This window comes from Quercus robur, chromosome 11 (genome assembly GCF_932294415.1).
Source record: "Quercus robur chromosome 11, dhQueRobu3.1, whole genome shotgun sequence".
Lineage (NCBI taxonomy): Eukaryota > Viridiplantae > Streptophyta > Magnoliopsida > Fagales > Fagaceae > Quercus > Quercus robur.
This window is the reverse complement of record NC_065544.1, coordinates 14,023,517-14,089,973: the sequence shown is the minus strand read 5'-3', so window position 1 is coordinate 14,089,973 and position 66,457 is coordinate 14,023,517. Positions and strand designations below refer to the sequence as shown.

At 37.9% G+C, this 66,457-nt stretch overlaps 1 protein-coding gene and 1 pseudogene across 1 annotated transcript; both read right to left on the bottom strand.

Annotated features, from left to right (window-relative positions):
- Positions 1 to 9,154: 9,154 nt before the first annotated feature.
- Positions 9,155 to 35,979, bottom strand: LOC126707670 (cysteine-rich repeat secretory protein 38-like; annotated as a pseudogene).
- Positions 35,980 to 54,598: 18,619 nt separating this feature from the next.
- On the bottom strand, positions 54,599 to 55,717 carry LOC126704738 (uncharacterized). Its single transcript, XM_050403754.1, has 2 exons — positions 55,322 to 55,717; positions 54,599 to 55,239 (listed from the first exon to the last, which is right to left on the bottom strand). Exons 1-2 carry the CDS (start codon positions 55,715 to 55,717, stop codon positions 54,703 to 54,705), a joined length of 933 nt encoding a protein of 310 aa, XP_050259711.1. The 3' UTR covers positions 54,599 to 54,702.
- Positions 55,718 to 66,457: the final 10,740 nt, after the last annotated feature.

Below are 66,457 nucleotides of genomic sequence, written 5' to 3'. Positions count from 1 at the left end.
AATTTGATGATTTAATTGGTTTCAAAAATGCTATGGAAGAAGAGAGTCATGATGCTGATGAGGCAAGCTTGCGGTACGTGGAAGGAAGGGTGTCTTGAATTATATTCTTGAAAGTTGAAACTAGTCGCGTTGATGTTAACAAGGCTTGTGGTTTGGATGGACCATGAAACTTCATTGTGTTGCTGCTGGGGGGTTTGCTATTTTAGCTGAGGGTATTAAGCTCTTGTTTGGTGCTTCTACATTTCATTTTGTTTTGTTGCATGTTGATGACTATGTACTCCATGTTCATGTTATTCTTGTTGTTTCTCGCGTTATAGTAATCATATGAAAGGAGAAGAACATGAGCATATCTGGAGTGGATGTTGTTTTCATTAATAATGCATTTTGGGTATGAATAGAAACATGAGTGATAAATGGGAACCTATATTTTATTTCAGTTAATGTTGTGCTGAAAAAAGGGTACTCTTTCAATATTATGCCAAATGCAACTTCAATAAGAGAAAAACTTTTTAGCTTGAAAGATTTTTTCTAAGCATCATACCAAATGTTAAGATTTAAAAAGTAATTTATATAGAAGTTAAAAAAAAAAAAAAAAATAGAGAATCCAAATGAGAACTAAATGGGTTAGAATAGGATATTCTCCCAAATCCATGTTATCTAGTATCTTCCAAAATGTTGTGTATAAAAAATGCTATCTATTCTTTTGTTAATCCAATGGCAGTAATGCTAGCATGTCATTTTCCTTTCTTTTGTTTATTGGATAAATTAATATTTTGGTTCTAATGTTTACACTGTGTCAAATTGGTCTTCAACATTTTAAATGTGTTAGTTTAATTCTTAATCTTTTGGTATCGTGTCAAAATAATCCTTATCGTTAAATAATAGAGGAAAATTGTTAAAATGGCTAATGGCCCAAAAAAAAAAAAAAACTTTATGCCACCTTGGACACTGCGTAGACTGCCGTGTGGCCCAAAAAAAAAAAAAAAAATGGAGGTTCGTGTTTTAGTTTCTTCTCAATCACCATATCTGAGTTTCTCTATTTCACTCTTGTATTTTCTAAATGTATATTGATTCTGTTTAAGTTAGGGTTGTAATGATATATATACTTTTACTTCAACTGGGTTGAACGTTGTTTGATGGGTTTGGTTTATTTTGGGTTGTACTTTCTCTGCAATATGGTAATTGTGTTTTAGTTACTGAACTATGAAACCACAGTTAAGACCGTCCAAATTTTTGTTAATCTTTATTAGAGACAAAAAAAAAAAAAAAAAAAAAAAAAAAGTGACAATGTGGATATCTTTCATTGAGCTGAAATATTGGTTTTTTATGATTCTGTGCTTTTTTTAGCCAAGTGTGTTACTAATCATTAGTCTACTTAACCAAACATGGACACTCCAATTTATTTATTTATTTCACCATGTGGTAGTCTATGCAGTGGCCAAAGTGGCATAATAATAATAATAACTAGTTGCTAACTCGTGCGATGCACGGAAAAACTATTAATAACTCCCTAATATGAAAAAAAAAAAAAAATCAATATCATGGTATAAATTATATACCAAACCAATAAAATTTATCACTTACAAAGTAATAAAATCTATCACATACAATGAGATATCATGATAACCAAGATCTTGAGATCATATTTAGAAAATATATAGCTAATATAAGTACACTCCAATACAATTAATTAGACAAATATAGTTCATTCTCCAAAAAAAAAAAATTACACAAACATAGTTAATTCCATACTCATTCAATCAAATATCTTTCATAAATTACATTAATTGTTCTTGATGTCCAAGATGTATCTAAATTCTAACATTGCCAGTAAACAAAGATGCTAGACCTCAATGGGATTGAAAAGGCAACATAATGCCAATTTACATAATTTCTGAAATCATTATTTCCACTATTGAGAGAGAGAGAGAGAGAGAGAGAGAGAGAGAGAGAGGTGGCTATTGTGTTGCATCTCTTAAAAAGAATCTACCCTGTACATTTTTTTTGATATGTAATCGACAAATAACAAAATAGATGTACCACATCTAGAGTATTCACATTTGGGAGATTAAAAGTAAAGGAAAATGAGAAAATGAACCCACCTAAAGTTTTTGTATTCCCTCTTGATGTTGACTTTTCCAACATCTTCCAAAATCAAATTTATGTACTCCTCAAATCCCAATAAGGCATAAAAATTATCATCTGACCAAATTTACATGTATTCATTTAAAATTATGAAAGATGCTAAAAATTAGGTTGATATCAACCTTTTAACCAAAATTCAACATTTTAATGATTTGCACATCAATCAGCAATTTTGCCATTGTTACTTGCAACATATATCTTTTTATTTGTGACAAATATGGTGCAATTTTGGCCATCAAATTTTACTCAAAAGCCAAGACTAGACAACCTCCATCCTGCATTACTCTAAGAAATCTATAGAATTACCCTAAAATCAAAAAGAACATGCCACAGCCATGGATAGGACGAAATCAATAATTAAAAGTCTCTAAAAAATATTACTACTATCATGCAATATCCAATATAGCTACTTGTAATAAGCACTATGAGAAGCAAATATACAACAAAATACCATTAAATAGAATAACACATCATCAAGAATATACCTTCTTTTCTTTTTAAAACTGCACCATCTGGCATCTGTGTGGACGCAAGAACTTCTTTGTACACAAATGCAAAGGCAAATGCAAGTTATAAGCTGAAGGAGACAAAATGGTCAATAACTATGTAGGTTGTCAAACATGATCACTTGAAAGCATTAGAATATATGTTTTAAGGGTAACAATTCCTCAAATTCAATTTGTTCAAGAAACCTGCAGAATCAAGACCAGTCCTATAGATTATAAAGAAAATTAAAATAAAAGACATTGCGATAGCAAGTTATGTTCGTTTCAAGCAATGTTTTCCAAGTTTGAGTCTTGGAATCAGCCTAACCAACCTCTCTCAAACCTTTTTTTAATTTAAATAGTAAATATCTACCATATCAGTAACATTAATCATATATAAAAATATGGAATGACATTCTTCTCAAATGAGATAATATTTCCATGACGGACTTCGGCTTTAACCCTATTCTTCCTCAACCTCTCCCAATTGAGATATGACATTTTCCCTACAGTAAAAAATATATATTATGTAAACAGAAGTTAAGGAGAGACAAAAGCATTAAGAGAATAGAATATTGTGATTGGAGACAATTTGCCCTAATTCATCTTTTTTCTTCAAGAAGCTGCTGCGTTTGTATGCTGTAAGGTTTTGTAACCAAGGAGTTTCGTGATCTTCATCGTGTTGATGAACTGAAAAACTTTGTAGCCAACATCCTTATCAAGTTGGTGGTTAGTCAAGTACTTAGATCTGTGCATCAATTGGTTAGTCACGTACTGGGAGTTGTGCATTAAAAGGAGAGATTGTCACTACAGAACAAGTCCAATTGGGTATTGAAGTAAGGGTTTAAGGGTCATCAAATAGCCCACGACCCATAACCCGACCCAGAAACCCGAAGGCCCACCGGGCTAATGGGTGGCCCGACCCGTTGTTATTGAGGCCCATGGGTAGCCTACTAGCCCAGTGGATCAAGCCGTGCACTAGTTTTTATGACCATGGGTACTCGGTGGGCTAGCCCAGTAGCCCAGTAGCCCAACCCGTTGTCCAGCCCATTGGCCTAACCCGTTGGCTCAGCCCAATAACTCATAATTCATAACAAAAATATATAGGAAATATATGAAATATTGATCTTGAGATATTATAGAGGAATTTCTTAAGAGAACTCCCTCAACCACTAAGATACTCAAAGTAATTGTGCTAAACTTGGTTTACTAAATATATATTTTTCTAGTAGTCCAGCAAATTTGAATTAACCATTTGATTTGACTGTAAAAAAATTTGTAATTAAGTATTAAATTCTTTAATTTTTTCTTTTAAAAAAATAGATTGATTATTCCCTTATAAAAAATTGATTCTTTCCTTATAAAAATAATAATATGTTAACACAAGCTCATGGGTAGCCTATTAGGCCTAATCCGATAGCCCAACTCGCTAAAGACAAAATGGGCATTGCCCATGGGCAGGGTCATGGGTTAAGGTTTTCTCTTTCGGCCCAGCCCGACTCGGCCCATTAACTAGTTAATAGCCCATTATGCCTAGCCCATTGTACCCATGGGCCAAGTAAAAATGGGCCGAGCCGGCCTGACTCAACCCATTGACGACCCTTACAAGGGTTCAACAATAGGTTGGTATAAGGTGCTGAGATTTCTTTACTTGTAACTGTTTGTTGTGATGATTTTCCCTATTCATAAACAAATCACCGTGTCAACTTTATTTTTCACTACATATTAACTTAGTTGGTGATTTGTTTGTGTTACCACGCGTATTGTATGTTAATTAACTTAATTGATTCAATTGTCTAATTAATTGGTTAATTTATCATAAGGGGTCAATACATTCTTAGCCTATCAATATATAATAATAATAATAATAATAATAATAATATTTTTAATTTTAATTTTGACCAATAGTCATTTTAGTATTTTTTTTTTATCCATCATTTAGCAACAATGACTATTTTGACATAATAATACCAAAAAGTAAGACACTAAATTGATTTACTTGAAATGTATAAGAACCAAATTGACAAATAATGTAAATGTTAAGAAATAAAATCGTAATTCGTTCTTGTTTATAGAATGAAATCCTTTTGTTTTATTAAGTAAGTACTTTTTACATATTCCTCATAAAAACTCAGAATAGGTCACGATGAACAAGTAAAAATTCCAATCTTTCCAATGAGATTTGACGTGAATATAAAGGCAGCATCTTGTCACAAGGATAGGCAGCAGCTGTTATGGGTAGGAAAGGTTGAAAACTCCTTATTTGCCTCAAATATGTCAAGTATGCTCGACTTATTGATTTTTGAAGTTTTGTTTTTGTTTTATTAATTTCCCATATATATATATATATATATATATAGAGAGAGAGAGAGAGAGAGAGGCATCAACACCCTCTTATTTCCATAAAATACAGTTTTAGTCCATTCACATTTCTTCTTTGTCCCAATTTTGTTACTTATTTCCTCCACTGTCTAGACCCAAAAAATGTGTAAGCATATCAAACTATCATTTGGTCCATTTAGTCTACTTCGGTCCATTTGGTCTATTTCTATCGAATTCAGTCTATATCAGTCCACTTTGATCCATTCGGTCCACTTTGGTCAAATTCAATCCATTTGGTCAATTTCGGTCAATTTGGTCCACTTTGATCCATTCGATTTATTTCGATCAGTCCATTTTAGTTTATTTCAGTTCAATAAATTCAGTCCATTCAGTCTATTTTAGTTCACTTTGGTCCATTCAGTTTATTTTGGTCTACTTGGTACACTTAACTGTCCATTTCGGTCCACCGTCATTGGGTAATGCCGAGTTTCAAGTCTTTTAGAGACTAAGTACAGCTGGCATGATCTGATGAGCTAGGACATTACCAACTTGAGAGGGAGTAATCTGAGATCATCTATTTGTAAGATTCCATGGGCCACTGTATTATGTTTGGTCTCATAGATGTACATATATAATGGATCACTAGTTTAATTTGAAGATCAGATTTTGAGAATAATTATGAAGGATGTTAGAGGAAGATTAGAGTCCTAAACCAAATATCTAAACAATGTTTTTTGCTATTATTTGAGGATAAATTCTTCTGCTGTTCCAAATATTTGTTTGTATTCTTGATGTTTAAGAGGTGTTCTATTTTGGTGTAAAATTTTCTATAATATGTTCTAAGTTTTCGGTTGGGTTAATTTTTAAGTACACATTTTTTATGGGATTTAATGGACACATTTGGTATACCATAATAGCTGTTGTAATGAAATGATTAATCATTTGTAATAAATATTCCGATATTTGGTTTCATCTTTATTATAGAGAATAATTATTTGGTAGTAGCTACTAATCCTTAACTTGAGTACTTATTCCTTAAATTGAGGAATAGATATTCTTCTCTAAAATGACTATAAATTATTCCTTAATACATGTAAGAACTCTTAAAATTAATATATTTTAAGAAAAATACAAACTTTTGATATTAATCATATTTTATAAATTTTTCATAGGTAACAGCCAAAGTTATGGATAGGAATATATAGTTATTATATTACAAGTTACAACATCTTTCTTATTTTAAAAAAAAAAAAAAGTTACAACATCTTTTTTTTTTTCTCAAAATTATTATTCCTAATGTAATTTCTATTCAGTGTACTAAACGTTAAGGGTGGCAATTTGTGTTCACGTGTCATGTCAACTTATGATTATTTGACTATATGGGTCAATACTAACCTGACACGTTTATTAAATGGGTCAAGATTACTTATCCTTAGCACAACCTGTTTATTAAACGGGTTGTTAGGCTCTAAGACTTTAGGAACTACATGTATTAGAACTTCAATGTGTAATGTGTTAGCAAACCATGATCAAAACTTAGAGTCTAGATTTAGGCTACTCAAAGTGTATATATTTGTAAAGTTGGAATCGAGTAATTGTAGGATTTATATGTCTAAATCTACAAGGCTCGATCGATCGAATCTCGCAGATAATTTTTTCTGCAGAATTTCAAACTTAGCCTAAGCCCGGTTTGACGTGTAGAGTTTTATATTTTACTCCAAGTATAAAAGGAAAACCCTAGCCATATTTTAGAGGTTGTTGATATATAGTGTGTGTGAATCTACTGTAAGATCTAAAGGTGTTTACCTTCATACACACTTAGAGTTATCAAGATCAAGATTGATGTCAAGAATTTGGTGATCTCTTCAGTTGTTGTTTCAAGAGCTTAAAGAAAACACAAGTAGAAGAGCTTGTGTTCAAGGAAAGAAGTAGTCTGTGGACTCGGAGCTGTCACGTGGTTGTGGTAGTAAGTTTTCTACACGAGATAGTAATAGGATGTTAGTGGTCTAAATCTTATTGTAAAAACTTCAATTCCTTCATAGTGGATTTGTTTTACCTTGAGGATAGCTAGGTTAAATCCTCCCCAAGTTTTTTACTGGTTTGGTTTTCCTGGGTTATCATATCGTTGTGTTATTTACTTTTTTGCATTATTTACATGATATGATTTGATTGTGTTAACTTAGATTTGGATAATTTATCTAAGTAATCACTTGGCTAAATAACAAAGTTAAATAACTTGTGTTTTAAGGGGTCTAAAAATGTACACGGGTCAATCGTGTCGACCCATTTTTCAGATTTTACCAAAATAAAAAAAAATACAAATTTTAGTATTAATCAAATTGATCTAAGCTATGAAAAACCAAGGAGATAAATTTTTTTAAATATAAAATGCAGAACTAACGAGTAACTGCATCACAAATAATCATTCAAAATTAAAGCATATCTTAATATTACAAAGAATCAATCACAATATGTTAAAGAAAATAAACCACAACAAATAATAAGTTTTTATATATAGGGTTTGAAGGGTATATTGGTAAAATTTCATTTAATCAAATAGGTCAGACAGGTCAAATAGGTTCCATAGGTTGGACATGAACCTGACATGTTTATTAAATAGATTAGTCGTGTCAAGTCAAATATGACACGAATCCATTAAATCTCAACCCAAAGCCTACTAATTTTGTGTCATGTCATGTTGAGTTCATAGGTGGTGTTGAATTTTGCCACCCATACTAAACATTTTATAAGAATGTAATCTTTTGAGATGAGTTTTGGACTTAAATGGCTTTTGTGGCAGTCTGTAGGCAAGTGTTCAATGTCCCCCATTTCCGTAGTTGTATAAGACTCAAAGTGGATTGAATTTCAATTTTTTATTCATTAAAAAAATAGAAAGACAAAAAAAAAAAAAAACTCAGATTAATAGACTGCATCTATCATACGAGTGTCAATGTTTAACACGACCCACGAATACAACACGAACATGACACATATTTTTGTAGGTTAAGGTTAGGCCTTAGTGGGGTTGAGCCATAAATGGGTCTACCGAGAGTGACACGATAAAAAATGTGTCATAAGCAAGTCAACTCGTGTGACCCACAATTGACACATTTGATATGCTAATTTATTCGTGTCAACCCGTAATGACCCATTTAACATAACCTATTTAACTCGTATAACAAATAAATATTTAGTTTATTTTAGATTTGTCAATACCTTTTATATCTACTCTATATTTTAAACTAAGTAATATAATTGTAAGTTGAGCAATGCAATATTGATACTTAGCACTTGTCGAGTTTTATTGAAAAATGCAATTTTGAATTTGGATTGAAGTGTATGTACTTCTTTTGGCATGTAAAAAACTTATTTCTAGATGGATGTTATATTTTTGTTGATCTTTGTTATTTTGATTTGGGTTGAAGTGTTTGCACTTCTTTTGGGATGTAAAGAACCTATTTCTAGATAGATGGTATGACATTGTGAAGTTAATATTTATTAAGTAATTTGATATTATTTGAACTTTTGGATGATGTGTTTTAACTATTTGATGTTATTATTAACTTTCAAATTGCATGCTTAAATAGGTATTTTGATGTTATGAGTTTGCATTAAATTTGTTGTTTATTAAATTTACAACAATTATATTAATTAGGGTTTTTTTTTTTAAGCGGGTTAAATGATTTGAATTTGTGTCAACCAAGCCTGTTTGATATTAGGTGGGATGAAGTGGGTCATGTCACATTTGTGTCAACCCAACACAACCCGTTTATTAAGCATGTTAAGTGAGTTGTGTCAACCCACTTTATTAATATGTTGTGTTAGGGTTGAAGGGTCATAAAACGATTATTAAATGGGTTAAGTTCAAGTTGAGCCATTTAACCGAATACCCTTACCTCGACACAACACGCTAACCCGAATTGACACCTCTAATCTATCATGCACAAGTTCTAAAATTTGAATTTGGTGTTTACCTAAGTTTTAATTTGAACTATTAATCCACCCACCTTGTCCAAAAATTGATGAGGAAATTTTCATTTATCCACAACAATCATAGTAAGAAACACAGAAATTTTATTCAATAATAGGTTGAAAAATGCAACAAAAATATATGGCAACTAGTAATACTACATACTTGCAGAAAGGATGTGTTCATACAAACACCCCTTATTATTTTATGCATATATTACCTAAAAAATGAATCAAGGGTACATCTCATATCTTATGTTGCAACTCCCATCGCCAACTCTTCCTCCAACTTTACCATTACAACAAGATGGAAGTTTAGCAATTATGCTATCAAGACACTTAAAGCACAATACAACAAACTTTAGTTATTTCGATCCTCTTTAATCGAGGGTTTACTAAGATTCGTTGATACAATCTATAAATACAAATTCGCATGGTTATATTACTAAATTTTATCTCAAAGGTTATTAAGTCCCTTAGAATAAGTTAAAACACCCTTGAAATAAATGTGAAGAAAAAGAGCGGGGGAGTTTTGTACCTAAACGTTTACATTTTTCAGCCTATAACCCTTGAAAAAATATGACAAAATTTTCAGCCGTTGAAAAAAGCCCACAAAAAAATTTAAGAAGATAGCCACAAAGCAAACAATTCTATTTAGTTCACTCTCTCATATAGATTGAGAAAGTAAAAATCCAAATTCATAGCTTGACTGGACGATCATGGAAATCTCATAGCCTCTAGAGCTTGATGATCATGGAAATCGCACAGCTCCAATGAGGTATGAATTGATCTCGACAATTTGTGACTCTTTGTCTCTCTTAGCGTGGTGTTCTCAGCAACAAAAAAAGCATATAAGTTACTCCGATTAGGTATGAATTGATCATGGAATTCACAAACCTTAATTTTGGATTTTTTTCTTTTGTTTTTTGGTTTACCCACACTTTTTCATCGATTTCCCCATGATTTTCGTTTCACATTTCTCAGAAAACTAAGCTCATCATCAATTTCCCTATTCCAAGTTCTAATTGTTCAACTTTTGTGATTTCATTATTCGAGTTCTAATCATAATCTCTATTTCCTTTACAGTTTTCATACAAATATTGATTGAGTTTTTTTTTTTTTTGGTGAGTATAGGCACAACGAGATTGCAAGGCTCAATCCAAGAGACTGCTAGTATTGGTTGCCTGGGAAATGTGCTTTTAGACACCCTGTAAGATTTTGCTCTTTTTAATATAATTTTCTATGCCTATGGCCTTGATTTATTTCCTAATATAATTTGCACATTCAATAATTATGAATTTAGTTAATATTAGTTATACGTTTTTTCAATCAATGTTTGCTATATTGTATGTGTTTGAACTTGGGTATTAGTTATGGATTCTTTCAATCAATTTTTGCCATATTGTATGTGTGTATTATGTTCAATTGTTTTGGCTTTTTGCTGTAGTGAAACCAATTGCTTTGGCTTTTTGCTTTGAATATAAAAGTTGTCCCAATGATGTATGTTGATCAATTAGAAGTTGGCAAAAGGAGTGGATTATAAAAGTAGGTACATAGGAATCCCTGTAATCAAGAAGTTTTCTAAGAATACTTGATCCATACTTTGTTAACATGGACATTATAAATGAGAGAATATAGAATTCTAACAAAAGAATTGTAGTTTGAGTGATTGATGAAGTTATTAACAAGGGAATTACAATTTTATGACTAGATGTGCAGCATTGTACCATATTTCATCTAAGGTGTAGATGAGGATAAGTTAAATGTTTTTTCTAATTAAGATCCATGCCCATGTTCTAAATCTGGCTTGGAAATTTTTGGAACTCAAACTAGTCCATTTACAACACAAGATAACATGATTATTATAGCCATCATAGCATCAGTAGTTTTTTCTGCAAGTCATGCTCATCACTTGCATATTAAATGCCTCAAAACTTTGGTTAGTTTTACATGTTATCTTATGTGACATACTCATCCTTTTTATTTTGGTTGCAGAATATGCAGAGTCAGTGGCGGAGCCAAAATTTCAATTCAAGGGGGGCAAAATTATAAGGAGCTTTGGAAGCACAATCGTTCATCTATTGATCTCCCATTCAATTTTTTAATTAATTTTTAACACTTCATTGCTAAAAAGCCTCAAATTTTATAACCAAAACATAGAATTTGAAACAATGAAAGAGTCAAAGAGATTGAGGGGAAAAAAAAAGATTAGTGGAACGATGTAAGCATTAGAGATTTAGTGTCATGAAAAAATAAGACATTATTTGAAAGTATGGATCCGCTACTTAGAGTTGGAGCCATGAAATATTTTAAACACAATTTAGTAGACAATTTTTATTTAAACTTAAAAAGTGTGATGAAAATTGAATTTCAATTGGTGTAAAAGATTAAGTGCTATGTATCTTCCAATAAAAAAAAATTAGTAAGTGTCAATGTGTCCAATTTAATATTATCTCTTTGTATCTTTTTTCTCTAGTATGATATTTAGTAAAACTTTGTTGATAAAGGTACAAGTGTGTAGCATATCTCATGACAGCACAGCAAGTTCTTGCATGTGCTACGTACTAAAGAATAACAAGCCACCTCATAAGGCACTAACTCTCACAAACATGCATGATATTAGATCAAGAGAATGTAAAGTCTCAATTACTTGAACTTTAGGTATTTGACAGAAGCATATTAAGTAGCTCTTTGTATCAGAACACTATGGTAGCCAATTCTAATTCTGTAGGTGTCTCGAAAGTTGTTAAGCAGCTCTTTGTTTTCGTTTTAAGATATATAACATATTGTATACTCTTCTCTTTGTTGGGGGGAATTAATTTCGGCATCAAACTATCAAATTTGTATCATTTGCATAGTTAACTGAAATTATGGGTTAGAATTTGATGTGTTAGGTTCTAAGTACTGAGGAACTTATGTATTAGAACTCTAATTTGTATTGTTGGAAAACCATGATCAAAACAGGTTTTTAGTCTTGTTTAGACTTGCTCAAAGTATAGGTCTTTTGTGTAAAGTTGGAATCGAGCTGTTGCAGAATTCATTGTGCAATTCGGTCTGGCTCGATCGATTGAAAATTAGGCTCGATCGATCGAAAGTCAGGCAAAATGTTTTTCTGCAGAATTTTCCAACTCAGCCCTAAGCCCATATGACGTGTAGGGTTTTGTGTTTTACCCTAGGTATAAAAGGGAAATTCTAGCCACGTTTTTTAGGTTGCTCTATTTGTTGTGTGTGTGAATCTCTTATGAGATCTAGGGGTGGTTGCCTTCACACATGCTTAGGATTATCAAGAAGGAGATTTTATTGAGAGCTTGATGATCATTCAGTTGCTGCACTAAAGAGCTTAAAGAAACACAAGCGGGTGTGCTTGTATCTGCTGGAGAATCCAAGAAAGAAGGAGTCTGTGTTCTCGGAGCTTGCACATGGTCGTGTCAGTAAGTTTCTACTGGTGGGTAGCAATAGGATGTTAGTGGTCTAAGTCGCTATTGTAAAACTTCGATTCTTTCATAGTGGATTCAGGTTTACCTTGAGGATAGCTAGGTTAAATCCTCCCCAGGTTTTTACCGGTGTGGTTTCCTAGGTCATCATATCTTTGTATTCTTTATATTCCGCACTTTACATTGATATGATTATATGATTGTGTTAACCTAGATCTGAAATTTGGACTAAGTAATCACTTGGCTAATTTAATAGGTTAATTCAATTATGTTTTAAAGGGTCTAAAAATGTACAAGTGGTATCAGAGCAGGTTGCTCTTTTGTTGAAGATCTTTTGATCTCTGAGCTGATCCTTGATCCCTGTTGTCATGGAACACGGACACTCTCTTGTTATTCCACCTAACTTTAATGGGAATAATTATGCTTATTGGAAAGTAAGGATGAAAGCCTTCTTGAAATCAATTGATGAGAGAGTTTGGAACTCCGTTGAATATGGATGGGAGAAGCCCATTACTCCTGTTAGTGAGTGGCAAACTTCTCAAAAAGAAGCAGCTGCGTTTAATAGCAAAATTATGAATGCTATTTTTAACACTGTTTCTGTGGAGGAATTTAAGAGAATCTCTATTGTTGAGGTTGCTCACATTGCTTGGAATATCCTCAAGACTGTGCACGAAGGCATAAAGGCTGTCAAAATTAATAAGTTGCAGCAATTAACTTCTAAATTTGAAAGCATTAGGATGTCTGATGATGAATCCTTTGATGAATTCTATGCTAAACTTAATGATATTGTTAATTATGCTTACAACTTGGGTGAAATCTATGATCAACCTAAAATTGTTAGGAAGATTCTTAGATCTTTAACTGAAGATTTTAGACCCAAAGTGACTGCCATCAATGAGACTCCATCCCTATTATTGAACTTGTAAGATCTCTTCAATCCTATGAGTTAGACCTACCTAAGACTAGCAAATCAAAATCAATGGCTCTCAAGTCTGTTGATGATGTTGAGGCGAGTGGATTTGATGATGATCTCTCTACTACTGAAATTGCTTACCTTGCCAAGAACTTTAGAAATTTTCATAGGAACAATAACAGAAGAGCAAAAGGTAATAACACTGCTGAACCTAGAAATTTTAGGAGGAATGATCCCACTAAGGTTAATAATACTGAAAAACCTAAAGAAAAAGTAGGTCAACCTTCTAATAATTCTATGGGTCATCAATGTTTTGAATGTCAAGTGTATGGTCATATGAAATCTGAATGTCCTACATACTTGAGGTTTAAGGGTAAGATTATGGCTGTAATCCTTAGTGATGATGAAGTTTCTGATGATGAGTCTGGTTGTGACGAGGATGGAAACTTCATTGCTTTCACTGTTACTGCTATAGTCAATGAAAGCTTGTTTGTTGAAGAGAACCCTTCTAATGGGAAACTTTTTGAGGATGTAGATCTTCAAGAAGCCTATAATAAACTTTGTAAAGTTGCTGTAAAGGATACTATGAATATTGAATTAGACTTAAAGAAAATTGCATCTTTTGAGCTTGAAAAGAAAAATTTGCTTGTTAAACTGTTTGATGCTAATGACCTTTTGAATAATGTGAAGACTAAGAACATGCTTTTGATTGAAAAAGTTAAGAATTTGGAACATGAACTAGCTGTTGCTAGAGAACAAACTGATAGGTTTGCAAGCTCCAAACTTGATCACATGCTAAGTGTTCAAAAGTCTCCCTCTGACAAAACTGGCTTAGGTTTTATAGAAAGTATCTCCGTGTCTACACCCCATTCTACAAACTTTGTACCTTCCTCTTCTTCCGAACCCCTTGTGAGTGAGGTTGTCAAACCCTCTATGAGTGAGGCTAACTCTGTAGAAGTTACACCTCCTGGAAGATTAGGGTTGATCTTCATGAGTCTAAACCTAAGGCTCCCAACCCTCCTAAGGGCAAGACACATGATAAGCCTGCATGGGTTTGTCACTTTTGTGGAAAGTCGGGGCACATTCGTCCAAACTGTTACAAGTTGCAAGTTGCTAAGAGAGCAAACAAACCAAAAGTGCCTGTGCCTCAAGCACAAGATCCTATGGTACTTATTGGTGAATTGGTAAAGGTTCTAAACCTTTATTCCAATCCTAGAGTTGATAATCACTCTCATGAGAATAAGAACTCCAATGCTCGAGGTGCATCTAAAAAGTTTTGGAAACAAAAAGCTCAATCTAAGTGAGTTTTTTTGACATGGTCCTTGTGCTTCAATGCTTTACTCTTTGTGACCATTGTTCTTTGTTTTTTTTTTTTTTTTTTTCTTTGTTTCTAGGATTTGTATTGCATATCATTCATGCATTTCATTCTATTATTTTTGTTTTCTTTTTATTAAAAAAAAAAGGAAAAAAAAAAAGAAAAGGAAAAAGGGTAGCAAATTGTATTTTGCATTATTTTCTTGGCATTAAAAACAAGGTTGTAAGGTTGAATTTATTCAACCATCTAATTGGCTTTATTCCGTGCCAAATTTGCTTGTAATTCAGCATTTAGTAACCCTGTATTTAGGTGGGTTTGTTGTAAGGGTAGTGAGTGAGATAGAGTGAAGATTGCTCAAGAGTGTGCAAGAAAACAGAGACTCGCGGCTGGGACTCGCGGGTGACTCGCGGCTGCAAGCCGCCAGAAGCAGCACACGTGCCAAGCATGCTGGAAGATGAACAGTCATGCTAGCTGGAGCACTACAGGACAAAACAGGACAACTGGCCATACGGTTAACTCGCGACTGGATCTCGCGACTTAGTCAAGCCGCGAGGTCAAGCCGCGAGCCACCCCTGTTTTGTAAAACCTGACGTTTCACATTCCTCTCCCACTCCAGTATAAATACCCCTTTTACCCACGATTGAAAGAGAGCTTCCAGAGAGAATTTTGAGAGAGAAACCCTAAAGAAAAACAAGATTGTTTCACCCACAATCTATACCTTAGAGTCTCTTCAAATTCCCCTACTCTCTTCCTCTCCATTGTCAAATCCTTGAGAGGCATTATACCAAACCTAGTTCTTACCATCACCATCACTGTGAGACAGTTGTTTGGATTTCTGGGAAGCAGTTAGGAAGGAACCAATCTTCATTGGTTGATGCTACGGTCTAGTAGCGGAATCCGGGAAGCTAGAAAAGAAAAAGGTTCGGCGCAACCTCGTTGGAGCAAGAAGCTTGGAGGGCTTAGGTGCACTGGGTAGATTAGGCTTGGAGGGTCTATTGCTGTCCTTGTATCCCAACTGTATTTTCTAGTGGATTGTTTACCGCTTGGAGGGCGGCGGAGAGGTTTTTCGCCGAGGACTTCGGTTTCCTCTTTAATAACACATCGCGTGTTGTCTTTGTGTTTGCATCTTCCTTCCTCTCTATCTTTGCCTTATTATTATCTGCTGTGGTTTTATTTTGTTATGGCTTAGATAGTCTTTAACCAATTTCGTATTATAGCATGTGTTAAGTTTCCGCACACTAGTTGTTTGACATATTGCTTGTATTGGTTAAGTTGTAATTTGGGGGTCTAAACGTTCAAAGGTGTTTTGTACACGTTTTTGAACTTTCAATTGGTATCAGAGCGGGTACACTGCTATTGGTTTCATTACCATTGTGTGATCCTTGACTCCCTTTTGAGATGGATATGTCTCAATCCCTAAATGCACCTCCATATTTTGATGGTAGTAATTATGCTTTTTGGAAGGTTCGCATGAGAGCTTTTCTGTGTTCTATTGATGAATCCGTTTGGGATGCTGTTGAGATTGGTTGGACCAAACCTGAGGCAGCCAAATCCACATGGGATAAGGCAGCACTTGCTGCATCTAATGCTAACAGTAAAGCACTCAATGCTATTTTCTGTGGTGTGTCTCCAGATGAATTTCACAGGATTTCTCACATTACCATTGCCAAAGAAGCATGGGAGATTCTGGAAACCACTTATGAAGGCACGAAGAAAGTGAAAGACATCAAGTTACAAATGCTGACCACTCGGTTTGAGGAGCTCAAAATGAGTGAGGATGAGTCTTTTGACTCTTTCTATGGGAAGCTAAATGAGGTGGTTGTCAGTAAGTTCAACTTGGGGGAGAAAACGGAGGACTCAAAGATTGTAAGGAAGATCCTTCGATCATTGCCGGAAAGTTTTCGTGCTAAAGTGACAGCAATTGAAGAGAGCAAGGATCTTGATGACATCAAAGTACAGGAGCTGGTTGGTTCTCTGCAGACTTATGAGATGTCGCTGCCCAATCAACGGAAGAGTAAATCCCTTGCTCTAAAGACCATTAATGAAAAGGTGGAAGATCAAGACTCATCGGGAGAAGATGTGGTTGACAAAGATGTAGCTTACCTTGTCAAAAATTTCAGAAAGTTCTTGAAATTCAAAAATAATGGCAAATTTGATGATAAAAGAAAATTCCAAAGTTCTGGAAGGGAGAAGAGGGATTTCAAAAAGAAAGATGGAAAAGAATCCCAACCCACACAAGGTGTCACTTGTTTCGAATGTAATGGGCATGGACACTTTAAGAAGGAATGTCCGAATTATTTGAAATCGAAAGGTAAAGTGTATGCCACGACCTTGAGTGACTCGGATTCGTCTGACTCAGAATCTGAAGAGAGCTGTGATGGAGAGGGGAACTATTCAGCTTTTATGACTATTGCTCATGTTGAGTCTTCGGATGAGTTAAATCTGCTTGTACGAGACCTTGGAGAACATAGTGATGATGAATCACTGGGAATTGTTGAAGAATCAGATGCTGAAGAAGATGAAAACACAGCAAATCTTCAAGAGAATTATAACTCACTCTTGGAGAAGTCGGGTGAGTATACAAGGGTGGCCAAGGCTGCTGTGAGAAAAATGAAGAAGGCTGAGGAGGACTACAAAAGTCTCCTAATTCGATATAGGGAGGCCAAATGTGAGATAGAAACACTGAATGGTGAGTTGTCCGAAGCTTACACAAAAGTGAGATTTCTTGAGAATGAGGTTGTGTAAGCGAATGCTAAAATAGAGAGGGTCACCACCAAGAAGCTAGATGATGTTATATCATCTCAAAAGAGCTTTTCAGACAAATCCGGATTGGGATATACCGGAGGAAGTAGTTCATCTGGAAATGTCACTAAAGAAGTGAAGTTTTTAAAGGCCAAAGATCCAGTTGTAGCTGACCTTACTGGTGAGAAGCTCGAGGTGGAGGAGAAGAAGAATGTGGTAAACCAACGGATGCTGAATCCCCGTAATCAGTCTGTGGGCAGGTCTGAATCTCGTGCCAAGTCACGTCCACGACCACAAAGAGGTCCTAGAGGAACTTATGTGTGCCATTATTGCGGATTTCAAGGGCATACTCGACCAAATTGCCAAAAGCTGAGAGCAAAGAACAGTGCAACTCCTTAAAGGTCAGGAGGACCCAGAAATGATAGGAGAATTTGGGCAGGTGATCAATCTAGAGATCAAAATGGAGATCCCGGAATGATGAACGTGATGAAGATGATTGGTGCATTCACCAATTGCTTGGAAAGCTTCTCACGAAGGTTTGAAAGCCCTAACTCCCGTACCCAATCCTATAAGGAAATCACCCCAAACGCAAGTGACGTGTGGGTGAAAAAGGGTACTCATGCATAAGCATTACAACATGTCCATGCATTAATACTTCCTATGCTTTGCGACAATGTTTGTTTGGTTTGCTTGCTGTTTTTGATGTTGGTTGTTTGCTTGTCTACTTGTGAATATTTTTAATTTTGTTTTATCAATCTTTTTGTTTCTTGTGTCAAAAATCCAAAAATCACATAAAAATTAGAAAATCAAAAAGCTTGATTAACTTTGTTGAGTCTTGTCTCAAAACTTGTTTTGCCTTGTACCTTTGTGCTAATGGCTTTGTGCATTTTCGAGCATTGCTTGTTTTCATGCACCTATATCACTGTGGGAAAAATCTTAAAATCTATGTGATTGTTGTAAATAGATCTTCAAACTTGTCATGAATGATTAGTGAATGGTTATGTTGATCTTGAGACATGCATAGACTTGTGTCTATATATCTTCCCACTCTTTATTTTTGTTTTGCTAAAAAGAGCTCACCAAATGTAAATCTCCAAATGAAAAGAGATATTGAGCTGCAAAAGCCTGTCGCACATTCTAGTATTCGACTAGGAAAAAGGGTAAGCAACCTTATATTAAAGTGAATGTTTATTCAAAAAGCCAAAGGCTTGTTCATTAAGGTGAAATGTCAAATATCACTCTCACAATGAGAGGTGATTGCCTCAAAAGATCAAAAAGATCAATTGCTATGATTAAAAGTGGAGTAAAATGTAAAGCTCCAAGTCATGTTATCAAGTTTTGTGGGAGGTCATATATACATATTTCTATAATTGAGATGGGTCACATGATCTAGTGCTAATTGTGTATGCCTTGGTTGAATCGATCATTGAAGCTTCACATTAGACGAAGGACTATCTCATTGTTGATATCCACACACAACACACAAGTTTATGTTCAATAAATGCCATATTCATTTGTGTGATTGTACTTGATGAAATGTGTTTTCACATGCTCAATCTTTGTTAATTCAAGCACAAAAAGATTTTTGAGTGTTTTAGGTGTTTTTGGAAAGTATTTTGTTTGAAAAATCTGAAAATTTCAAAAATCCTGTTTTGCCCTGTTTTGGCGGCTCAGTCGCGGGTATGTCAAGTCGCGAGCCTCAGTCGCATCTTCGCTGGTCATTTTTGGCGACTTGTTCGCGAGTGGAAGGTCCAGTCGCGAGGTTCACTCAGAGATTTTCGCGGCTCAGCTTGCGACTCACTCGCGGGTAGACCTTCCAGTCGCGAAAAACACTTAGAAAATTTTTTTCAAATTTTTGTTCTTGAGTGCTTTGGCGGCTTGAGCTAGCGACTGTGTGGCGACTTAATCAAGTCGCGAAAAACGCGTGTTTTGCAGAAACAGGAGCAGTTTTTAAACCTCTTTTCAGTTTTCCCTCGAACTTTTGTGACTGTTCATCTTCTCTCTAAACTATCTCCCTCCCAAACACTTCGTGCTCCCATTTCCAATCTCCATTGTTGCATTCTTGTAGCTCAAAATCGTCAAGTCACAGGTATGGGTTTTCAGTTTTGCACCCTTTTATACTTGATTTTGTGCTTTTCCCTTTGATTTTTCGCATATGTTTGTGATTTAGAAATGGGTTTGTGTTTCGGATTTTGCTCCTTGTTCATGCTTAGCTTGCGAATGCTGCTGCTAGAATTTGATGTGATCTTAGTTGTTTCCTTATTGCTCTTCATCCTGTGCTTAGCTAAGTGATTATTTTATTTTATCTGAACTTTGAGCTGTTGTGTTGTTTCAAAATGTTCCATTGGATATTGTGTGTTTTTACTGTGCTGAATGTGCTTGTTCTATTGTGTTAATCTGTTGGGAGTTTCTGTTAGTCTCAAAATACTGATTGTGTGTCATATCATTTTTTTTCCATTATATGTCTCAATGACATATATCTGCCTTTAGGATAGTTTCTCCATGTTGTTCATGTGTTTCCTATCTTAGGCTTGGTTTATCCATGTGATTGATCTAAGTAGTTTATTGTTTAAGTGTTCAAAGTTCATTTGTATGGATGATATCTCTTTGTTAATTATATGGTACTGACTGGTTCTGCACATATATTGTTCTATGCTATTGTGGCCTTTTCTGATTGTTCACAGATGGCTCCCTCACCTCAGAAGAAGAAATCTACTGCAAAGAAGGCTGACAAAAGATTAAAAATGGATTCTAAACTGTTTAGGTCAGTTCATCACTTTGAGAGATACAAGGATAACTTCTTGAATGCAGGAATTATTCAAGAAAGATTTGTAGATTTGGAGGACTTAAGACAAACCTTTATCCCCAGCTGTTTTGAAGGAAGAGGATGGGAAAAGCTTCTGAGCGATTTCCCTATTGTGTGTGAACCCCTGATTAGGGAATTTTACTCAAATGCTGTGATAAAGGAGAATGAATTAAGTTGCTGGGTTAGAGGTAAAGAATTCGTTTTGGATGCTCATGTCATAGATGATGTACTAGGGCTTGAAGGATTAGAAGATGAGGAATTTATCAATTACAAGGATAGGAGTGTTTCTATTGAAACTGTTCAACAAAGGATAGGTGGGCAGAGAGAAGGGAAATGTTTGAATACCACTGCCTTTCCAGTGGACATGAGGTGTCTAACAATAATCATGATATTTAACCTCTATCCCATTAAGAAATTAACTACAATCAATTGTGCTAGAGCAGTTTTTCTGATGGATCTCAAAGAAAAGAATTTCATAGACATAAGTTCCCACATATATGACACCATTGTGGATGAGACAAGAACAACCTCTAGGCCTAAATTGATCTTTCCCAGTTTGCTAATGAGGATTTTTAGAAGGAAGGGTGTTCCAATCCCTCAAGACATCAGTCCCATGTCCACACCCTCTGCAATTAACAAGCTTACCTGCAAAAGGATAAGTGTTAGGCTTCCGGGAGAAGAAGATGAAGGTGATGAAGGAGAGGGTGTCCCAATGGAGACTGAAGCAGAGGCAGCAGGGCATGCATCAACCTCAACACCTAGGAGGAGTGGCAAAAGGTCTAGAGCTTCAACTTCTTCAGATACACCTCCAGATGCTTTCCAAATCATTCTGGAAAGACTTGATGGGATCAGGGAAGTCCAGACTGAGCACTCTGAGCGGATGAGAGCCATGCAGGACCAGATTGATGTATTGTCTGCAAAACTTGACAGCTTCACCACTCAGCATAACCAGTGACCCTTTGGCCATTACGGTCAAAAAGGGGGAGATGCCATTGATGATGAAAAGCAGAAAAGCAAATCTTAAGGGGGAGTAATGTGTTGAGGGGGAGTTGTCAAAGTTATCAAAATCAGAAACTTTGTTTATATATGCTTATGTTTTGGGTATTTGGTGTATAGTTGTTTCTAACTCTTTACTTATACTCTTGGTTTAAACTTTAATATATTTTGATGATGTTATTCAGGATGTTTTTGTGGTTTGTACCCATGTGCTTTTGTAAGCTTTTAGGGTTAATGTTTTATGCATAGTTTGTAGGCTTTATGGTATGTACCTTGCTTAATGCAGCCTTTATGCTATGTTGAAATCAGTACTTTAATCTAAATGTTCTGCATTTTGGTTTATGTACTGTCACTCTTGTGCCCTTGTAGGATTGTTCCTAGATGCATATGCCTTGTGTGTTATGCATTGGTTGAGTGTTGAGCATACAAGTGTCTTGCCTTGTGCTTGTTAACTTGTATGTCCTTGTGTTCATTCCAAGTGTGAATGAGCACTGTGATCACTACCTTGTGGTGTTCACTTGGTTGATCAAGCCATGGTTTGTTTATTAACTCCATCTTTGCTTGATCACATATTGCCTGTTTCATATGCATTTATAATTTTCTGCTTACAATGATCATGGTGTATTGTTGTGTTTCAGGAGTATTATGTTCATATGATTCAAGTGCTTCACAGTTTCTAGAGTTAGGTGTGAGTGAGTTTTGTTCAACTGTTCCCAACTCACATGTTAAGTCTAGAGTCTGTTTTAGGGTTTTGTCACGGAATAGCCAAAGGGGGAGATTGTAAGGTTGAATTTATTCAACCATCTAATTGGCTTTATTCCGTGCCAAATTTGCTTGTAATTCAGCATTTAGTAACCCTGTATTTAGGTGGGTTTGTTGTAAGGGTAGTGAGTGAGATAGAGCGAAGATTGCTCAAGAGTGTGCAAGAAAACAGAGACTCGCGGCTGGGACTCGCGGGTGACTCGCGGCTGCAAGCCGCCAGAAGCAGCACACGTGCCAAGCATGCTGGAAGATGAACAGTCATGCTAGCTGGAGCACTACAGGACAAAACAGGATAACTGGCCATACGGTTAACTCGCGACTGGATCTCGCGACTTAGTCAAGCCGCGAGGTCAAGCCGCGAGCCACCCCTGTTTTGTAAAACCTGACGTTTCACATTCCTCTCCCACTCCAGTATAAATACCCCTTTTACCCATGATTGAAAGAGAGCTTCCAGAGAGAATTTTGAGAGAGAAACCCTAAAGAAAAACAAGATTGTTTCACCCACAATCTATATCTTAGAGTCTCTTCAAATTCCCCTACTCTCTTCCTCTCCATTGTCAAATCCTTGAAAGGCATTATACCAAACCTGGTTCTTACCATCATCATCACTGTGAGACAGTTGTTTGGATTTCTGGGAAGCAGTTAGGAAGGAACCAATCTTCATTGGTTGATGCTACGGTCTAGTAGCGGAATCCGGGAAGTTAGAAAAGAAAAAGGTTCGGCGCAACCTCGTTGGAGCAAGAAGCTTGGAGGGCTTAGGTGCACTGGGTAGATTAGGCTTGGAGGGTCTATTGCTGTCCTTGTATCCCAACTGTATTTTCTAGTGGATTGTTTACCGCTTGGAGGGCGACGGAGAGGTTTTTCGCCGAGGACTTCGGTTTCCTCTTCGATAACACATCGCGTGTTGTCTTTGTGTTTGCATCTTCCTTCCTCTCTATCTTTGCCTTATTATTATCTGCTGTGGTTTTATTTTGTTATGGCTTAGATAGTCTTTAACCAATTTCGTATTATAGCATGTGTTAAGTTTCCGCACACTAGTTGTTTGACATATTGCTTGTATTGGTTAAGTTGTAATTTGGGGGTCTAAACGTTCAAAGGTGTTTTGTACACGTTTTTGAACTTTCAAAGGTTGGTCAATTTATTTTCACATAACATGTCTTTGTACCTTGTTTAGCTTGGATGAGCTTATTTATTGCAATTTACTAGTTGAAACTTTGTAGTGCATGTTGTGTAGGAAAGATGTTTATAGTTTTTGATCACTTTGTCTTGATCTTGAAGTCACATGTTTTTTACTGTTAGACTTGAACTTTTGGAAAAAGGCATAAATAACCATCTCACCACTGTTCACTAGCCAATCATGAACACCTTAGTGCATATCGTAAGATTTTGTGCTCGAAAAAGTGTAGCACATGCACAAAAAGTACATAAGGTATAGCCTCAGTTTAAATATTAAAATTAGTGTGTACATTATTGGACTTAATGTTAAATCAAACAAATAAAATTGGTGTGTACATGATCAAATAAAATTGGTGTGTACAATATGAGGCAAATCAAGAAACTTACATGATTGCAAGCTTATGATCTAGGAGATGTGGGAGTTATATGATGTAACTTTTTAGGTGATAGTCTTTTTCAAATTCTATATGATGAATTTTGTAGACTTTGTGTATGATTTCTATTCACATATCACCTCACATGTATCTCAAGTTTTTGCTAGTTGCACACACTACACAAGTTACTCTTTGCTAAACTTTGTACATGTTACTGTGTGTGTCTTTGGTTTGACCAACCAAGTTTGAAAATTCCTTGAGCTTTATGCAAATCATATTTGATGCTTGAGAATTTAAGTGAATGGTTTGAACATCTTAAATTTTGGGAAAACTAGGTTCATCTCATACTCATGCATTTTATTAATAAAACTCAATGCTTTGAGGAGTTTCTGCAATATTTTGCTTTGTTTTTCAAAAATCTTTTTTGCAGGTTTTGGCTTGGATCTGGGCATTTCGATCGATCGAATCTGTTTTTTCGATCAATCGAAATTGCTATTAAAAATTCTTGGCTTGAATCTATGTGTTTCGATCTATCGAACCTAATTTTCGATCAATCGAAAATCGTATAGAGAGTTTTTTAAAACACTTGATTCTCACGTGTTCAAACACTTTTTCAAAAAGTTTTCAAACACTTTCTCTCTCTATTCAATTGGTCAAGGCTCCAATCAAGATTTTTTGTTGTTTTGCTCCGTTCTTTTTGTAAGGTTTTTCTCCTCTAAGGCTGGTAAGACCCTTTTACCCTTCTTTTTGCATTTATTTTCATGTTTCATGCATTAAATCATGCATTTGTGGGGAAATTTCGAACCTATAGGATTTTGGGGTTTTTGATGTTTCAAGCTTATTTTCTTCAAATTGATCATTGGGTTTTTTTTCATATGAGGATGTATAACTGTTCTTGATGGTTTAATTTGATCAATTTGTTGTTTTGTGAGAAATTGAAATTTCTAGGGCTTGAATATACCTGAATTGGGGATTTGTTCAAATTGAGTTAAATTGAGTTAATTGGCTTGTTGGATTGATTAATTTGATCATTATGAACTATTTTCTACCTTGGGTAATGATCAATTGGTCAATTTGGTACAAATTGAACAAGTGTTTTTTCGAAATTTTGGGGGTTTTGTTTTAAACTCTATGCTCAAGCCAATTTTGTGATTCTAAACTTAAATTGAACTTAATCTCACTGCATTAGAGCATGCATCGTGACATTATACTGCTCATGCATCATATAGATTTTTTTTTCTATATTTTTTGCTAACTTGCAGTCTGCCCTTGTTTTTTTTTTTTTTTTTTTTTTTTTTTTTTTTTTTTTTCTTTTTAGTCTTGTCCTTGTGTCTTGTCCTTACCCTAGCACCATGCCTAGGAAGACTAGAGCCTATAGGACAGCCTCCTCTTCATCTGAGCCTCCCTTTCAGAGTGAGTTGTTTTCGAGTGAGAAAAACAAGGAGTTGGATGAGACTTTAAACATTAAGAGAAAGATTTGGGCTGAGCGTAAGGTTTTGCTAGATGAGTTAGATCCTGCCATTAGGGCAAACTTTGAGCATAGGGGCTGGTTGCCACTGTTGGATATTAGTCATCCTCCTCTAGTTGCTCGGATTAGAGAGTTCTACTCGAACCTCTCTATCCGCATCTATGATTCCAACACTTTAGCAAAGAGTTGGATACGAGGTGTAGAGTATACCATTACTCCTAGGGTAGTGGCTGATGTTCTTGGGGTACCGTTGGTCCAACACCCTGTCTATCCTTATGATGAGTCTCCTCACTTGGACGACATCATGTCTTACATCACTGGGACTTCTATCCGGTGGGGTTTTAATTCTCGGATCACTTTTGTTGAGCTCATTGAGACTACCTATCTTTTCTTTCGAATAGCATGTCATTCCTTGTGGCCTATCTCTCATCTGCACACCATTCCTTTGGAGCGATGTGTATTTTTGTACGCCCTTGTTACTGATGCTCCTATCAGTTTTCCTCATTTGTTTCTTCGTTCTGTGAATGAGGTTTATAGGAGTTTTTCTGTTTCTCATGCTCTTTGTCATCCTATTTTCATTCATCGGATTTTGTTGTTTTAGGGTTAGATGACTTCCCCGCTTCTGAGCCCATACACATTGTTGCTCCCATATGTGCCACCTTTCTTAGGCAAAGGGCTGCTCATATGAGAGAGAGCTTTAAACGTCCTAGATTTAAGCCTTCTGGTACTGCACCACCTCCTCCCTCTTCTACAGGTACTACTTCTGGTGAGGCGTCTGCTGATCCTGTTGGTGCTGCTGTTGGTGTTGTTCCTCCACCATCTACTTTGGATGACTTTGACATTTGTCGTACGTTGGAGATTGTCATGACCATTCAGGCGGCTCATGGTTAGCTTTTGGTGGACATGCTTGATGAGCTCCGTGCTTTGCGAGCAGATTTGGCGCATCTTAGACGTTTGCCTTCGCCACCTCCTTTTGATGATGGTTTCTGATTACCCTTTGGCATTCCTTCACAAAAAGGGGGAGTACACTTGTAGAGGATTTTTGTAGTTAGGGGGAGATTTTTGTATGATGGAGCTTGTGGAGCTATTAGATTGTATCTAGGTGCTTCATTGTGTACTTATTTTTTGGCTCTTGATGTATTGTTTTTGGGCTATACATGATTAGGGGAGATACTTTGAGATACTATGTTTCTTGTTTCACTGCTTATTGATTTATATTTATGAGTTATTCGTGATATATGTCTTTATTTTGTGTTTTATGAAATAAAGAATTTATTTTTGTTTTGCTTGTATATTCCACACATGCGTTTATGTGTTTGTTGAGTATTTCAGGAAAAATACAGGTTGATTCAGTCGTGCTACTATCTACACTTGCAACTGATGGATAGTAGTTAAGTTGAATTTTTTTAATGGGCTTTATTGTTTGTAAAGGGTTGTTTTCCTTGTAACTTTGAGCATTGTGTTTGTGTTTTGTCACAGATTGCCAAAGGGGGGGTTTGTTAGGTTCTAAGTACTTAAGAACTTATGTATTAAAACTCTAATTTGTATTGTTGGAAAACCATGATCAAAACAGGTTTTTAGTCTTGTTTAGACTTGCTCAAAGTATAGGTCTTTTGTATAAAGTTGGAATTGAGCTGTTGTAGAATTCATTGTGCAATTCCGTTTGGCTCGATCAATCGAAAGTCGGGCAGAATGTTTTTATCAGATAACTAGGTTAAATCCTCCCCAGGTTTTTACCGGTGTGGTTTCCTGGGTCATCATATCTTTGTATTCTTTATATTCCGCACTTTACATTGATATGATTATATGATTGTATTAACCTAGATCTGAAATTTGGACTAAGTAATCATTTGGCTAATTTAATAGGTTAATTCAGTTATGTTTTAAGGGGTCTAAAAACGTACATGATGTTAATTGGTTGTCTTTGAAATTTGTCCAGAAATTCTTGGTATAGGGGGACAAAGTAATCCAGAAATCCTATACTAAAGGGGTTTGGGAGGAAGGTCGGGGGGGGGGGGGGGGGGTGCAGTTGCCCACCCCTCCTTGGCTCCGCCCCTGTCTGCAGTAGCTCTGCTTCGACATCAAAGTTACTGGATTTCTGGTTATTCAATTATGAGTCTAATATTCTAAAGGTTTTGATGGCATTTTAGTAGCCTTTAAAGTTCACAATTTTTCTTCATCACTAAATAACTGAGAAGTATAATCTTCAAAGTGATCTTAGTAAGATATTGCTTTAATGCTGTTACTAAAATTAAAGCTAGTATTCTAAACCATAGTTTTAAGCATCTTCTCGTTGTGCATATTATATCTAATACAACCTTGATATTAAACGTTACTTTTCTTTTGTTTAATTTCCTTTTTCTAAAACTCTGAGGACTAGGTATATAATTTTTTTGACAAAAATATGCTGGTGTGTGTGCATACATTGTAATTGCTATTTTTGCATTGTGTATGCATCTAGCGATGTTGGGAGTAAATTCATGAGCTTGCTTGCATACATGCATTCATAGCTATATTTTTTTTATTTGCTCTATCTTCACATTGAACTGACTAACTTGGAAGTTGAAAAATGGAAATTTGATTTATTCTTTTTTGAATTTTCATTATGATGATACATAAAAATCAGTAGGCTGAAATACTTCGGGCTATGGTAATGGCTGTAAGTCTTGAAAAGAAAGAAAGAATTGTTAAAGGTGACCGAATTGACCCGACCAAGGACCCTCCGACAGTTAAATCAGTTTTCTCTTTAGGATACAAGGATAGAAAATAGAGAATGGTTAGAACTTACCTTGGATGAATGGGGTTCGCTCTTTTTATAGAGAGTCAGATGTGGATCCACTTGTTTGGATCTACCACCATCGTGGGTGATGCTGGTGGTTAATGAAGAAAATGGAATAGGTGAAACGAAGTACAAGGAATTCCTTCCATGTATTGAGCAACATGTCATGTTTTGTTTATGTGAAACCTTTGGAGGATTCTTTGCAGAATTCACAAAGTATTATTTGATCGTCCATGGATCTAGTCGTCTGTAGATAAAGTCATCCATAAGGAACTTTCTTTAGACTGGATCACATTATTTTCAACAGAGGAGTGTACTTTCATGCATATTCTCATTCTTGGATGGCTTTCTTTGGACGTGGTCAAGTTATGGACGACAACCAAGGGCGAGTTATACTGAGTTGATCCCTATTAGTTGCCCCCTCATCCTTGTGTTGTTTGTCCTTATTTGCCTTAACTTTTCCCTTTTTTTTGTTGTTGACCTGGATCCTTGCCCTTGATGTTGACACATGGTGCAATCCTGAGGTCCACTCACCATGTCATTTCATTGTTTGAGGGAAGTGCCACGTGGCTTATTTTTGCTAGTTGGGTTGTTCCAGTCTGTCACTTATAAATAGTGAAATTCCTCTCCTACCCCCTCACGTTTCTCAAATTTCTTCTCTGATCTTTATCATCCAGTGCCTTGTCTAGAAGTCTTCTTCCGTCCTTAGGCCTTCTTCGTTTAGAGCCAGGTATCCTTTCCCTCTCATCTTTAGGTTTTCCTTCAGTTTTTCAAAATTTCAAAATCATAGTGTCTTTGTCTAGCAATAGTGATGATGGGAGATAGACGAGTATCATGATAGCTCTAGTGGTAGCAGTTCTAGTGGTAGCAGTAGTACTAGAAGTAGTAGTCGTGGAGGAAACACCACAGACAAGCAATATACGTCCGGGGTTCCTGGGGTTCCTTTGGAGGCCTTCTAAGAGGAGTTAAGGACGAGGATGGCTTCTGGGTCACATGTTGGTACGTCCATCATTGCCCTCTTATCTTCTTCTTGTTGGTATCTATGAGGCTTACCTTTTAAGAGGACTTAGGTTGCCTCTTTGCTTTTGCCAACGAAATACTCCATAGGTTAGGTGTAGGAATTAATTAACTTAATCCCAATGCATGGAGGCTCATTGTCTTTATGCAAATCTTGTGGATGGAAGTATTTGATGGGAATCGTCCTCTCACTGTGGACGAGTTTCTATATTGTTACAAACCCTCCGAGATTAGTCAATCCCTAGGTCTTTCCCCACGTCTGATAGAAATTGGAAGATGAAGTTCTTCTTTGTCTCTGGTTTTTGGGCTGGAAACCCAGTTAAGGTAGGCAGGGATCCATTTCCTCCCTATATTGGCGAGATGGGGAATCTTCGTCCAAAGGGTATGTCTCTTTTACTCCTTATTTTATGTCTTTCATTGCATTCATCTAACCTCTTTCATTTATATATTTTTTACAGCTATAAGATGACCTTCTTTAAGCGGATTCTTTCTTGAGCGCATCCAACAAACTTGTCTTTTCACTGACAAAGGTTTCCATTCTTTGGTTACCTTACATTGTCTTGCTACTTGGAATCTTGGGCCCACACCAACTGAGGAAGCACTAGCTCACGAACTTACCACAAACGGACGTAAGTTTTTTTTTTTTTTTTTTTGCATTCACATTATTCACTTCGTCCAAAATCTAACATTTTTCTTATTTGTAAGAATGGCAACCATGAAAGAAAACAAGGGGAAGGGTTTGGCAGATGAGGAGACCATGCAAGAAGAGACTCACTCTCAGCCTCGTCTGGCTACAGGGGACAAAAGGAAGACTTTATGTAAGACAATAGACTTAGGAAGTCTTCCAAGTCGTTGAGGCCACAAAAAGGTGAAGCATGGGTTGTCCAAATCCGAAATTTTCAAACCCGATTATGTTATCCCTCCTGCTCCTGCTAAGCATCCGTCTGTACAAATCCTTGATCTAGACTCGTCCAATCCTGTTGAAACCACACCATCCAAACTTGCTAAAACCACTTCGTCTAAACCTCCCGAAAGTGCTCCTATGACTCTTCTTGAGAATGAAAGTCTTGCCTAGGAAAGGTTCCAACAAGCTATGACTGACGAGGACGTTGCTGTGTGCTACGACATGTCTGTGATAGAATTTGAACGTCCCACAGTTCATGATCTCTTCAAGGTATTATTATTATTATTATTATTTTGAATCCTCCATAATTGATATTCTCGTCCACTTATCTTTCATCCAATTCTTTTTATACAGGCTATGTCAATGTTTATGGCAGCGTCTAGACAAGCTTATGAGTTAGACCCTGAAAGGGTTAGGCTAAAGACAAGGGTTCGTGAAGTGTAGGTAGAGTGTAGTCATCGAGCTGAGGCAACGGCTAAGGTTGAGGATGAGGTGAAGGAGTTGAAGAACCTTGTCGAAGAGCTTAAGGCAAATGCCATCGAGAAGGACACTTGTCTTGATAATCTTCAATAAAGAAGTGACGAGCTCTGCATCTTTCTTGGAGAGGCCAAAGGAGAAGCCATCAAGGAATTTAAGGCGTCCAGCGAGTTCACTGACCTTTTGGATAGGAACTATGCTACAGGATTTGAAGACTTTCGCATAGATGCAATGGAGCACTTTCTTGAGGTGGACTTTAGCCCTATTAAGCTTAATGTTGCTGCTAGGAGCTCTCTTCTCTAGATGAGCTCTGAAGAAGTTTACATTGAAGACAATGCTTCAACCCAGCCTACTAATGATGACCCCAAGTTTGGAGAAAATCCCTCCAGTGGTTTTTAAGAAGAAATTTGTGATTGCCTTATTTGTTTCTTTTTTTAATTTATTTAGTATATATGTGTGTGGGGTCTATTGTTTTGGACCATTTAAATTTATTTAAGTACATTTGTCTCATCCAGGTTGAAAGATGAGTCATGATACAATTGCCTTTTTAGGCTAAAGGGTTTTTGGACGATGGTCGTCTACCCTTTTTATTTATGAACGCGTTTTCATTCATATTTTTATGGCCAAATCTAATTCCAAGTGTTTTTCTTCTATGTTTAGGACTTCACTTTGAAAAATATATTTATATATTCCTCCTCCTTAGACTTATTTTTGGAATTTTACTTGGTTATTCTTTTTATCTATAGCTTGGATTATACAATTGGTTGGACGTGTTGTCCATGAAAAAGTGTCGCATGCATGCTTTTCTTCGTCCTTAACTTTTTTGGATGAGTGTACTGGGAGGTTTATTCCTTCCCTTAGTCATTGCCTTAGGTTTTATGGTAGTTTGCCTTTTTCTCATCTAAGGATGGCTTATGACGATATATCTCTACGTCCAGAGATTTTAAACGTGTTTAATTTCATATGGATGTTAATTTCACAGAATCATAAACACTTAAATTAGGAAATTCAAGCTGCTTTATATACAATAACTGTACATAATATCGTCTGTAAACATTAAAGAACATAGTACATAGCATCGTCCAAAAACCTCGTCTTTGCTAGTACTTAGTTCTCTCTCTTTTTTTCTTTTTTTTTTTAGGGAATTCAAATTATTTTATATACAAAGGGGATTTGTTCATGATATTGTCCATAGTACGTGCCAGTAGCTATTGCTTTTTAAGGAATTCAAATATTTAGAAACATAGAGTACTGTTATAAAACATAAATACTGAAAGATAATATAAACAAACTACTAGTAAACACCAGAAACTTTGAATCTTGTCCATGCTGACCTTCCCGACGGCTCCCCACTGGTAGTACTTCCTCAAATGCTCTACGTACCGTGAATGCTCCAGCTTTCGTCCATCCTTACCCTTAGCTTACCCTTAAGTAGGCTAGAATTTATTTAATTAGGCTAAAATACTTTGGGCTACAGTAATGGTTGTAAGTCCTGAAAAGAAAGAAAGAACTATCAAAGATGACTGGTGTGACCTGGCCAAGGACCCTCTGACGGTTAAGTCAGTTTTCTCTCTAGAGCACAAGGATTGAAAATAGAGAATGGTTAGAACTTACCTTGGATGAATGGGGTTTGCTCCTCTTATAGAGAGTCGGACGTGGGTCTACTTGTTTGGATCCACCACCATCATGGGTGATGTTGGTGGTTAATGGAGAAAATGGAATAGGTGGAACGAAGTATGAGGAATTCCTTCCATGTATTGAGCAATGTGTTGTGTTTTGTTTATGTGAAACTGTTGGAGGATTCTTTGCAGAATTCACAAAGTATAATTTGATCGTCCATGGATCTAGTCGTCTGTAGATAAAGTCATCCATAGGGAACTTTCTTCATACTGGATCACATTATTTTCAATGAAGGAGTGTCCTTTCATGCATATTCTTATTCTTGGATGGCTTTCTTTGGACGTGGTCAAGTTATGGACAACAACTAAGGATAGGTTATATTGAGTTGATCCCCATCACATTTAATCTTGAAGTATGGTCATTTTAGGTAATTTGAGGCTGCCAAGTCCCAAGGCATCATAGTTAGGGCTTTGGTTGTTATAAATCCTAGAAACCCAACAGGCCAGGTGTGCTATTAGTAGGTTTGAAGAAGTAGAGATTTGACTAGCAAAGTATCTAAAGTTCACGGAAAAGAGAATGCATTGCTATGTGTCTATTTTTGTCCTTGTACATTATATGATTTTTCTATTGTACTCGTAGGTTCTTGGTGAGGAGAACTAGCGTGACATTGTGGAATTCTGCAAGAGAGAAGGTCTTGTGCTACTCGCAAACGAGGTTGGTGTACGTTTTTAGGCCCTTGTAAAACTAGATTGTTTAACTTAATTAATTAACCAAGTGAAAACTTAGGTTTATTATTCAGATTTAGGTTAAAACAAAATAATCATATCATGCAAAGCAATGGAAATATAAAGAACACAATAATATGATGACCCAGGAAAACCAAACCGGTAAAAAACCTAGGGAGGATTTAACCTAACTATCCTCAAGGTAAAAAGTAAATCCACTATGAAAGAATTGAAGTTTGTACAATAAAACTTAGATCACTAACATTCTATTGCTACTTCGAGTAGAAAACTTACTACCACGACCCTACGATAGCTCCGAGTCCATAGACTACTTCTTTCCTTGGCCTTTGCAACAACACAAGCTCACTTGCTTGTGACTTTGAGACTCCACTCAAAGGTTTTGGATCTCCTTAAACATTGATCTTGTATGCAGCAACTTCTACAACACTGATCTTGAGATTCTTCAAGGAATAACACAGGTTGAAGACATTAGAGAGCTTTTGGGTACAAAACCCTAGATCTACAAAAGAGGCACAAGATGCACTCTAATCTTTTTAAAAAGCCTTATAAAAACGTGTTTAAGATTTCCTTTACATACTAGGAGAATTAGATTTGAAACCCTAATCCTTTTTGGGCTTGAACTGCTGTTGGGCCGAACTTAAAATTCTACAAAGCTGTATTTCGATCAGTTGAGCTTGTCTCTCAATCGGTCGAACCAGGCAAATTCTGAAATCTCTTTTTTGCAGCTTGCTTGTTCTCGGACCTTGACTTGTATTACCTTGAGCATTGTCTAATAATACCTATAGACTCTAAGATCTATATCTAGACAAGTTTGTGTTCACGATTTGCCAATTGTTCTAAACTTTGAGAACCTAACAGTTGGTAAATTCTTATTAGCAAAAGATGTTGAAACATCATGCAACTCTAGTAATAAATAGAGATTTGAGTACTTGTAGGGAACTAAATTTGGTTTTGTTTGCTCTTTATTGACTCCCTTTGCTTGCTTTGAGCCCAACCAAATAGATTTGATTTGATTTGCTATGTTAAAGTTACAACTAATGTCCAATGAACTTTATACAGGTATATCAGGAAAATGTTAATTGTGAATAGATCATGTGTAATGTATTTGAGCTGATTTTTGTGGAATTTGAAATTTGGATTATGTGTCAGGTGTTAATACCATGTTCCATTACTTGGAGATTTAAACTGGATAATAAGGTGTTCACTTATTTGTAAACTTGGTTCAAAGCCATTATGATCTACTTAACAGTTGTGAAGTTATTATTTTCTAATTGAATCATTTGTCTTTAAGATTAACAAGACTATTCTGGTGCTCATACATATGAAAGGATTGATGTGGAGGGATCTTTCCATACTGAATGGTTCAAGCTTGCCAAACAGTGTAAGATTAGTTTTGGAGGTATTCCACTTGAATGAAACTCAAAATAATCCTAATAAATTTCTGCCCAGGACTTTGCTGGGCAAAGCTGACACCACCTCTACCTGTTGAAATGTATCTCAATTATTCTGTTTAATTGCTTGAAGTTTGTTTATGTTGTTTGTCATTGTGTTTTGGTAGATTCCGCTACTTTTCTTTATATTTGTTCTTGTTTTTTGCAGGGAGGCTGGGTTTCAAGACTGAACATAGAAGTGGACAGAGGAATTCATTAGTACCAAAGAAAACCTTCTAAATCATGGCCGTGTATAAACTGCACAATTTATAATCATATTAATTATGACACATTATTTGTATAGTCAATGGAAAAGAGTAGGCATTGACATTATTTGCCTCAAGCACATGGGACGAAGTACCATTTAGTTCTTCATGATGTTCTGAAATTTGAAAGAGTCTGTTAATAAGTAAAAACTAATTCGGTTGTAAGTGCTTAATATATTTGTCTGAAAGAATATGTATGTTACTAACCATTAAGATAGAAGAATTTTTGCTAGTTGTTTCAAATTTTGAGTACTTGAGGCTTGACACTAATTGCTTATTTGGGCTCTAGTTTGGAAATGTGTATATATTAAAGAATATGTATGTTACTAACCATTAAGATAGAAGAATTTTTGCTAGTTGTTTCAAATTTTGAGTACTTGAGGCTTGACACCAATTGCTTATTTGGGCTCTAGTTTGGAAATGTGTATTTTGTCCATTGGTTTGTTTAGTGCAGCTATTTGCACTGTGTTTGTGTGTTTTTGTTGAGGAGGACATTTAGACTTTTTTATAGCAGCTTTGGTTGTGTTTTGTGAGCCACTAAGCTGATCTGGGTGTTGTATGGCTACTGGCCTTCTAATCCTGCACAAAGTAGTTTGTTTTCTTGCGCGTGATTTAAATTCTTGTATTTTGAAGCATCTTCTAATCTTTTGGAATGGCCTTGAGAAATCATTCTTTGCCCAACACTCAGCATGCTATTAAAGGTGTTGGGCAAAATAGTTTATTAGTTTCAAAATTCTATAGTTAAAATACCAAGTTCCTTTAAATTAATGTGAAAGTGTCTCCATAAACTTCAAAAATGAAGGATTTAGTGATTTAGAAAGCTAATTGAATTTTGTTTTGATATTTGTGTTTTGTTATAATATAGATTTTGTAATATGTGGTTCTTTAAAGTTTATGTGCATGGTTGTGGGTTTTTTTTTTTTTTTGGGAGAAAAACCTTATTTTAAGGGTCAGGAGACCCTCAAAAAAGGTTATTGTGCTTTTATTTATTTTTGAGTTTTTCCAGGGTCGCCAATCTCCCATAAAGATGAAACAATTTTTTCAAGGGTCATGTAGGCTGTCGAAATTTCTGTTTCAAGGGTCACATACGGCATTAAAAAATTTGGATGGAATTTGTTTTAAATGTTATCAAGGGCCTTCTAGACCCTCAAACTAATCTTTTTTTTTTTTTTTTTTTTTTTAGGGCTTTTAATACTTCTTTTAAGGGTTTTGACCCTCGAAACAAACCAACTTTGTTGTAGTCAGTCATTGCTAGAAAGATCCCTAGTGCATTGGACCATACCACAGAGCTTTTTTGAATCTCCCCCTGCATTGAGTTCAGGGGTGAGAGTTGCTTCTTTTGATAGTTTGCTCAACAACTCCCTTGTTTGTTTGTTAAATGTTGTGGGATCGTTAGCATTTTGGGTGATCGTCATGAAGAACTGGTTTTGAAGATCAATTTGGTGAAAGAAGTCAGTGTTCAAGTACTTCAAAAGACAATTATCATACCGTATAATTGCACCTTTATTATATGGGCAACGTTTGGAAATTTCATTGCTGGCCTCACTAACACAAGTCTTGCAATATGTGGCGTCAACATCACAACGACAAAGAGCAAGCCCATAAGTTTGGTATGGGTTCAAACCGACTGAACCGATACCAAAACCTTGGGGAGAGGTTTGGTTGTAAAGATTACCCAAAAGCACATTTAGGTTTGATCCATACCGGTCATCGGAGGTGAAGTTTCCAGCTGAGCTAAAACAATAATGGAAGACGGCTGGATCCAAAAATGGTTTGGAGAAAGAGAGCAAAGGTTAGAAGGTAGATGGTGAAGGTGAACTGTGAAGAAGACATTTTGAGAAGGAAATGAGAGGATGAGTTATTTTTATAGAAAATCTCAGTTTCAACCTTATTGGAACGTTAAAGAAGCTGACTCTTTCTTGTAAATAATTGTTTAAGTTGGCATTGTACTATGGTAGTCGTCAAAACTGGGTTATCCATCTTTGCCAAAGGTCAAAAAAAAAATAAAAATAAAATAAAACATGGAAGGGGAATGTAAAACTTCACTTTGATCACGTTAATATCCATTAAAAAGAAAAAACAATTCTTAGTTTACAATATTATACACATTTTGTGTAATTATAATGTAAGTTTACATGGCTAGTACAATGTAAATCTATATAGAAGTAATAAAAAATTTTAAAAAAAATCATTCCAACTTTTTTTTTTTTTGGTTTTTTTTCAACCTTTGTAATATTAAATTGCAATGAAACAAGTGCAACAAAATTGCCAAAATAGTAAAATTGAAAGTTTAAAAACAATTTGAATAAAAATTTTCTGTCCCAATCAAAAAAAGAAACATATTGCCGACTTGAAGAGCATAAAATAGAACATTAAAAATAAGACAAATAATTTTTTTTTAATTTAAATATTATGATACATTATTATATTTTGAACTAGAAAGTTCATGTGTCATTTTTTTTTTGAAACCGGAACCAATATCATTAAATAAGAAAAGAAGAATCCAAATACAAAGCATCCACAGCAGGTGGAGGATCCTCCTCCAGCCAAACAATTTCATTGTCAAGTAATCTAGCAAACCTAGCCAAAGAATGAGCAACACCATTAGCACTACGCCTAATACAATTATAAGAGATGGACCTGAAACCTGCAGCCAAACACCAGATGTCTTCGTAGATTAAGCCAAGTCGTGAAAGGTCTGGTTGGGCCTGAGTAATCATCTTCATCACCAAAGCATTATCGCCTTCCAGTACTATCTTTGTGAAACCCGCATCAATGGCAAACTCAAGCGCTTTACGGCACGCCATCACTTCCACCTCCTCACTGTCACGCACAGCTCCTCCTCGAACCGCTAAAGCAACCATGACGTCACCCTTTTCATTCCTAATCACTGCCCCATAACCTGATGCAGCACCCTCATCAAAGCAAGCACCGTCGAAGTTCAGCTTGAAAAACGTTTCTGGTGGAGGCTGCCATGTCTGCTGTACTGGACCATGATTCGGGATAGGCACATGCAAAGAGTCTTGTGCAATCGAATACTCCTTCAAATAATCAACTGCACGTTGGGCTGATCTTGAGGGATGCTGGAAAACCCCTCCATGAATAACCGTATTCCTCTGGTGCCATATCAGCCAACAAGTAATCCAGAACAGATTCCATTCCTCATCAGAAAGCTTCATCAGAAGACCTGTGACCAACTGCAAAAAATCGTTCTGTGCTGTACCAGATTTCTGAAGTCTACCCAAGCTCCCAGCCTAAACATCTTGCGCCGCTCCACAACTCCAAAGAACATGCAGAACCGTTTCAGTTTCTTGATGACAGAGACAACAACGTGCATTCTCCATCACCCTTCTTCGAATAAGATTATCTTGTGTGGGCAGAATATTAAGACAAGCCCTCCATGAAAAAATCTTTATCTTGCTTGGAACAGCTGCTTTCCATAGACGTGACCAAAGGGACCCAAGTGCTCTGTGCTCTGAAGACTCCCCAGCATTTAACTCATCCTTCCTTAATTGTTTTGCCACAAAATACCCAGACCGGACAGTATATCTTCCTCTTTTTGTAAAAGACCAAACCAACCCATCCTGAGCAACCCGCCTACTTAAAGGAACTTGAAGAATCGCTTTTGCATCAAACTGATGAAACATGGCCATTATTCTTTCTCTATCCCACTGATGAGTTTGCCAATCAACTAAATCAGATACTCTCCATTCCCAAATTTCCTCCTCTGGTGGAAACAATATTTTTTTTGTTGGATGGTTTGGTAGCCAGCAATCTTTAAGCACACGAATTGAAGCCCCATTTCCTACTCTCCAATAACACCCTTTCTTCAATATTGGTTGAGCTGCTAACAAACTTTTCCAAACATAAGAGCTATTTTGGCAATCCGTAGCATCAAGAAAATCACACCGCGGAAAATATTTGGCTTTAAAACACCTATACAACAAAGAGCCTTTATCCTGTAACAACCTCCAACCCTGTTTTGCTAGCATAGCTAAATTAAATGATTTTAAATCTCTGAATCCCATTCCGCCCTCTTTTTTTGGCTGTGTTAAAAAACTCCATCTTTTCCAGTGAATTTTCCTTTCCTCCCCAACCTGACCCCACCCATGTGTCATTAGATTTGGAAAGAATTTTAGTCAATAGTCACCACATTAGGGATTCAATTTACTTGTCTTTGAAATATTATCCAAGTTTGATTGTCGTTTCATAATTGTGGAAAGTTTCAGTTTTATCATTAAAAATTTAAGAAAGCATCAATTTTGTTGTGCTTAAAATAATTGTATTCGGGGCAGACAAAGTGTTAACTCGACTACACAATTTTTCTGCCATAATTCTGAGGTAGAAAATTGAAAGTAAAAAAGAAAATATAATAGATTCATGTGAAAGTAATTATTTATCACTTATAGTCACTCATAACATCCACAATGGTGATGCTAAAAAGCTATTTTTAGCACCACCATATACAAAAAGGGTATTGCAATGCTGGTGATATAGGTAAATTTTTTTCTTACATTGCTACCACGCACAGCTATATATAGCTGAATACTGTAGTTGAAAGTTAAAAAAAATTATTTTTTTATTCTACTTGCTATTAAAATATATATTTTTTTCTATTTCTTTTACCCAACCCGTGTATCTTTATCTCACCTCTGTCTCAACTCTCTCAACTCACAACTCTCACCTCTCTCTCTTAACTCTCACCTCTGCCGAGAGTCTCACCACTGCCGGCCTACCCGAAGCTCAACGTCACCGGCCCACTCCCCCTTCCTACACTGCCGACCCACGCCCCTGACCCATCTCGCCCATGTCGCCGACCCACACCATCCAAGTCCCAAGCCGACCCAAGCCCCAAGCCCCAAACCCCAAGTCCGAAGCTGACCCACGCCGCTGACTCATTTCGCTTACACCATCGATCCACACTGCCGACGCACACCGCCCAAGTCCCAAGCCGACCCAAGCCCCAAGCCCTAAGTCTGAAGCTGACCCTTGCCAACCGGTCTTGCCTTCTCTTCTGTCTGACCCATCTCGGCCTCTCCGATCCAGCTCAGCCTCTCTTCTCTTTTGTTTGACCCACCAAGTCTGAAGCTTGCTTGCTGATCAGTAGAGTTTTCTCTGTCTTCTTCATCATGTAATGCTTGGAATTTTTTATTTGGGTAATTGGAATGATAAATTTTTCATGTCACTTGGGAATTTTCTGTTTGCAGGGTGCAAGGACTCAATTTGTAACGATCCTAAACTGGTGTGTTGGGTTTGAACGTTAAAGGCCCTAACAATAAAATTTGTAGAGCGTGGGTTAAAAGGTTAGGCCTTGATCACCGGACCGTGGTAGGTCATGGTGTTCATAGTAATTGCACAAGGGTGAATCTAGCGTATCTAATAAGACTTTTTTCCAACACGACCTGAGTGGCTCTGGTCCTTAGACCTCGTCCGAGGAGTTTTATGTTCTTATTATTCTCCTTTTTTTAGGGTTCAATGGCCCGGGAGACGATATGTCCCCCCCTCTCTCTGGATTGCTTCCCTCTCCTTTTTATACTAGCCATTACCCTCCCTCCAACGTCCACGTGTAGGTTCAGCTTTCTAGGGTTGATACTTGTTCTATCAGCCCATACCTAAAGTGGTTAGGAATGGTTGTAAAAGCTGAAAAGCATTGCTCTGTCAGGCGTAGAGTACTTAATTGCAATAATGGTAGCCTTTCCCTTGTCCTTTGTCGCTGCACTATTCAGGGGTCCTTTCCCCATCAATGCGGAGGTGTTTAGCATTTCCCTGCACCACTCCTATACCGTACTCGCCCTTTCTTCTAGGAGCGCCTTGGGATGCCGAGAGCAAAATCGTCCTCGACTATATCCTTAGGCCATTTGGGCTTTCGTTGTATGTTCTCGGCAATGTCTCTCCTCGACTCGGGTCTTGGGCCCTAATGTAAAGTGGGTCGGGGTCACAAATTCTCTAGCCCCACAATAGCCCCTCAAAATCCTGTTGTCCGACCCCTTGGTCGGAGAGGAGGGTTTTGGTGATGTCGGGCCTAGACCACGGCTTGCCCAACCTCGTCCTTCATCAATGTCGGTGTCTCTTCATTTGCCTGAGAAATGCTCCTGGTTATGAGACATTCCTTTAGTTTTACTCACGCCACGCTCCTACCGTTTCGGTGCATGAGGCGCGTCTTTAATAAGTTCCCTTTACGAGGCGACGCAAATTCAACGGTTGTAGACGGCATTGGGAGTCTAGTGGAACTTATCTCGTTTGTAGCTTTTCTTGGAAATTTGTATAGATTAAATGCCACCAGGCTTGCCCCCCATATAAGAAGCATGGTGGGGGGTTATTTTCTTTATTTGTAGACCCTTTAAGCCTTTCAAATCCCTAACCTTCCAGTTGTGCCCATAGTCCCCATTACTAGTGCGATTGAGCCTTCGGGGGTAATATGGTCAAGGCCAGGATGGGGGTGAAGGGACCACACCCTCTCCAGAGGCACTGGGTTTCCCCGAGACTCAAGATGGCCCGGTCAGGGCAAGGGAGACAGAGACTCAAGACATTTCTTCCCCTTGATAAGGTGGGAAAGAAGCCTCTTCTTCCTTCAGCCAAAATCCGAAGCAGGTGGAGGTCGCATCAGATTTTTGGTGCGACAGCACTGGGGTTTCTCATCGTCGGTACCATCCGCTCTCTCTTGAGTGCTGCTAATATGACACTTGCTTGATGGGAGTCAGAGCTGGTACGGGGATTGGGCATCCCCGCTTCCTCCTCTCTTCCTTCACTGGTGCCACCTTTTGCCTCTGCTTCTTCTTCTCTTCCATCACTGGGGCCATCCTGGTGCTTCTGCTTCTTCTTCTCTTCCATTACTGGGGCCATCCTGACATGCTTAGTCACTGCTAGAGCATAATTTTGAAGGATTTATCGTTCCCCTTTATCTTTTCCTTTTTGCTTTTCTTTTTACTTCTGTAGTTAGCTTCTGGTATAGGCTTGCTTAAGCCTCTTATTGTACGCTGTACTATTTCTTTGTCTTAACAAAAGATGACTTTATTCTATTTTACGTATTCTTTCTTTTCTGCAATAGTTATTTTGTGAATGGATGTGCTGGGGTTTTTTTTTTTTTTTTGAATGATACTTAGGGCTGAAGCCCTTGTTAACAAAAAGCTATCACTTTGAACTTATTAAGACTAGCAGACATAATAACACCGACCTGAAGTAGGTTAAACATATAAGACTAACCGAGATAACAGCTGAATGCTCTATATTGCATATGAGGTGATCATCCGAGGATGGGTAATCCAAAATGAACTATCCGAGAGGGTCGCCGAGTACTAGGGTGTTTTGCCATGTTCCTGACAACATTCGTAGCCTTAACCATTTTTGGCATCCGGTCCGAAGACCGAGGTATGACTATATCGGGTCTAAACACTCGTTTGCATTAGTTTCCTTAGAGCTGGGGATCCGAGGACAGCGTGGGGTTTCCATTCTGTCTAGCACTTAAGCCGTTTTCTAGTGACTAACCTCCCCATAGGTCTGAGTCCGAGGACTATGCAAGGCATTGGTTCTATCCCAAACTTAGATTTTCTTTAAATAGTTGGTTTCCCTATAGGTTTGAGTCCAAGGACCATACAAGACCTTGGTTCTGTCCAAAACTTAGATTTTCTTTAAGTAGTTGGTTTCCCCATAGGTTTGAGTTTGAGGACCATACAATACCTTGGTTCTGTCCAAAACTTAGATTTTCTTTAAGTAGTTGGTTTCCCCATAGGTTTGAGTCCGAGGACCATGCAATACCTTGGTTCTGTCCAAAACTTAGATTTTCTTTAAGTAGTTGGTTTCACCATAGGTTTGAGTCCGAGGACCATACAAGGCCTTGGTTCTGTCCAAAACTTAGATTTTCTTTAAGTAGTTGGTTTCCCCATAGGTTTGAGTCCGAGGACCATACAATACCTTGGTTCTATCCAAAACTTAGATTTTCTTTAAGTAGTTGGTTTCCCCATAGGTTTGAGTCCGAGGACCATGCAATACCTTGGTTCTGTCCAAAATTTAGATTTTCTTTAAGTAGTTAGTTTCTCCATAGGTTTGAGTCCGAGGACCATGCAATACCTTGGTTCTGTCCAAAACTTAGATTTTCTTTAAGTAGTTGGTTTCCCTATAGGTTTGAGTCCGAGGACCATGCAATACCTTGGTTCTGTCCAAAACTTAGATTTTCTTTAAGTAGTTGGTTTCCCCATAGGTTTGAGTCCGAGGACCATACAATACTTTGGTTCTGTCCAAAACTTAGATTTTCTTTAAGTAGTTGGTTTCCCCAAGGTTTGAGTCCGAGGACCATTCAATACCTTGGTTCTGTCCAAAACTTAGATTTTCTTTAAGTAGTTGGTTTCCCCATAGGTTTGAGTCCGAGGACTATACAATAACTTGGTTCTGTCCAAAACTCAAATTTTCTTTAAGTAGTTGGTTTCCCCATAAGTTTGAGTCCGAGGACCATACAAGACCTTGGTTCTGTCAAAAACTCAGGTTTTCTTTAAGTAGTTGATTTCTCCTTAGGTTTGAGTTCGAGGACCATACAAGACCTTGGTTCTGTCCAAAACTCAGATTTTCTTTAAATAGTTGGTTTCTCCATAGGTTTGAGTCCGAGGACCATACAAGACCTTAGTTCTGTTCAAAACTCAGATTTTCTTTAAATAGTTAGCTTCGCCATAGGTTTGAGTCCGAGGACCATACAATACCTTGGTTCTGTCCAAAACTTAGATTTTCTTTAAGTAGTTGGTTTCCCCATAGGTTTAAGTTCGATGACCATACAATACCTTGGTTCTGTCTCAAATTTAGATTTTCTTTAAGTAGTTGGTTTCCCCATAAGTTTGAGTCCGAGGACCACACAATACCTTGGTTCTGTCCAAAACTTAGATTTTCTTTAAGTACTTGGTTTCCCCATAGGTTTGAGTCCGAGGACCATACAATACCTTAGTTCTGTCCAAAACTTAGATTTTCTTTAAGTAATTGGTTTCCCCACAGGTTTGAGTCCGAGGACCATATAATACCTTAGTTCTGTCCAAAACTTAGATTTTCTTTAAGTTTCGAGGATTAGCCCCTCGACCAAGGAGTGGGGCGTTGACTTGATGTTGGAAGCCCCTAGAACTGCCCGTGCCACTGACATTGCGAAGTGTTGCCCCTAGTGGAACTTTATATTAGGACAACAACAGCGTGCTGCTGGAAATGATGGAGGGGCTTTCGCGGACCCTTGTTTGACAGGGGCTTGATCCTACCACCACCTGTGCCAACGCACAAGCCTTCCCACAGATGGCGCCAATTGTAAGGACTCAATTTGTAACGATCCCAAACTGGTGTGTTGGGTTCGAACTTTAAAGGGCCAAATAATAAAATTTGTAGAACGTGGGTTAAAAGGCTAGGCCTTGGTCACCGGACTGTGGTAGGTAATGGTGTTCACAGTAATTGCACAAGGGTGAACCTAGCGTATCTAATAAGACTTTTTTCCGACACGACCTGAGTGGCTCCGGTCCTTAGACCTCGTCCAAGGAGCTTCATGTTCTTATTATTCTCCCTTTTTTAGGGTTCAATGGCCCGGGAGACGATATGTCCCCCCCCTCTCTCTGGATTGCTTCCCTCTCCTTTTTATACTAGCCTTTACCCTCTCTCCAACGTCCACGTGTAGGTTCAGCTTTCTAGGGTTGATACTTGTCCTATCAGCCCATACCCAAAGTGGTTGGGAGTGGTTGTAAAAGCTGAAAAGTATTGCTCTATCAGGCGCAGAGTACTTAATTGCAGTAATGGTAGCCTTTCCCTTGTCCTTTGTCGCCGCACTATTCAGGGGTCCTTTCCCCATCAATGCGGAGGTGTTTAGCTTTTCCCTGCACCACTCCTATACCGTACTCGCCCTTTCTTCTAAGAGCGCCTTGGGATGCCGAGGGCAAAATCGTCCTCGGCTATATCCTTAGGCCATTTGGGCTTTCGTTGTATGTACTCGGCAATGTCTCTCCTCGGCTCGGGCCTTGGGCCCTAATGTAAAGTGGGCCGGGGTCACAAATTCTCTGGCCCCACACAGGGAATTTATATTTGTTGAATCTAATGATAAATTTGCAGAGAATCGGAATGTATTGTGAATTTTCTGTTTGTAGGGAATTTATGTTTTTATTTTTAAATGTTAGCTTGGGAATTTTTTATGTGCAGGGGAAGGCTACATATTTTTGGTTTCTGTTTTTGCTTCTTGCTAATTTTCTGTTTGTTGATTCTAATTTATTACAATAAATGTTATGTTGGAAATTGTTTTGGGAATTTTCTGGTTGCAGGGAAGTTTATGTTTGTTGTTTCTAATGTATTGATGTAAATGTTAGTTTGGGAATTTTATGTGTTCAGGGAAGTTTACATTTTTTTTTTTCTAAATTATTACAGTATTGTTCTTTACTTTCAATTTGCTTGGAAGTATATATTTTTGTTTCTAATTTTATGGAGTTACAACTAGACTTACCGTATTACACGGTATTATAAACGGGGATATTGATATTGACTCACAACTTTTGGGAACATTTCAAAATAATCTTATGTCAGTTTCTGATTCTCCACCTCAAGTTAAGAATGCCTCTTTTATGAAAGGAAAACGGGGCACTAACTTTAGTATATAGGAAGATCAAGTCCTAGTGTTAGCATGGCTCAATACTAGTGTTGATGCCATACATAGTAATGAACAAACACGTAATAGATTTCGTCAAAAAACTTTGGGAATACTTCACGTAGTACTATACATCTAGTACCGCATGTACTGCTATCTCCTTGATAAGTCATTGGGTAATGATTAACAATGAGACAAATAAGTTTTATGAGTGCATGGCCAAACATAACATACGTCATCAAAGTGGTATAACCAAACAAGATAAGGAATAAATTATATTACAATAATGTTAACATACCCATTTACCAATAATTTGAAGATACTAATTATGTTATATTTCTTTTAACTTTTATAAATTACCAATGCAAAGGCTTTGTATAAAGAGACCTTCAAGAAACCGTTTCATCTTGAACATTGTTGGCTCATGTTGAAGAACCAACCAAAGTGGGCCGATCCTAATGAAAGATCGAGAGCATCCATGCCTCCAACTCTGGAGTCAACATCTATTGGTGAGGGGGATTGTGGGTTCGAACTTGATGACACTTCCAATTTTGAGAGGCCAATTGGTAGGAAGGCCAAAAAGGCTAACCAAGAGAACAAAGCCACCGGAAAAAATGTAGGGGAATATTTGACCAAGAAAATGAAATTTATTGAGGAATCACAAGAGCAAGAAAAAGAGAGTCTTCATATCAAAGCGGAGAAGTTGTGCTTGGGAGAGTTGAGGGATAAAGAGAGAACTCAATTGGAAGAGGAAAAAAAACTTATTGAAAGGGAAAAACTTAGGATTGAGAAGGAAATAGATAAAGAAAAACTTAAGATTGAGAAGGAAAGAGTCATAATTGAGAGGAAAAAAAATTTGAGATGCAACATATGTTAAAGAATGAGAGAATCATGATGAAAGATACAAGTGCCTTGACCGGAGCAAAAAAAGCTTTTTATGAACAACTTGAAGAAGAAATCATGGCAAGATGAAGTTCACATAATTAATGGGTTTGATTGCATTTTGGATGTATCTTAGGCCTATATGTATTTTGTAATGTTAGGAAAAGGTTGGCACATTTAGATGATGCATGCGTTGGTATAACCTTTATTTATTTATTTATTTATTATGTAGTTCATGATAGGCCTTCATGTATTTTGGTAGTGGCTTAGATAGGCCTTTATGTATTATGGTAGTATCTTATGAGAGGCCTTCATGTATTTTAGTAGTGGCTTATGTCACTTGACTTTAATTTTAAACTAGATGTATGTATAAACCTTTAAATCTATTGTTCATTTTGTTTGTGTTGTGAATTGTGCATGTGTGCTAGTGGGCGTAATGATTGCTTATGGCACTAAAAGCATGGATTGGTTATGTTTCTTGCATCTATTGTAATAATTGCTTTCCAATTGTCTTGAAGGTTGCATCTATGTATCGTTCTTTGTTTTGCAAGTTGCTTCTTGATGACTCAAATGAGGATGAGATAATCAAAGAAGTTGTCATGGAAATATCACAACATAAACGTTGTCGCTATATCCAACATAATCATTGGCAGACCATGCTTTTTCTTGACTAATTTGCTCCCACACTAATATATCCGTCCGCTTTATTTTGTAGGAGATTTTGAATGAAGCGTTCTCTTTTTCTCCGTATTCAATCTAAGGTAGAAGCTCATGACTCTTACTCTGTCCAAAAAGAGATAGTGCCAACAAACTTGGTTTATTTTTATTACAAAAGATAACTGCTGCACTTAGATTGCTTGCGTATAGAATATCGGGTGATTTGATAGATGAATATGTGTGGATTGGAGAAATTACTATATTACAAAGTTTGAAAAAATTTGTTATTGCGGTAATTGATGTTTTCTCTGAGGAATACTTAAGAAAGTCAAACAATGAAGACATTGCTAGACTGTTAGCTCATGGCGAACTCTGAGATTTTTTAAGTATGTTAGGTTCAATTGATCGCATACATTGGAAGTGAAAAAATTGTAATCTGCATAGAAAGGTCAATATTGTGGTTATATTCGTGAGCCTACTATTATTTTGGAGACAGTAGCATCATATGATTTTTGGATATGACATGCATTTTTTGGGTTACCTAAGTCAAATAATGACATTAATGTATTAGAATGGTCTCATATATTTTCTAATCTTATTAGAGGACGTGCTTTACTCAATTAATGGTCATGACTACACAATGGGATATTACTTTGCTGATAGCATATATCTAAAGTGGGCAACATTTGTGAAAACAATCCTAGCTCCACAAGGACAAAAGCAAAAATTATTTGTAGCAGCCTAAGATGCGTATAAGAAGGATGTTGAGCGTGCATTTGAAGTGCTTCAAGCACGTTTCGCAATTGTTCGTGGACCTGCACAATTTTTTCATCTTAAAACAGTCTAAAAGATTATGAAAGCGTGCATAATTCTTCATAACATGATTGTTGAAGATGAGCGAGATGATAATGAAGTGGTGGATTTGGATTATGAACAAATTGATGGAGTGGATAATCCTCTTATACAAGTGTCCGATGAACAAAGTGATGGATTTATGGCATACATTTAGAGTTATGGACGCATTAGAGACCAAGAAATTCATTCTCAACTCTAGTTGGACCTCGTTGAACATTTATGGCAATTGCAAGGCGAGTTGTAGGAACTTCTTTTTTTATATGTTGAGAAACATGAGTCATAGGAACTTGTGTGAGTTTGTGAGTTTTATTATAATATGGTTTGAGTTATGTATGTGAGTAATCTATGGACTATATTGTTTCAGCTATAATATGTGTTCTATTTTATATGTTTTCTTATAAGGTTCCTCCATTCCATAGTTCACATTGTTCCAAGATTGCTTCTCGAAAATTGAGACAATTGTTTTAGTAAAAAAAAAAAGAATTGTATATATATAATTTGGGGTTAAAAAAAAATAATGTTATACTTGACGATTATTTGCTATCATGACTGAAGATGATAAAATATAGAGCCTGATGGGCCTACCTTAATGGGCCTGACGGACTGGAACTGTTGGGCCTGTGTAAAGATGATCCTATGCGCTGTGAAGGCCCATCGCTGACAGACATAGTAAGGGCCCATGATCCGAAATCTCTATCGCCTAGAAAAGCCCTAAGATCCGAAAATGGAAATCCTTGCTCACCACGCTCAGGAGAATTTGTATTAGAGTCCCACATGGAAAAGATTTGGAGATCAAGAAGAAAAGCCAACTCTCTACCACTATAAAAGGACTAACACCTTCGCAAATCAAGATACGTTTTAATTGACCCTCTCTAGCGCTCTAGAGTGAAGAGAAGAATTCTAACTTGACCTTCGGAGAGTGTTTGGCCGGCACCACACCGGTGCTCTCTAAAGGTTTTCTTTCGATCGCTCTTGTTGTGCAGGTTCGCTTTGAGTCGCGAGTACGGTGTGACCTATTGGTGATAATTTTCAACGTCATCAGTTGGCGCCGTCTGTGGGAATCGCGTAGCACTTCATCGCTTCCTAGACAAAAGAGTCACATGGTACTCACTCGCTTAATGGCAACCACGAATGACGTTCAAGAAGAAGAAGCCCCTACGACTGCCCTTGAGAAACAGGTCAGGACGCTCGCCACAGCCGTGAAGCGCCTTACCAAACAAAACCGCGACCTAGAAGAGCAGCTGAACCAAAAGAATGCGGCGGTCAATGACCAAGGCGCGGATTAAGAAGGGACCAGCGCTGAAAGGAGAAATCAGGACGGACCACAGGAGAGTAACGCCCCGAGCAGACCAGTGCGACGGGACACTAGCATCCCTTCCCTGACGGATACGGCTCCACAACCCATCATCGCGGAGATGCAGGCGATGAAGGAACAGATGGAAGTAATGATGAACACTCTCAAGGGGCGAGTGTCAAGTGATCTCGACGACCTTGTCAACCGGACTGACTCGCCATTCACGACAACCGTCAACTCCTTCCCCCTGCCGAGTAAGTTCCGCATGCCAAATATGGATAGTTATGACGGAGTCAAGGACCCTCTAGATCACCTAGAGAACTTCAAGACCCTGATGCACCTTCAGGGGGTGGCAGACGCGATTATGTGCAGGGCCTTTCCTACAACCCTAAAGGGCGCAACAAGGATTTGGTTCAGCCGGCTAGCACCCAACTCCATCAGCACCTTCAAGGAACTAAGTGCTCAATTTACTACGCACTTCATCGGAGGACATCGGTATAGAAAATCCACGGCTTGTTTAACGAATATCAAGCAACGAGAGGAGGAGACGTTACGGGCCTACATATCACGCTTCAATAAAGAAGCGCTCTCGATCGACGAAGCCGACGACAAGATACTGGTAGCAGCATTCACGAATGGGCTGAAAGGGGGTAAGTTTTTGTTCTCCCTATACAAAAACGACCCAAAGACCATGTCGGAGGTGCTTTACAGGGCCACCAAATATATGAACGCTGAAGACGCGCTATTAGCCCGAGAAGATAGACCCAAGAAAAGAAACAGACAAGAGGATCCCCGACAGGACCAGGGGCGGAAGAAAGGAAGGATGGGAGACCGAAGGGAGGACAGACGTCCAAAACCCACGGGCGGAAGGTTCACAAATTTCACCCCGTTAACCGCTCCGATAGACCAAGTCCTAATGCAGATTAAGGACGAAGGGTCCCTGACGTTTCCAGGAAAGCTGAAGAGTGATCCCAACAAAAGGTCCAGAGACAAATATTGCCGCTTCCACTGTGACCATGGTCACGACACGGCCGATTGCTTCGACTTGAAGCAACAAATCGAAACCCTTATCCGACAAGGGAAGCTGAAGAAGTTCGTCAGCAAGGAGAGAACGGATCAACCCCCGCAAGAACAACACCCCCGCCGAGAAAACGAGCGACCAAGACCCCCATTAGGGGACATAAGGATGATAATCGGAGGAACGGCTGCGGCCGGATCGTCAAAAAAGGCTCGCAAAACATACCTTCGGATGGTACAGAATGTCCAGTTGGCGGGTATAGTGCCAAAGATAGCAGGAAGGGAAGGACCCATTATCGGGTTCTCGGAAGAGGATGCACGGCGCCTACACCATCCACACGACGATGCCCTCGTCGTCAGCATGCGGGCATGCGACTACAACATGCACCGAGTGTTGGTCGACAACGGCAGCTCGGCCGATATCTTGTACTATCCGGCGTTCCAGTAAATGAGGATTGACAGGGAACAGCTAATACCGACAAACGCCCCGCTCGTTGGTTTCGGAGGGAGTAGGGTATTCCTTTTGGGCGCGGTCACGTTATCGGTGACAGTAGGAGATTACCCCCAACAAATCACCAGGGACGTGACATTCTTGGTGGTCGACTGCTCGTCTGCCTACAATGCTATTCTTGGACGACCTACGCTCAACTCGTGGAAGGCGGTAACATCAACTTACCACCTAATGATCAAGTTCCCAACGGAGTATGGGGTAGGAGAGCTACGCGGGAGTCAAGTTGCCGCACGAGAATGCTATGTAGCTATGATGGAAATGGAAGACCAAATCCAGGCCTTGAACATAGAAGAGCACCGAACGATGGCAGAACCCACAGAGAAGCTAGAGGAGATAACTCTCGACAGTTCCAATCCGGACAGAACAACCAAGATCGGAACGCTTGCCAAACCCGCAATCCGTCAAGAGCTCGTAGCTTTCTTGAGGAGCAATAAGGATGTGTTCGCCTGGAGCCATGACGATATGCCAGGAATCGATCCCTTGGTCATGGTACATAAATTGAATGTATTGCCCTCATTTCCACCCGTCCGACAAAAGAAGAGAGTGTTCGCACCGGAACGAGACCAAGCAATAGCGGAAGAGATCCGCAAACTCCAAGAGGCAAGCTTCATCAGGGAAGTCTACTATCCCGATTGGCTGGCGAATGTGGTAATGGTGAAGAAAGCGAGCGGCAAGTGGCGGATGTGCGTGGATTTCACCGATCTTAACAAAGCGTGCCCCAAAGATAGCTATCCCCTTCCAAGGGTCGACGTCCTAGTAGACTCGACGGCTCAACACCAATTACTAAGCTTCATGGACGCTTTCTCGGGTTATAACCAGATCCGCATGCACGAGGCCAATCAGAAAAAGACTTCGTTCGTAACCAGTCAAGGACTCTTCTGTTACAAAGTAATGCCATTCGGCCTGAAGAATGCGGGGGCAACATACCAAAGGCTAATGAACAAGATGTTCGCGCAGCAAATCGGGAGGAATGTCCAAGTCTATGTCGACGACATGCTGGTGAAGAGCCGGAAGGAGGAAGACCACCTGGAAGATCTTAAGGAAACATTCGGTACGCTTCGATCCTACAACATGAAACTCAATCTGGGAAAGTGCGCATTCGGCGTAACGGCAGGCAAATTCCTAGGATTCATGGTATCCCAGAGGGGGATTGAGGCTAACCCGGACAAAATCCGAGCCATAGTAGAGATGGCCCCCCCGCGAAATGTGAAGGAGATATAAAGCCTTAACGGCAAGATAGCGGCATTAAATAGATTCGTGTCGAGAGCCACGGACAAGTGCTTGCCCTTCTTTCGCACATTAAAGAAGTCTTTCGAGTGGACGGACGAGTGTCAGCGAGCATTCGAGGAATTAAAGGCATACCTATCTTCACCACCCCTATTAAGTCCCTCGCAACCTGGTGAAGAACTTTTCCTCTACTTGGCTGTCTCCTCTGTCGCAGTCAGCGCGGCCTTAATTAGAGAAGAGGATAATGCACAGAAGCCTGTATACTATGCCAGCCGGGCGCTCCGCGGTGCCAAAGAAAGATACCAACCTATGGAGAAACTCGCTTTTGCATTGGTCACGGCGGCTCGCAAGCTCAAACCCTACTTTCAAGCCCATACTGTGAACGTAATGACCGACAAGCCCTTGCGAAGGGCACTGAGTAATCCTGAAGCCGCAGGTCGACTGACGCTGTGGGCAATAGAATTGAGTGAGTTTGATATCAAGTACCGTCCACGTGTGGCCATTAAAGGACAAGCTGTAGCCGACTTCATAGCAGAGTTTACGCGCGACGAGGACAAGGGGGCAGAAGAATCCCACCAGTGGAGCATCTACACCGACGGATCATCCAATCGGCGAGCTGGAGGGGCCGGCATAGTATTGCTGTCACCTGAAGGAGACAAGATTGAATGTATGGTCCGTCTCGACTTCCCCATTACCAACAATGAAGCAGAATACGAAGCAGTGGCGGCAGGACTCGACCTAGCCAAAGCCGCCGGAGCTGAAAGTGTGGTCGTTTACTGCGACTCTCAAGTCGTGACCAATCAAGTGAACGGAGATTATGAATGCAAGGGGGAAAGGTTGAAGAGATATCTTGATCAAGTAAGGGCGAGAGTCGACGGGCTAAAAGCGATGGTCGTCCAAATCCCTAGGGGAGAGAATGAGCTCGCTGATCGGCTAGCCAAAGCCGCTTCAGCAGAACATATGATGACACCGGGTAATGTACTTTCCTTTGTTCAACTTTTTCCACTAATAGACCCCGACAACATGCAGGAGATACGCTCCGAAAGAAACTGGACTACACAAATAACTTCATACTTAAAAGACGGGTTACTGCCAGAAGAGAAGGAGGCAGCGAGAAAGCTAAAAGTCCAAGCGGCAAGGTTCGTCTTGATAAAAGACATTCTTTACAAGAGAGGTTTCTCCCGTCCTTATCTAAGATGCCTCGGGGTTGAAGAGGCAGACTACGTAATGAGGGAAGTACACGAAGGGATATGTGGGAACCATTCTGGATCGCGGTCGTTGGTGCACAAACTGGTACGAGCTGGGTATTACTGGCCAACCATGCAGAAGGATGCCGAGTCTTACGTTAAAAGCTACGACAAATGCCAGAGGTTCAGCAATTTTATCGGACAGCCAGCTGAGGAGCTAACCCCTATAACGGCCCCATGGCCGTTCGCTCAGTGGGGACTAGATATCATGGGACCTTTCCCAACGGCGGTAAGGCAGCTAAAGTTCTTGGTAGTAGGTATTGACTACTTCACAAAATGGGTAGAAGCGGAAGCCTTGGCCACCATTACAGAAAAGAACATTAGAAGTTTTGTCTGGCGGTGCATCGTATGCAGGTTTGGTATTCCTAGAGTTCTTGTCTCCGATAACGGGAGGCAGTTCGACAACGGCCACTTCCGGGATTTCTGCACACAGCTAGGAATAAAAAACCACTACTCATCACCCGCCCATCCTCAGGCTAATGGCCAGGTTGAAGTCACGAACCGATCCCTGTTAAAGATTATCAAGACTCGGCTCGAGGGGGCAAAGAGCATATGGCCCAAAGAATTGCCGAGCATACTGTGGACATATAGGACAACTACGAGGACCCCAACAGGAGAAACGCCATTCCGACTGACATACGGGAGCGAGGCCGTCATCCCAGCAGAAGTTGGGCTCACAAGTTATAGGGTTCACAACCATGACGAGAGCAGGAATGACGAATCTATGAGGCTACAGCTGGACCTGATAGATGAGGTTAGGTCAGCGGGGGAGCAAAGGATCGCTAGATACCAGGATCGCATGGCCAGACATTACAACTCCCGGGTCCGACACAGAAACTTCCAAGTAGGAGACCTCGTACTCAGGAGGGTCATGGGTGCAACTAGAGACCCTACACAGGGAAAACTCGGCCCCAACTGGGAAGGACCTTATAGAGTTACGTCATGGAAAAGGAGAGGAACATACCACCTGGAGACAACAGATGGAGAGAAGCTACCGCATCCATGGAATGCCGAGCATTTGAGAAAATACTACCAGTGATAGTAACACGGCGAACGGCAACCAATTTTCTTTTTGGCTTTTTAAGCTTTTTATAAGTTTTTCTTTTAACTGTTTTTCTTTTGCTACAATCTTGTCGTGCCTTTTTTAAGCCCAAGGGGGCAGGCACTTTTCCTTTACGCATTTCTATAATCAGATACAATTTTGATCTTCTACTTGGATGTCATTACAATTGTCCACAAAGTTAATGAAAACAAAATAAAGTCCACAAGATGGACGGATCATCCTAAAGGGATGATAACATCCTACAGGGATGATAAAAGTCCACAAGACGGACAGATACAAAATGAAGTCCACAAGATGGACGGAGCATCCTACAGGGATGATAACATCCTACAGGGATGATAACTTAAAGTCCGCAAGATGGACGGATATAAAATGAAGTCCACAAGATGGACGGATCATCCTAAAGGGATGATAACATCCTACAGGGATGATAACTTAAAGTCCACAAGATGGACGGACACAAAATAAAGTCCATAAGATGGACGGATCATCCTAAAGGGATGATAACATCCTACAGGGATGATAAAAGTCCACAAGACGGACGGATACAAAATGAAGTCCACAAGATGGACGGACCATCCTACAGGGATGATTACTTGAAATCCACAAGATGGATGGATACAAAATGAAGTCCGACGGATCGTCCCAGAAGGATAACCACATAGTCCACAAGATGGACGGATCGCCATAACAGTAAAAGAACGTGTCCGCGAAGTGGACGGACCACCGACTACGTTAAAATTTTTTACAAGTCCATTAAAAGGACGGTACATTTAAAAGTGGTAAACAATTCCACAAAGTGGACGGATAACCACGACAATGAAAGGGCTGTCCACAAAGCGGACGGATCATCAAAACGGTTAGAAAAGCCAACCATGAAATAAACGGTCATGCTAAATGTAAAACACCACAAAGCAGACAGATAGTATATCCGTAAGTCCATCTAATAGACGGACCCAATTAGAAGTAAGACCACTACCACAAAGTGGACGAATCCTCATAATAAACTTCTTTAAAAGTAGACGGAAAAGGAAAATCCTCACGAATGCAAATGCTCAATCAACAACGAAAATATGCATAAACGTAATCAAAGGAAAAAAACATTGTTCGATATGAAGGCTGACATAAAACAGAAATAAATGTTTAAATTACACATTTTAGCCTACCACTCCAAACAGGAACAAACTGTCCTCAAAATATAAGAATTACAGAATTTCAATCAACTTTCTTCGGGTCGGCATCCGGAACATCCTTCGGCAAGGTTGACTCTCCGTCGTCCTGAGCTGTACCGTCTCCAAAGAGGTCCTCCGTATTTTCGGAAGCGACGGGAAGAGCAGAAGTCTGGCCTTGGTCGTCAACTTTGATCATTGACACATCCAGTTCGGGGTAGGCCTTCTTGACCTGACGGAGCGAGTCGTCAAAGCCTTGCAGGAAAGAGTCTGCCAGCTCGCTCAACAAGGAGTCTGAGTCGCGGTACTCCTTGACGGCTACCTCTTTAGCATGACGGATCTCCTCCTTCAGTTCTTTGATCTCCTTCTCCTTCTTCTCTATAACCGTCAACGCCTCGTCCGACTTCTGCTCCAGCTCTTTCCTTGCCTTCTCAGAAAGCTCCAGCTTTTTCTCCATATTGGACCTCCATTTATGGAGTTGACCAAGCTCTTCCTCCGTCTGTTCCGCCTTTGCTCGCACCCGGTCCAAAGTAGTCTCACGATTGAGACACCGGTCTAGTAATCCCTTCATCATGACCAAGGACTACAAACAAAAAGAGAGCCCGTCACGTAATGTACTAAATAACGAAAAAGAGAAACAAACATATTTGACGGATACAACTCACCTGAGCAACAGCAAAGAGGCCCGTCTCTCCCATAGCCTCCGTCGAGTGGTTTCCCAGATCCTCATAATCTTCCGCCGTAATAATGGACGACAGCTTCTCCAACGCATACTTGGAGTCGTCACGGAGGAGGGGAGGAGGTCTCTCTTGTTTAGAGTCTGGGGCCGTCATGAAACCTTTTCCCGTCCCATGCTTAGCTGGGGTGACGGTCTTGGCACCCTCAGCCATCAAGCCAACCACAGGTTCAAGGGAGATCTTGGGTTGCTTAAACGGACGGTCAGATTTTGATGTCGGTTTCCTCTTCGAAGCTGAAGCCGACCCCTTAGGTACCACCTTGCCGGATTCCTTCTTCTTGACGGCTTGGGATTTAATTAAAGCTCTCCTTTTTACGTCTTCCATCTCTGCAAATAATTACGGATGAAATTAAACTAAGTAAAGTTAAATGAATGGCAAAGTAAAGTCGACGGGCTTACGTCTATGAACTCGCTCGTCGTATCTAATAGCCTCTTGGGTGGGCTCAGGACCGTCACAGTACCAATGTATGGTCTTCGGATTCACCAACTTAGCCCAGGTCCTTTCCTCCGGCTTAGTTTTTCTACAAATCTTTTCAAGGAAACTAAATTCCTCAAGGCTAACTTGCGGGCGCCGTCTACCTGCAGAGAAAGACGATCAAGATATATACATAAAAATGGACGGATATGAAAAGCATTACAAAATTAAGACGGGTGCATACACGATTGATTTATTACTGCCCAGGTTGTGTCAACGGGCATGTACTCCATCTCCCCTGGACGGTTCATCCATCTGTCACCCTCCAGGAAGAAGTAACGACTCTTCCAGTCTCTATTTGAGTCTGGGGTCTCAAAGATCACCTTCAACAAGGGGCTTCGACTAGCAAAACTATACATCCCCTTTGATCCAGAAATCTCGTCTGGACGGTAACAGTGAAGAAATTCACGGACCGTCAGTCTCTTTTCTCTATTCGACATTGCACCATAAAGAATCTCCATGGCTATGAAGACCCTCCAGGCGTTAGGAGATATCTGGGTGACGGACAACCCCAGATAGTGCAAAAGTTCCCTATGAAGTGTAGAGAGGGGGAACCGAAGTCCTGCCTTCAACGCCTGCTCGTATACTCCGACACCCTCTACCCCGCCATAATAACACTTCTCCGACACATAGGGTAGACGGATGGAAATGTAGTCCGGGATTTGGAAGTTGGTTCAAAAAGTACTGAAATGTCTCTCCCTGATGACGGATGTGAACCTATGCACTGTCCACTCTGGTAACATGATGAACTGCCTTAGTCCATCAGCACCTACAACAGACTCCAGTGCTTGATTCCTGTCGTCATTAGAACCTTCTATTTCAACTATCTCCATATCCTCATTTGTTGAGGATGAAGAGGAGGCAGACGAACTCCTATCTTCGCCGGGATTCTCTTGGTCTTTATGACCGGACGGGTATACATCCTCGTATTCCGTCCCATCACGAACCACCGATTGGTTACTTGACGCACTAGACATTTCCTACAATTGACGATGAAACCTAAGACTGACGGGTTTGAAAGTATTGACGGGTATAGTAAGCCTAACAACAATGCAAGGATGGAAATGTAACTTGACTATGGTATTAAAGTAAGTACTTACCACGCTTAGCAGAGGATAGGTGACGGTTGGTGTAATCGGTAGATACTCGCCCTCGACGGAGTGCTCTGACAAGGTTGACGGCTTCGCTCTGACAAACGATTTCTGGTTGAAAATAGTAAAAATGGGAGAGGGAGGTGCCTTATATATATAGGAGATGCACGGAAGACGAAACGACGCTTCGATCCTATACAATGGCCATTCAGAGATTGACACGTGGCATGCTCAATAAATGTTGACAACCTGTCAGCACGCATCAACAGATTGTACCCTTCATGGAACCGTCAACTTTACGAATCTTCTTCTGACGGGTTGATCCATCTGGAACCGTAATCCTTTCTTGCATTAATCCGTCAACCAGTTGTGACTATAAACTTAAAACCTTCTTTTTGTCTCATGGGTTTCGTTCCGTCATAAAAAATACCCGTCATACCTTTACGTTAGGATCGTCACCCCATTGATCATTTGTCCTAAAAGATGACGGACCATTGGGGTGAAGGGGGCAACTGAAGATGATAAAATATAGAGCCTGATGGGCCTACCTTAATGGGTCTGACGGACTGGAACTGTTGGGCCTGTGTAAAGATGATCCTATGCGCTGTGAAGGCCCATCGCTGACAGACATAGTAAGGGCCCATGATCCGAAATCTCTATCGCCTAGAAAAGCCCTAAGATCCGAAAATGGAAATCCTTGCTCACCACGCTCAGGAGAATTTGTATTAGAGTCCCACATGGAAAAGATTTGGAGATCAAGAAGAAAAGCCAACTCTCTACCACTATAAAAGGACTAACACCTTCGCAAATCAAGGTACGTTTTAATTGACCCTCTCTAGCGCTCTAGAGTGAAGAGAAGAATTCTAACTTGACCTTCGGAGAGTGTTTGGCCGGCACCACACCGGTGCTCTCTAAAGGTTTTCTTTCGATCGCTCTTGTTGTGCAGGTTCGCTTTGAGTCGCGAGTACGGTGTGACCTATTGGTGATAATTTTCAATGTCATCAATGACTATTGAGAAATTTTTTTAGTCAAAAGATAAATTTGTATATATATATATATATATATATATAATTTGGGGTTAAAACAAAATATTATTGTTACATTAGATGATTATTTGCTATCATGATGATTGAGAAATTGTTTTAGTAAAAAAAAATTGTATAAGTATAATTTGGGGTTAAAAAATTACTTATTACACTAGACGATTATTTGCTATCATATAGTGGCGGTGGTGGCGACGGCGGTAGTAGTGGCAGCAGTTGCGGTGGTTGTGATTGTTTATTGTAGTAGATATATTATTTTATTGCAGTAGATATATTATTTTATTTTGATATTTATATTATTTTATTGCGTTGAAAGCTAAAATAGATCCACTGATGCTAGATGTTTTGTAAAGTGTGTAAGTAAAATAGATAAAGTAACTTTTTATAGTGCCAAATAGTTAAAAAAATAGCCTCACCAATGTGAATGCTCTAATAAGGACAAAGGTTTGCTACAAACTATGTTGTAACCTAAGATTACAACTCCATTCAATATAAGGACAAAAGTTTGCTACAAACTATGTTGTAACCTAAGATTACAACTCCATTAATATCTTTTTATTGCATGTGAATTTTAACAAATCCATCATTAAATTACATTTTATTCTTATATCCTCAATGTTTGTAAATTTTCCAAAAAATCAAAGATTAATAGTTATGCATCAATCTATTATTTAAATTGCAAGTTTTTATAGTATAACATTATGCATAAAAAAAAGTTTATAGATTATATAGTAAATAACATTCGATTGGCACAAAATTTGACATCTGTGTTAAAAGCGTACCATTCAATATAAGGACAAAGGTTTGCTACAAACTAGGTTGTAACCTAAGATTACAACTCCATCAATATCTTTTTATATTGCATGTGAATTTTAACAAATCCATCATTAGATTACATTTTCTTTTTATATCCTCAATGTTTGTAAATTTTCCAGAAAATCAAAGATCAATAGTTATGCATCAATCTATTGTTTAAATTGCAAGTTTTTGTAGTATAATATTATGCATAAAAAAAAAGTTTATAAATCATATAGTATATAACATTCGATTGACACAAAATTTGACATCTATATTAAAAGCGTAAAAGACATACAATCCAACAGTTATATTTTCAAAATGACAAAATTTAACTACAAAATTAGTTGTAACTTGAGGTTACAACCTTACTTAATAAAATAAACATTACTACATAACCTTTATAATATTAAATTGCAATGAAACACGTAAAACAAAATTGCAAAAATGGTAAAAGTGAAAGCTTGAAAACAATTTGAATAAAAAATTTCTGTCCTAATAAAAAAAGAAACATATTGCCGACTTGAAGAGCATAAAATAGAGCATTAGAAATAAAAAAGAATTTTTTTATTTAAATATTATGATACATTATTATATTTTGAACTAGAAAGTTTTTATTTTTTATTTTTAGAAGAAACTAGAAAGTTCACGTGTCATTAGATTCGGAAAGAATTTTAGTCAATAGTCACCACATTAGGGATTAAATTTACTTTTTGAATTTGAAATATTATCCAAGTTTGATAATTGTAAAAGGTTTCAGTTTTATCATTAAAAATTTAAGAAAGCATCAATCTTGTTGTGCTTAACAGAATTGTATTCGGGGCCAAGAAGGTATCAACGTGATCACACAATTTTTGTGCCACAATTCTGAGGTAGAAAATTGTGGATGAAGAAGAAAAAATAATGAATCCATATGAAAGTGATTGTCTACCACTCATAATCAACATTTTCAAGATATTGTGGTAAATGGTGTGAGTGTATATGAACTCTAACTTGATAGGTTATAAAGTTGGCTTGGTTTAAAATAAATTTAAGGGCTCCCTAAAAGCAATTATGGGCAAACATCATATATGTTGTGAAATTTTAAAGTACTTGCAAGTTCACAAAGTATAGTTTGACAAGAATAACGTTGAACCCACAAGGACTTTTATAAATATAGGAAAATTAATTAAATCTTAACCAAATTAATCCTAATCTAGTTTAATAAAAATTGGTTGTTTGAAATTAAATAAAGCTAAGAAAATAATTAAACAAAGCAAAGATGTGATATGAAGTGGTAAAAAGATGTAAACAATCAAGAGAAATGAATTAAGGTTTTGGAATTCGCCTTATTAATTCATATCAACATATATTTATAATCATTAATTTTTCCCAACTATTGCATGATAATTTAGAAATCAATCTTGCTATCATGAAAAATATTATCACTAAATATTATGTTTAAAAATCTAAAGCATGCTCTTCTTCGCTTCTTAGGTATAAAATGAAATTATCAATTGTACCTGTTGACAAACAAATGACAAGAAATATCTAATCTTAAAATCAAACAATCATAATTCAAGCATTCAATCAATTAAGATAAATCCTAAATCATGAGAAAAACATGATTGAACTAATATCTAGAATCTTATTTTAATCAATTGATATGAAGTAAGAACAATTTAAATTATTAAAATATTGTGAGAAAAATTAAATCACATAAATACTATGAATAATTTTTAACAATATTTCATCCTCAACCCTAATTGAAAATTTAACTACTTATAATAATTAAACTAAAATACAAAAATAAAATACTAAATATTAAACTAAAAAAATAAAATAAAACTAACTGACAGGGAGAAAACCAAAGAGGTAGCCGCGGCGACCCCAACCGTCCACTGTAATTTCTGTCTTTCTATTTATATTCTGACCAGGTCACACTGACCTAAAACTTTTCTTTATACAAAACCAAGACTAAAGTGGCCCAATGGAAACTCCTTATTTGTGTTTCGGTGGAGTAAGAAAAAAGCCCATATGTGCAATTATGACCACAAGCCCATATGTACGTCCCTTGTCCACTTCACGCCTATTGTATTATTATTTTTTTATTCATCCTTTGCTTTCTACACTTCACGCCTGGACTTTTTTCTTTCTCTATTTTTTCTTCTCTGTACTCTTTTCTTTCACATATGTCTGGACGGGATCTCTCAAACTGGCAGGACTCAATTGGCCAAGACTCACCTTGGAGCATTCAACTTCCTTGTGGATGTCATGTACTGTTCATGAAGGATGATGACTTGATCACATTTTTTTCTTCTTGTTTTTCACCAATTCTCGTAAGCATGTGAATCCTTTATAACCTATAAAACAAAAGATAGATTATAATTAGTCACAACTTAACATAATAATGAGGTTAAAGATACACACACACACACATATATATATATATATATATATATAAAAGGATACTTTATTGTATATATTTCATGCACATCAATATACAAATAATAATAAGGACAAAGTTTGGCTACAAACTTGATTGTAGTCTAAGATTATAACTTCATTTAATATCTTTTTATTGGATGTGAATTTTGATAAATCTACTATTAGATTACATTTTTTTCTTATATTAATAACTTTTTGGAAAATTTCCAAAAGATCAAAGATCAATAGCTATGCATCAATCTATTGTTTAAATTGAAAGTTTTTGTAGTATAACATTATACATAAAAAATAAGTTTATAAATCATATAGTAAATAACATCCGATTAACACAAAATTTGATATGTGTATTAAGAGTATAAAAAACATGCAATTCAATAGTTAGATTTTCAACATATGTAGTAATGTTTATTTTATTAAGTAAAATTACAATCTCAGGTTGCAACCAATTGTAACCTTAGGCTGCAACCAATTTTGTATCTAAATTTTGTCATTTTAAAAATATAATTATTGGATTGCATATTTTTTTACACTTTTAACACAGATGATCTATAAGCTTATATTTTATATTTATTTTTAAATTATAAAGATTTGCAATTTAAATAATTTATTGATGATATAATTATTAATATTTAATTTTCTAGAAATTATTTTTGGTAACCTTGTTGTTATAATTGCACTAATTGACTACCTTTTTTCAATAACAACTAGCTATTCTTTATTAAAGTGACCATAGTTTAGCTACAAAATTGGTTGTTACCTTAGACTACAAATTTACTCAATATTTTTTTATTAGAGGTGAATTTTGACAAATTCACCATTGGATTACATCTTCTTCTTATATCCTCTATACTTGCAAAATTTCAAGATGATTAAAGATCAGTAGCTATATCATTAATAAAATTTTAAATTGCAAGTTTTTATAATTTAAAATTATGCATAGAATATAAACTTATAGATCATATAGTAAATAATATTCGATTCACACAAAATTTGACATGTGAATTAAGAGTGTAAAGAACGTACAATTCAACGGTTAGATTTTCAAAATATGTAGTAATATTTATTTTAGTGAGTGAGTTTGTAGACTAAAACTACAACAAATTTTGTAACTAAATTTTGTACTATTAAAATTTCTTTTGCCCAAATTTTATCAACCAATAGGACTTAAATATCTTTTGCCTAAACTTTATCAACTAACAACACCCAAGTCATTTTAATACATAAACAACAAATCCAAAGCTTAAGCCAGAGAGAGAGAGAGAACAATGGGTTATGCTCCTTGTCGTTGGTCATTTGGCTTTAATTAGACAATGGCTGACTTCGTCATCTGTCACTGGCTTTGATCCTGCCACTAATCAGTGGTGGATTCTTTGTTGGTTCAATTAGTGGGTTCTATGTTGCTGGTTCAATAGGTGGTGACTTACTTTGATCGAACGGTGGCTGGATGTGATGAGGAGAGAGATGTTTGAGAGTGAGTGAGTTGTGCTGGATATGTATGTATTTGAGAGAGAGAGAGAGTAAATAAAAATTGGGTGATTCAATATTTTATTGGGTAAAATACTATTTTCGTCCTTAAACTTTCACAAAAGTTTGTTTTTCATCCCAAAACTTTCAAAAGTTTGTTTTTGGTCCCTAAACTTTGCAAAATGTTCTATTTTCGTCATTCCGTTTATGTATGTTAGTTTATGTCTATAGGGCCTAACAAAGTGATGGCATGTTATCTGACTTGGAGTAAACCATTTTATTTAAAAATTTATGGACATGTGGCTCACAATGATTCGTTGATTAAATATTTTAGACAAATTTACCCCTCACAATGATTCATCCCTCCTCTGTTCTCACAACCAACTGCACCTTTTCTTCTCTCAGGTGAGATCTCGACGTTGGCAACAAAAGCAAGATACAGTTGTAGTTTGGGACTCAAAACTTTCGCTTGATTTGGAGCTATACATGCGACAATACTTATAAAAGTTAATGGGTTTGTATTTTGTAGTTGAAGCGGTAGCCCTGGAGATTAAAGTGAAATGAATTAAAATTAAAAAGAAGCTACAAGTTCTCTCTCTAAGCTTCGGAATTGTCAATAATTTCTTTTCTTCCAAAAGATAAGCTTCTCTTTTCTTCTGTGTCAAAAATCCTTTCCATTGTTTCTCTTAATTGGTTTTTAACTGGTTTGCAATTCTGAGCATGCTTTTTTGGTGCTTCAACAATCTTTGGGACAAATATTTCATCTCCTCAATGCAGGTGAATGGAATGGTTGGGGTCACCGTTTTGCACTTGCCGATTTTTGGTCATTGATGGGGCTTCCTGGTTAAGGTGTGACTGGGATGGGTTGGGGCCATGGGAGCGTTGGAGTTTTCACGTTCAATGGGTTTCAGCCTTTCAGGTTTGGGTATCAGGATTTTCAATTGGGTTGTGTGGGAATGAGGATAAATTTGTCTCACTACTAAAATATTTAATCCACATGTGCAAATCATTGTGAGCCACATGTCCAAATGTTTTAAAATAAAATGATTTAGTTGAAGTCAAATGCTAAGTCAGCATTCTGTTGGGCCATATAAGATATAAGATAATTGACACAGATAGAAGGATGGAAAATACAACATTTTGCAAAGTTTAAGGATGTAAAACAAGCTTTTGAAAGTTTAGGGACAAAAAATGATTTTTTATGAAAGTTTAAGGATGAAAACAATATTTTATCTTATTTTATTCTATTAAATTCATTTACAAAAGTTACTTTCCCCTCCGCACCAAGAGAGTCACTGTAGCTCATCCAAAATATATATTTTTTCTAGCTGGCACTTGATTTTGGGAGTTCTAAGAGAATTATTGAGAAAAATGATTGTATTGATATGAGATAATTGTGTTAATTACAGATATATATAGTAATGCTTAAGCAACTAAAACAATCCCAAAACTAACTTATCTGATCTAACAAACTTCTTAACTAACTAACAGAAAGATACAGCTAAGCAAACACGTGCAAGTCACGTGTCTATTAACTAGAATTAAACTACATGTAGCTTTTATTCTTAAACTACATGCCGTTGGTCTCTGCTTCAGCTACACTGCTACTTGGACTTCTGGACTGATGTGATTCAGTTAACTCTTCTAGTTTCTTTGAATTCTGATACTCCCCCTCAGGATGGACATCATGAGAGTGAATATTGGAGATGCCCATCCTGGTAAGAAGACCAGAAAATTGACTCCAGCTCAAAGCCTTTGTCAACAAATCAGCTATCTGACATTGGGTACGAATGTCCATCAGCTTTATAACTCCTGCCTGCACTTTGTCTCTAACAATGTGACAGTCTATTTCAATGTGTTTTGTACGCTCATGGAATACTGGATTAGTTCCTATGTGAATAGCAGCTTGAGAGTCACTGAACAACAAGGCAGCCTGACTATGTTTTATATCCAGATCCTTAAGTAAGTATAAGATCCATGTCACTTCACATACTGCAACAGCCATGGCCCTGTACTCTGCTTCTGCCGTGGATCTTGAGACTGTGTTATGCTTCTTAGACTTCCAAGAAATGAGAGAGTCACCAAGAAACACACAATAACCAGTGATGGATCTTCTAGAATCAGTACATGCAGCCCAATCAGCATCTGCAAATGCTTTGATATGCAAAGAGGATTGAGAAGAAAAGAACAACCCTTGTGCTGAAGTACCCTTAAGATACTGAACCACTCTATAGGCTGCCCTGAGATGAGGCTCTCTAGGCTTAGACATAAATTGGCTCAACCTATGTACTGAGTAGGTGATATCAGGCCTAGAAATGGTAAGAAACAGCAGCCTGCCTATCAGTCTTCTGTACATACCAGCATCAGTCAATAACTTGCCTTCATCTTTGCTTAACTTGAGATTTATCTCCATGGGAGTTTTAACAGGTTTACACCCAAGCATTCCCACATCATTGATCACTTCAAGAGCATACTTTCTTTGGCATAAAGAGATGCCTTTCTCAGATCTAGCCACTTCCAAACCCAAGAAGTATTTCAAACTGCCCAGATCCTTCAACTTGAACTCCTTATTTAAGAGAACCTTAAGGTCTGCTACAGATTGAGGATCATTGCTGGCAACAAGTATATCATCAACATATACCAAAAGTGCCATGAAAGAAGCTCCTGAGTGCTTGGTGAACAAAGAGTAGTCTGCCTTAGATTGCAGAAAACCATGTTGCAGTAGAGTTGTTGAAAACTTTGAATACCATTGTCTTGAGGCTTGTTTAAGGCCATACAATGATTTGTTCAACTTGCACACAAGCTCCCCCTTGCTGGGCAGGCCTGGAGGAGGACACATATACACTTCTTCATGCAAATCACCATGAAGAAATGCATTGTTAACATCCAATTGATGGAGAGTCCAGCCTTGCACAGCAGCCAAAGATAGAAGGAGTTTGACAGTCACCATCTTGGCAACAGGAGAGAATGTCTCAGTATAATCTAAACCCTCTTGTTGAGTATAACCTTTGGCCACTAACCTTGCTTTGTACCTCTCTACACTACCATCTGACTTGTACTTGATTTTGAATACCCACTTACATCCAACAGCCCTTTTATGTGGAGGCAAAGGAACAAGAGACCAAGTGTTATTAAGTTCTAAAGCCTGAATTTCAGCTGCCATGGCAGCATCCCAATTAGGATCACCAACTGCCTGATGGTAAAACTGAGGTTCAGGAATTTGGGAGATACTATTGCAAAAAAGAGAGTAAGAAGGGGAAAGTTTATGATTAGAAACATAATTGGCAATAGGGTATTTGGTGGAAACAGCATGGCACTTGTAAGCTTGAAGGTAAGCAGGTGGCTTAGAGATTCTAGAAGACTTCCTAGGACCAAGAGTGGTTGGAATAGGACCAGCTGGAAGAGAGGGAAGAGCATGGACAGAATCAGTGGACAAAGAGGAAGAGGGAAGGTCAGGGAGAGGAGTAGTAATGTCATTAGGAACAAAAACAGACAACTCCTCAGGAAGATCAACAAAATGTTCTTCAAGAATGGTGGAATCAACATGAACAGAGGTATCTAATATAGGAGTAGAATGATGAATAGAATCAGTGATAGGAAGAGGTGGAGCATCAGGAAAACAATCATGAAAAAGGGGATCAGATTGAGATAAGGGAGCAGAAGCAGGAAGAGACTGAAATGGAAATACAGATTCATGGAAAAGAACATCTCTAGAAATGAAACAAGATCTGGTTTGCAAATTTAAAAGTTTATAACCCTTAACCCCAAAA

What these genes read in the sequence shown, in the direction of transcription:
- LOC126704738 (XM_050403754.1), bottom strand. Translation starts at nt 55,717, where the DNA reads ATGGAAGACGTAAAAAGGAGAGCTTTAATTAAATCCCAAGCCGTCAAG. An exon ending in GCCTCTTTGCTGTTGCTCAG is followed by an intron (nt 55,240 to 55,321) that starts GTGAGTTGTATC and finishes TTTTGTTTGTAG; the next exon opens with TCCTTGGTCATGATGAAGGG.